The 72,089-nt window shown below is 45.7% G+C and overlaps 2 protein-coding genes across 2 annotated transcripts; both read right to left on the bottom strand.

The window, feature by feature from the left end:
- Positions 1-3,600: 3,600 nt before the first annotated feature.
- LOC120036212 (disrupted in schizophrenia 1 protein-like) lies at positions 3,601-53,422 on the bottom strand (the record flags this gene model as incomplete). The annotated part of the gene is made up of 8 exons (XM_038982693.1): positions 53,203-53,422; positions 51,449-53,010; positions 46,426-46,495; positions 30,347-30,497; positions 24,162-24,258; positions 21,685-21,917; positions 8,155-8,209; positions 3,601-3,703 (listed from the first exon to the last, which is right to left on the bottom strand). Coding segments are annotated over exons 1-8 (2,491 nt in total), but the record flags the coding sequence as incomplete, so codon positions are not given.
- Positions 53,423-66,690: 13,268 nt separating this feature from the next.
- On the bottom strand, positions 66,691-68,400 carry LOC120036213 (early nodulin-75-like; the record flags this gene model as incomplete). The annotated part of the gene is made up of 2 exons (XM_038982694.1): positions 66,691-67,163; positions 67,275-68,400. Coding segments are annotated over 2 exons (1,599 nt in total), but the record flags the coding sequence as incomplete, so codon positions are not given.
- Between the last annotated feature and the right edge of the window lie 3,689 nt (positions 68,401-72,089).

The raw sequence follows: 72,089 nt of genomic DNA on the forward strand, positions 1-72,089 counted from the left end.
GTTCTGCTCTCCTGCGTTTGACTTCCCTGCCCCCAGTTACGCAACGCTGACAGTAGAAAATAGTAAAAATAAAGAAAAACCCTGGAATGAGTAGGTGTGTCCAAATCTTTGACTGGAACTGTATATATAGATATCTGCATAAGTATATGATATGATATGATGATAAGTATGATATATGTAGAGGTAGAGGTGTATGATATATGTAGAGGTAGAGGTGTATGATATATGTAGAGGTAGAGGTGTATGATATATGTAGAGGTAGAGGTGTATGATATATGTAGAGGTAGAGGTGTATGATATATGTAGAGGTAGAGGTGTATGATATATGTAGAGGTAGAGGTGTATGATATATGTAGAGGTAGAGGTGTATGATATATGTAGAGGTAGAGGTGTATGATATCTGTAGAGGTAGAGGTGTATGATATCTGTAGAGGTAGAGGTGCATGATATCTGTAGAGGTAGAGGTGTATGATATCTGTAGAGGTAGAGGTGTATGACATATGTATAGGTAGAGGTGTATGATATCTGTAGAGGTAGAGGTGTATGATATCTGTAGAGGTAGAGGTGTATGATATATGTAGAGGTAGAGGTGTATGATATATGTAGAGGTAGAGGTGTATGATATCTGTAGAGGTAGAGGTGTATGATATCTGTAGAGGTAGAGGTGTATGATATCTGTAGAGGTAGAGGTGTATGATATCTGTAGAGGTAGAGGTGTATGATATATGTAGAGGTAGAGGTGTATGATATCTGTAGAGGTAGAGGTGTATGATATCTGTAGAGGTAGAGGTGTATGATATCTGTAGAGGTAGAGGTGCATGATATCTGTAGAGGTAGAGGTGCATGATATCTGTAGAGGTAGAGGTGTATGATATCTGTAGAGGTAGAGGTGTATGATATATGTAGAGGTAGAGGTGTATGATATAGGTAGAGGTAGAGGTGTATGATATATGTAGAGGTAGAGGTGTATGATATATGTAGAGGTAGAGGTGTATGATATAGGTAGAGGTAGAGGTGTATGATATAGGTAGAGGTAGAGGTGTATGATATCTGTAGAGGTAGAGGTGTATGATATATGTAGAGGTAGAGGTGTATGATATAGGTAGAGGTAGAGGTGTATGATATATGTAGAGGTAGAGGTGTATGATATATGTAGAGGTAGAGGTGTATGATATAGGTAGAGGTAGAGGTGTATGATATAGGTAGAGGTAGAGGTGTATGATATCTGTAGAGGTAGAGGTGTATGATATAGGTAGAGGTAGAGGTGTATGACATCTGTAGAGGTAGAGGTGTATGATATATGTAGAGGTAGAGGTGTATGATATACTGTATGTAGAGGTAGAGGTGTATGATATAGGTAGAGGTAGAGGTGTATGATATATGTAGAGGTAGAGGTGTATGATATATGTAGAGGTAGAGGTGTATGATATCTGTAGAGGTAGAGGTGTATGATATCTGTAGAGGTAGAGGTGTATGATATCTGTAGAGGTAGAGGTGTATGATATCTGTAGAGGTAGAGGTGTATGATATATGTAGAGGTAGAGGTGTATGATATCTGTAGAGGTAGAGGTGTATGATATCTGTAGAGGTAGAGGTGTATGATATATGTAGAGGTAGAGGTGTATGATATCTGTAGAGGTAGAGGTGTATGACATATGTAGAGGTAGAGGTGTATGACATATGTAAATGTGTATGATATAGGTAGAGGTGTATGACATATGTAAATGTGTATGATATACTGTATGTAGAGGTAGAGGTGTATGATATATGTAGAGGTAGAGGTGTATGATATCTGTAGAGGTAGAGGTGTATGATATCTGTAGAGGTAGAGGTGTATGACATATGTAGAGGTAGAGGTGTATGACATATGTAAATGTGTATGATATAGGTAGAGGTGTATGACATATGTAAATGTGTACGATATACTGTATGTAGAGGTAGAGGTGTATGACATATGTAAATGTGTATGATATACTGTCTGTAGAGGTAGAGGTGTATGACATATGTAGAGGTAGAGGTGTATGATATCTGTAGAGGTAGAGGTGTATGACATATGTAGAGGTAGAGGTGTATGACATATGTAGAGGTAGAGGTGTATGATATACTGTCTGTAGAGGTAGAGGTGTATGATATATGTAGAGGTAGAGGTGTATGATATCTGTAGAGGTAGAGGTGTATGATATACTGTCTGTAGAGGTAGAGGTGTATGATATATGTAGAGGTAGAGGTGTATGATATATGTAGAGGTAGAGGTGTATGATATCTGTAGAGGTAGAGGTGTATGACATATGTAGAGGTAGAGGTGTATGATATCTGTAGAGGTAGAGGTGTATGATATACTGTCTGTAGAGGTAGAGGTGTATGATATATGTAGAGGTAGAGGTGTATGATATATGTAGAGGTAGAGGTGTATGACATATGTAGAGGTAGAGGTGTATGACATATGTAGAGGTAGAGGTGTATGACATATGTAAATGTGTATGATATAGGTAGAGGTGTATGACATATGTAAATGTGTATGATATACTGTATGTAGAGGTGTATGACATATGTAAATGTGTATGATATAGGTAGAGGTGTATGACATATGTAAATGTGTATGATATACTGTATGTAGAGGTAGAGGTGTATGATATATGTATAGGTAGAGGTGTATGATATATGTAGAGGTAGAGGTGTATGATATATGTAGAGGTAGAGGTGTATGACATATGTATAGGTAGAGGTGTATGATATCTGTAGAGGTAGAGGTGCATGATATCTGTAGAGGTAGAGGTGTATGATATCTGTAGAGGTAGAGGTGTATGATATCTGTAGAGGTAGAGGTGTATGATATCTGTAGAGGTAGAGGTGTATGATATCTGTAGAGGTAGAGGTGTATGATATCTGTAGAGGTAGAGGTGTATGATATATGTAGAGGTAGAGGTGTATGATATATGTAGAGGTAGAGGTGTATGATATATGTAGAGGTAGAGGTGTATGACATATGTAGAGGTAGAGGTGTATGATATATGTAGAGGTAGAGGTTTATGATATCTGAAGAGGTAGAGGTTTATGATATATGTAGAGGTAGAGGTGTATGATATCTGTAGAGGTAGAGGTGTATGACATATGTAGAGGTAGAGGTGTATGACATATGTAGAGGTAGAGGTGTATGACATATGTAAATGTGTATGATATAGGTAGAGGTGTATGACATATGTAAATGTGTATGATATACTGTATGTAGAGGTAGAGGTGTATGATATATGTAGAGGTAGAGGTGTATGATATCTGTAGAGGTAGAGGTGTATGACATATGTAGAGGTAGAGGTGTATGACATATGTAGAGGTAGAGGTGTATGACATATGTAAATGTGTATGATATAGGTAGAGGTGTATGACATATGTAAATGTGTACGATATACTGTATGTAGAGGTAGAGGTGTATGACATATGTAAATGTGTATGATATACTGTATGTAGAGGTAGAGGTGTATGACATATGTAGAGGTAGAGGTGTATGATATATGTAGAGGTAGAGGTGTATGATATATGTAGAGGTAGAGGTGTATGATATCTGTAGAGGTAGAGGTGCATGATATCTGTATAGCCAGGTACCTGAGATGGCAGCTAACTTGGCTTCATGGAGAGCCAGGAGCTGAGTCTCTGTCTCACTGACTTTCCTTCTCAGACTTCCTCCCAACCTCTGACTCATCACTACCTAGAGAGGGATGAAGGAAAGAAGAGAGGGAGGATTAGATGACACAATAATCATTATATTACAGTATATAACCCCTTCCTAATATTGAGTTGCACCTCTTTTTAACCTCAGAACAGACTCAATTTGCCAGGGCATGGACTCTACAAGGTGTTCGAAAGCATTCTACAGGAATGCTGGTCCATGTTGATTCCAATGCTTCCCACAATTGTGAATGAAACTAGGAGCATGTCACATGTCACTACTTCACAGGAGAGCCATTTGAATGTAAACTTTATTTTGATCAAAATTCATTTTTTAGCAGAAATACCTTCTGGAACATGTGAGCTTTCATGTGCCTTAATTACAAACTTTTATGCCATCTGTAAATACGAATACATTTGTTATATTACAAGCTACAGAAAAAGTCAGCAACCTTCTCGCTAGCCATGATTGGCTGAGATAATGAGTGGGCTGGACATGCCGAGACATGAGTTCGGATTGGTCTGCCATACTGCACGCGTCTGTCTATTTGAGCTGGTCAGTCTGTGTAATCCTGTCTGAAGCAGATTTTAAACATAAAGACATCACGTAGTAGAATTGCATAAGTGTAGCTCTCCACTTTCTGGAGGATCGAGTTTTGAAATCAGTGGAATTAGAGTCTGATAGATAAAGAGATGGAGAAAACACCTGTCTCTGGATTACATCTTCAAACTAAGGGCAACAATGGCATCCGTGAGAGGGAGATGCGTCCAACCATGATGTATATGGGTAAGATAATCTAGCTAGCTACATTTTCAGACATTATCCGTTTCTAATTTTGACAAAGTCGTTTTTATTTCAAGTCAAAGTGTACTGTTAGCTAGCTAACGTTAGCTGGCTGGCTTGCTAGCTAACGTTACGTGTATGATCTTATCTGAGTGTGCCAGAGTGCAGAATAACTGACACATTTACGAATGCTCAACATGGCTGGTGTCAGTAAACATTTGAAAACAAACGTAAATTGTTGCCAGCAGCACAATTTCAGTCACCAACTCTGGTTAACATAAAAACAGCCTAACCAACTCTGCTAGGGCGAGTAAAATGGTCAGTGAGCTGTTCTCTCATTTGTGTCTGGAATTAGCTAGCAAGCTAGCCAACATTAGCCAGTTAGTTTGGGTGCTTGACTGCTGTTGTTAGGACAGAACGCTGGGATCAACCCTTAACGAGATGGGTGGGGCTAAAGCTTAAGAGGGCATGAAAGGTGCTGAACAAAGAGGAGATCTCCAGTAGGTACCAAAACATACAAAGGCCATTTTCTCAAAAGTGGGGTTACAAGTTTATCAACTTTCAAAGCATAATTAATTTCCCATTGTTCCTTAAATGCAGTGTATGATATACCATGTTGTAGCTCTGAGTCTCTGCTTTTATCCAATGTAAAAAACACAATTTCTAATTTTGCAACGCAAGACCGAATCAAGGCGGTCGGTCACAATTGTGCCAAGATGGCTGGATGTCCTTTGGGTAGTGGACCATTCTTGATACACACGGGAAACTGTTTAGTGTGAAAAATCCAGCAGCTTTGCAGTTCTTGACACAAACCGGTGAGCCTGGCACCTACTACCATACCCCAATCAAAGGCACTTAAATATTTTGTCTTGCCCATTCACCCTCTGAATGGCACACATACACAATCCATGTTTAAATAGTCTCAAGGCTTATAAATCCTTCTTTAACCCGTCTCCTCCCCTTCATCTACACGGATTGAAGTGGATTTAACTAGTGACATCAATAAGAGATCATAGCTTTCACCTGGATTCACCTGGTCAGTCTATGTCATGGAAAGAGCAGGTGTTCTTCATGTTTTATACACTCATTATAGAGAGCTCACTATACAGGCTTTACACAAAGGAGGAAGGAGTAGTGATTGAGAACAAAGCAATACAGCCTTTTAAAACCAGCTCTGCTGCTTTGGACACTAGGAACAGATTCTCGTGATCATCTTCATATCCATTCCTGAATACTGTGTTCTGTGATCATTAGAACTGATTCACTTTGAATGAAGGTACATTTCCAACATGCACTTCACTTTACTTCCTGTTTCTGTGTAACTGTTCTAACCTCCTCTGCTGTACTTTACTGTCCTCTGCTGTACCCTACTGTCCTCTGCTGTACCCTACTGTCCTCTGCTGTACTTTACTGTCCTCTGCTGTACTTTACTGTCCTCTGCTGTACTTTACTGTCCTCTGCTGTACTTTACTGTCCTCTGCTGTACTTTACTGTCCTCTGCTGTACCCTACTGTCCTCTGCTGTACTTTACTGTCCTCTGCTGTACTTTACTGTCCTCTGCTGTACTTTACTGTCCTCTGCTGTACTTTACTGTCCTCTGCTGTACTTTACTGTCCTCTGCTGTACTTTACTGTCCTCTGCTGTACTTTACTGTCCTCTGCTGTACTTTACTTTATGAAATAGAGAATAGGATGACAGACCCATTAGTACTATAGTGTTACTGTATCTAGCTGAGAAACAGAGAGTGACAGACCCATTAGTACTATAGTGTTACTGTACTGTATCAAGCTTCTCTAGTACTCTGGAGCCAAGATCAGTCAGTTCACATCTCTGTGTTCTATTCAGAAACAATTTACATTCAGACAGCGGTCACACAGCGTTCAGACAGCGTTCAGACAGCGTTCAGACAGCGCTCAGACAGCTTTCACACAGCGTTCAGACAGCGTTCACACAGTGTTCACACAGCGTTCAGACAGCGGTCACACAGCGTTCAGACAGCGTTCAGACAGCGTTCAGACAGCGTTCAGACAGCGTTCAGACAGCGTTCAGACAGCTTTCACACAGTGTTCACACAGCGCTCAGACAGCGTTCACACAGCGTTCACACAGCGTTCACACAGCGTTCACACAGCGTTCACACAGTGTTCACACAGCGTTCAGACAGCTTTCACACAGCTTTCACACAGCGCTCAGACAGCTTTCACACAGCGCTCAGACAGCGGTCACACAGCGTTCAGACAGCGTTCACACAGTGTTCACACAGCGTTCAGACAGCTTTCACACAGCGCTCAGACAGCTTTCACACAGCGTTCAGACAGCTTTCACACAGCGCTCAGACAGCGGTCACACAGCGCTCAGACAGCGGTCACACAGCGTTCACACAGCGTTCACACAGCGTTCACACAGCGTTCAGACAGCGGTCACACAGCGCTCAGACAGCGTTCAGACAGCGGTCACACAGCGCTCAGACATCGTTTAGACAGCGTTTAGACAGCGTTCACACAGCGTTCACACAGCGTTCAGACAGCGCTCAGACAGCGTTCACACAGCGTTCAGACAGCGTTCAGACAGCGGTCACACAGCGTTCAGACAGCGTTCAGACAGCGTTCACACAGCGTTCAGACAGCGGTCACACAGCGTTCACACAGCGTTCACACAGCGTTCAGACAGCGTTCACACAGCGTTCAGACAGCGTTCACACAGCGCTCAGACAGCGTTCACACAGCGTTCAGACAGCGTTCACACAGCGCTCAGACAGCGTTCACACAGCGTTCAGACAGCGTTCACACAGCGTTCACACAGCGTTCACACAGCGTTCACACAGCGTTCACACAGCGTTCACACAGCGTTCAGACAGCTTTCACACAGTGTTCACACAGCGCTCAGACAGCTTTCACACAGCGCTCAGACAGCTTTCACACAGCGCTCAGACAGCGGTCACACAGCGTTCAGACAGCGTTCACACAGTGTTCACACAGCGTTCAGACAGCTTTCACACAGCGCTCAGACAGCTTTCACACAGCGTTCAGACAGCGGTCACACAGCGTTCACACAGCGGTCACACAGCTTTCACACAGCGTTCAGACAGCGTTCACACAGCGCTCAGACAGCGTTCACACAGCAGTCACACAGCGTTCAGACAGCGGTCACACAGCGCTCAGACAGCGGTCACACAGCGCTCAGACAGCGGTCACACAGCGTTCAGACAGCGTTCACACAGCGGTCACACAGCGTTCACACAGCGTTCACACAGCGTTCAGACAGCGGTCACACAGCGCTCAGACAGCGTTCAGACAGCGGTCACACAGCGCTCAGACAGCGTTTAGACAGCGTTCACACAGCGTTCACACAGCGTTCACACAGCGTTCAGACAGCGCTCAGACAGCGTTCACACAGCGTTCAGACAGCGTTCAGACAGCGTTCACACAGCGTTCACACAGCGTTCACACAGCGTTCAGACAGCGTTCACACAGCGTTCAGACAGCGCTCAGACAGCGGTCACACAGCGTTCAGACAGCGTTCAGACAGCGGTCACACAGCGTTCACACAGCGTTCATAAAGCAATCTGTAAATATGGACTACTCTGGGAGGAATGGTTGAGTTGCCATGCCACAAAGTAGGGGTCGTGGTGACTGCAACTGAAACTGTGTCACTCTGTATAAGAGGGTTTGCTAAATGTCTAAAATGTCAATATAAAAATAACCTTACTTTAGCCGTAGCATCTTTAATGGACAGACTCAGTGTTTGTTCCTGATCCTGGAGTCTACAAGGGAAGAAGAAGACAGGAGGAATGTTATGGACAGACTCAGTGTTCCTGCAAGGGAAGAGGAAGACAGGAGGAATGTTATGGACAGACTCAGTGTTTGTTCCTGATCCTGGAGTCTACAAGGGAAGAAGAAGACAGGAGGAATGTTATGGACAGACTCAGTGTTTGTTCCTGATCCTGGAGTCTACAAGGGAAGAAGAAGACAGGAGGAATGTTATGGACAGACTCAGTGTTCCTACAAGGGAAGAAGAAGACAGGAGGAATGTTATGGACAGACTCAGTGTTCCTACAAGGGAAGAAGAAGACAGGAGGAATGTTATGGACAGACTCAGTGTTCCTGCAAGGGAAGAGGAAGACAGGAGGAATGTTATGGACAGACTCAGTGTTCCTGCAAGGGAAGAGGAAGACAGGAGGAATGTTATGGACAGACTCAGTGTTCCTACAAGGGAAGAAGAAGACAGGAGGAATGTTATGGACAGACTCAGTGTCACGTTCCTGACCTATTTCTGTTAGTTTGTTGTATGTGTTAGTTGGTCAGGACGTGAGTTTGGGTGGGCATTCTATGTTGTGTGTTTCTATGTTGGTTTAGGGTTGCCTGGTATGGCTCTTGATTAGAGGCAGGTGTTTGGCGTTCCTCTAATTAAGAGTCATATTTAGGTAGGTTGTTTCACTGTGTTCGTTGTGGGTGGTTGTCTCCTGTGTCAGTGTTTGTCGCACCATACGGGACTGTTCGGTTTGTTTGTTCATCGTCATTTATGTGTAGGCTATTTTCCCTGTTCGTGCGTTCTTCGTGTTTATGTGAGTTCGTCGTCCAGGTCTGTCTACACCGTTTGTTGTTTTGTTAGTTTATAGTCGAGTTCGTGTTTTCGTGTTTTCTTTGAATAAATTATGTGTTCACAACCCGCTGCGCCTTGGTTCCATCACTACTCCTCCTCTTCGGTTGAAGAGGAGGAGAACTACCGTTACAGAACCACCCACCAATCCAGAATCAAGCAGCGGTGTAAACGGAGTAAGGGACAGCACAAGAAGGAGGAATGGACTTGGGACGATGTATTGGACGGGAAAGGTTGCTACACATGGGAGGAGATCCTGGCTGGAAGGGATCGCCTCCCATGGGAACAGCTGGAGGCACTGAGGAGAGCAGAGGCAACCGGAGAAGGGAACCGGAGTTATGAGGGGACGCGTCTAGCACGGAAGCCCGAAAAGCCCGTGAGTACCACCCAAAAATGTCTTGGGGGGGGGCTAAGAGGTAGTGGGCCAAGGGCAGGTAGGAGACCTGCGCCCACTTCCCAGGCTAACCGTGGAGAGCGGGAGTACGGGCAGACGCCGTGTTACGCAGTAGAGCGCACGGTGTCTCCTGTACGGGTGCATAGCCCAGTGCGGGTTATTCCACCTCCCCGCACTGGTAGGGCTAGATTGAGCATTGAGCCAAGTGCCATGAAGCCGGCTCTACATATCTGGCCACCAGTACGTCTCCTTGGGCCGGCTTACATGGCACCAGCCTTACGCATGGTGTCCCCGGTTCGCCTACATAGCCCGGTGCGGGTTATTCCACCTCCCCGCACTGGTCGGGCGACGGGGAGCATTCAACCAGGTAAGGTTAGGCAGGCTCGGTGCTCAAGGGAGCCAGTACGCCTGCACGGTCCGGTATTTCCGGCACTACCTCCCCGCCCCAGCCCAGTACCACCAGTGCCTACACTACGCACCAGGCTTCCAGTGCGTTTTCAGAGCCCTGTTCCTCCTCCACGCACTCTCCCTATGGTGCGTGTCTCCAGCCCAGTGCCTCCAGTTCCGGCACCACGCACTAAGCCTCCTGTGCGTCTCCAGAGCCATGTACGCACTGTTGCTTCTCCCCGTACTCGTCCTGATGTGCGTGCACTCAGCCCGGTGCCACCAGTGCCGGTACCACGCACCAGGAATATAGCACGCTTTGAGAGTCCAGTGTGCCCTGTCCCTGCTCCCCGCACTAGGCTTGAAGTGCGTGTCCCCAGTCCGGTGCCTCCAGTTCCGGCACCACGCACCAGGCCTACAGTGCGTCTCAGCCGGCCAGAGTCTGCCGTCTGCCCAACGGCGCATGAACTGCCTGTCTGCCATGAGCCTGCAAAGCTGCCCGTCTGCCATGAGCCTACAGAGCCTTCCGCCAGACAGGAGCAGCCAAAGCCTTCCGCCAGACAGGAGCAGTCTGAGCCATCCGTCTCCGCAGCGCCATCTGAGCCATCCGTCTCCGCAGCGCCATCTGAGCCATCCGTCTCCCCAGCGCCGTCTGAGCCATCCGTCTCCCCAGCGACGTCTGAGCCATCCGTCTCCCCAGCGCCGTCTGAGCCATCCGTCTCCCCAGCGCCGTCTGAGCCATCCGTCTGTCCCGAGCCATTAGAGCCGCCCGTCTGTCCCGAGCCGTCAGAGCCGATAGTCAGTCAGGAGCCGCTAGAGCCAGTCGCCAGACAGGATCTGCCAGAGCCGCCAACCAGACAGGATCTGCCAGAGCCGCCAACCAGACAGGATCTGCCAGAGCCGCCAACCAGACAGGATCTGCCAGAGCCGCCAACCAGACAGGATCTGCCAGAGCCGCCAACCAGACAGGATCTGCCAGAGCCGTCAGTGAGCCATGAGCGTCCAGAGCCGTCAGCCAGCCATGAGCGTCCAGAGCCGTCAGCCAGCCATGAGCGTCCAGAGCCGTCAGCCAGCCATGAGCGTCCAGAGCCGTCAGCCAGCCATGAGCGTCCAGAGCCGTCAGCCAGCCATGAGCGTCCAGAGCCGTCAGCCAGCCATGAGCGTCCAGAGCCGTCAGCCAGCCATGAGCGTCCAGAGCCGTCAGCCAGTCATGAGCTGTCCCTCAGCCCAGAGCGGCTATTTCTCCAGAACTGCCCCTCAGTCCAGAGCTGTCTCTCTGTCCGGAGCTGCCTTTCAGTCCGGAGTTGCCCCTCAATCCTGAGCTACCTCTCTATCCTGAGCTACCTCTCTATCCTGAGCTATCCCTCTGTCCTGAGCTATCCCTCTGTCCTGAGCTATCCCTCTATCCCGGGGCTGCCCCTTGTATTGATGTTACCCAAAGGATTAAGTGGGTGTAGTATGAGGGTGGTCATTTGTAGGGGGAGATGGAAGCTGGGATTGACTATGGTGGGGTGGGGACCTCGCCCTGAGCCTGAGCCACCACCGTGGTCAGATGCCCACCCAGACCCTCCCCTAGACTTTGTGCTGGTGCGCCCGGAGTTCGCACCTTATGGGGGGGGTTATGTCACGTTCCTGACCTATTTCTGTTAGTTTGTTGTATGTGTTAGTTGGTCAGGACGTGAGTTTGGGTGGGCATTCTATGTTGTGTGTTTCTATGTTGGTTTAGGGTTGCCTGGTATGGCTCTTGATTAGAGGCAGGTGTTTGGCGTTCCTCTAATTAAGAGTCATATTTAGGTAGGTTGTTTCACTGTGTTCGTTGTGGGTGGTTGTCTCCTGTGTCAGTGTTTGTCGCACCATACGGGACTGTTCGGTTTGTTTGTTCATCGTCATTTATGTGTAGGCTATTTTCCCTGTTCGTGCGTTCTTCGTGTTTATGTGAGTTCGTCGTCCAGGTCTGTCTACACCGTTTGTTGTTTTGTTAGTTTATAGTCGAGTTCGTGTTTTCGTGTTTTCTTTGAATAAATTATGTGTTCACAACCCGCTGCGCCTTGGTTCCATCACTACTCCTCCTCTTCGGTTGAAGAGGAGGAGAACTACCGTTACACTCAGTGTTCCTACAAGGGAAGAAGAAGACAGGAGGAATGTTATGGACAGACTCAGTGTTCCTGCAAGGGAAGAGGAAGACAGGAGGAATGTTATGGACAGACTCAGTGTTCCTGCAAGGGAAGAGGAAGACAGGAGGAATGTTATGGACAGACTCAGTGTTCCTACAAGGGAAGAGGAAGACAGGAGGAATGTTATGGACAGAATCAGTGTTCCTACAAGGGAAGAGGAAGACAGGAGGAATGTTATGGACAGACTCAGTGTTCCTGCAAGGGAAGAAGAAGACAGGAGGAATGTTATGGACAGACTCAGTGTTCCTGCAAGGGAAGAATAAGACAGGAGGAATGTTATGGACAGACTCAGTGTTCCTGCAAGGGAAGAGGAAGACAGGAGGAATGTTATGGACAGACTCAGTGTTCCTACAAGGGAAGAGGGAGACAGGAGGAATGTTATGGACAGACTCAGTGTTCCTGCAAGGGAAGAGGGAGACAGGAGGAATGTTATGGACAGACTCAGTGTTCCTACAAGGGAAGAAGAAGACAGGAGGAATGTTATGGACAGACTCAGTGTTCCTACAAGTGAAGAGGAAGACAGGAGGAATGTTATGGACAGACTCAGTGTCCCTACAAGGGAAGAAGACAGGAGGAATGTTATGGACAGACTCAGTGTTCCTGCAAGGGAAGAGGAAGACAGGAGGAATGTTATGGACAGACTCAGTGTTCCTACAAGGGAAGAGGGAGACAGGAGGAATGTTATGGACAGACTCAGTGTTCCTACAAGGGAAGAGGGAGACAGGAGGAATGTTATGGACAGACTCAGTGTTCCTACAAGGGAAGAAGAAGACAGGAGGAATGTTATGGACAGACTCAGTGTTCCTACAAGGGAAGAGGAAGACAGGAGGAATGTTATGGACAGACTCAGTGTTCCTACAAGGGAAGAAGAAGACAGGAGGAATGTTATGGACAGACTCAGTGTTCCTACAAGGGAAGAGGAAGACAGGAGGAATGTTATGGACAGACTCAGTGTTCCTACAAGGGAAGAGGAAGACAGGAGGAATGTTATGGACAGACTCAGTGTTCCTACAAGGGAAGAGGAAGACAGGAGGAATGTTATGGACAGACTCAGTGTTCCTACAAGGGAAAAAGAAGACAGGAGGAATGTTATGGACAGACTCAGTGTTCCTACAAGGGAAGAAGAAGACAGGAGGAATGTTATGGACAGACTCAGTGTTCCTGCAAGGGAAGAAGAAGACAGGAGGAATGTTATGGACAGACTCAGTGTTCCTACAAGGGAAAAAGAAGACAGGAGGAATGTTATGGACAGACTCAGTGTTCCTGCAAGGGAAGAGGAAGACAGGAGGAATGTTATGGACAGACTCAGTGTTCCTACAAGGGAAGAGGAAGACAGGAGGAATGTTATGGACAGACTCAGTGTTCCTACAAGGGAAGAGGAAGACAGGAGGAATGTTATGGACAGACTCAGTGTTCCTGCAAGGGAAGAGGAAGACAGGAAGAATGTTATGGACAGACTCAGTGTTCCTACAAGGGAAGAGGAAGACAGGAGGAATGTTATGGACAGACTCAGTGTTCCTACAAGGGAAGAAGAAGACAGGAGGAATGTTATGGACAGACTCAGTGTTCCTACAAGGGAAGAAGAAGACAGGAGGAATGTTATGGACAGACTCAGTGTTCCTACAAGGGAAGAGGAAGACAGGAGGAATGTTATGGACAGACTCAGTGTTCCTACAAGGGAAGAGGAAGACAGGAGGAATGTTATGGACAGACTCAGTGTTCCTACAAGGGAAGAGGAAGACAGGAGGAATGTTATGGACAGACTCAGTGTTCCTGCAAGGGAAGAGGAAGACAGGAGGAATGTTATGGACAGACTCAGTGTTCCTACAAGGGAAGAAGAAGACAGGAGGAATGTTATGGACAGACTCAGTGTTCCTACAAGGGAAGAGGAAGACAGGAGGAATGTTATGGACAGACTCAGTGTTCCTACAAGGGAAGAGGAAGACAGGAGGAATGTTATGGACAGACTCAGTGTTCCTACAAGGGAAGAAGAAGACAGGAGGAATGTTATGGACAGACTCAGTGTTCCTGCAAGGGAAGAGGAAGACAGGAGGAATGTTATGGACAGACTCAGTGTTCCTGCAAGGGAAGAGGAAGACAGGAGGAATGTTATGGACAGACTCAGTGTTCCTACAAGGGAAGAAGAAGACAGGAGGAATGTTATGGACAGACTCAGTGTCACGTTCCTGACCTATTTCTGTTAGTTTGTTGTATGTGTTAGTTGGTCAGGACGTGAGTTTGGGTGGGCATTCTATGTTGTGTGTTTCTATGTTGGTTTAGGGTTGCCTGGTATGGCTCTTGATTAGAGGCAGGTGTTTGGCGTTCCTCTAATTAAGAGTCATATTTAGGTAGGTTGTTTCACTGTGTTCGTTGTGGGTGGTTGTCTCCTGTGTCAGTGTTTGTCGCACCATACGGGACTGTTCGGTTTGTTTGTTCATCGTCATTTATGTGTAGGCTATTTTCCCTGTTCGTGCGTTCTTCGTGTTTATGTGAGTTCGTCGTCCAGGTCTGTCTACACCGTTTGTTGTTTTGTTAGTTTATAGTCGAGTTCGTGTTTTCGTGTTTTCTTTGAATAAATTATGTGTTCACAACCCGCTGCGCCTTGGTTCCATCACTACTCCTCCTCTTCGGTTGAAGAGGAGGAGAACTACCGTTACAGAACCACCCACCAATCCAGAATCAAGCAGCGGTGTAAACGGAGTAAGGGACAGCACAAGAAGGAGGAATGGACTTGGGACGATGTATTGGACGGGAAAGGTTGCTACACATGGGAGGAGATCCTGGCTGGAAGGGATCGCCTCCCATGGGAACAGCTGGAGGCACTGAGGAGAGCAGAGGCAACCGGAGAAGGGAACCGGAGTTATGAGGGGACGCGTCTAGCACGGAAGCCCGAAAAGCCCGTGAGTACCACCCAAAAATGTCTTGGGGGGGGGCTAAGAGGTAGTGGGCCAAGGGCAGGTAGGAGACCTGCGCCCACTTCCCAGGCTAACCGTGGAGAGCGGGAGTACGGGCAGACGCCGTGTTACGCAGTAGAGCGCACGGTGTCTCCTGTACGGGTGCATAGCCCAGTGCGGGTTATTCCACCTCCCCGCACTGGTAGGGCTAGATTGAGCATTGAGCCAAGTGCCATGAAGCCGGCTCTACATATCTGGCCACCAGTACGTCTCCTTGGGCCGGCTTACATGGCACCAGCCTTACGCATGGTGTCCCCGGTTCGCCTACATAGCCCGGTGCGGGTTATTCCACCTCCCCGCACTGGTCGGGCGACGGGGAGCATTCAACCAGGTAAGGTTGGGCAGGCTCGGTGCTCAAGGGAGCCAGTACGCCTGCACGGTCCGGTATTTCCGGCACTACCTCCCCGCCCCAGCCCAGTACCACCAGTGCCTACACTACGCACCAGGCTTCCAGTGCGTTTTCAGAGCCCTGTTCCTCCTCCACGCACTCTCCCTATGGTGCGTGTCTCCAGCCCAGTGCCTCCAGTTCCGGCACCACGCACTAAGCCTCCTGTGCGTCTCCAGAGCCATGTACGCACTGTTGCTTCTCCCCGTACTCGTCCTGATGTGCGTGCACTCAGCCCGGTGCCACCAGTGCCGGTACCACGCACCAGGAATATAGCACGCTTTGAGAGTCCAGTGTGCCCTGTCCCTGCTCCCCGCACTAGGCTTGAAGTGCGTGTCCCCAGTCCGGTGCCTCCAGTTCCGGCACCACGCACCAGGCCTACAGTGCGTCTCAGCCGGCCAGAGTCTGCCGTCTGCCCAACGGCGCATGAACTGCCTGTCTGCCATGAGCCTGCAAAGCTGCCCGTCTGCCATGAGCCTACAGAGCCTTCCGCCAGACAGGAGCAGCCAAAGCCTTCCGCCAGACAGGAGCAGTCTGAGCCATCCGTCTCCGCAGCGCCATCTGAGCCATCCGTCTCCGCAGCGCCATCTGAGCCATCCGTCTCCCCAGCGCCGTCTGAGCCATCCGTCTCCCCAGCGACGTCTGAGCCATCCGTCTCCCCAGCGCCGTCTGAGCCATCCGTCTCCCCAGCGCCGTCTGAGCCATCCGTCTGTCCCGAGCCATTAGAGCCGCCCGTCTGTCCCGAGCCGTCAGAGCCGATAGTCAGTCAGGAGCCGCTAGAGCCAGTCGTCAGTCAGGATCTGCCAGAGCCGCCAACCAGACAGGATCTGCCAGAGCCGCCAACCAGACAGGATCTGCCAGAGCCGCCAACCAGACAGGATCTGCCAGAGCCGCCAACCAGACAGGATCTGCCAGAGCCGCCAACCAGACAGGATCTGCCAGAGCCGTCAGTGAGCCATGAGCGTCCAGAGCCGTCAGCCAGCCATGAGCGTCCAGAGCCGTCAGCCAGCCATGAGCGTCCAGAGCCGTCAGCCAGCCATGAGCGTCCAGAGCCGTCAGCCAGCCATGAGCGTCCAGAGCCGTCAGCCAGCCATGAGCGTCCAGAGCCGTCAGCCAGCCATGAGCGTCCAGAGCCGTCAGCCAGCCATGAGCGTCCAGAGCCGTCAGCCAGCCATGAGCGTCCAGAGCCGTCAGCCAGTCATGAGCTGTCCCTCAGCCCAGAGCGGCTATTTCTCCAGAACTGCCCCTCAGTCCAGAGCTGTCTCTCTGTCCGGAGCTGCCTTTCAGTCCGGAGTTGCCCCTCAATCCTGAGCTACCTCTCTATCCTGAGCTACCTCTCTATCCTGAGCTATCCCTCTGTCCTGAGCTATCCCTCTGTCCTGAGCTATCCCTCTATCCCGGGGCTGCCCCTTGTATTGATGTTACCCAAAGGATTAAGTGGGTGTAGTATGAGGGTGGTCATTTGTAGGGGGAGATGGAAGCTGGGATTGACTATGGTGGGGTGGGGACCTCGCCCTGAGCCTGAGCCACCACCGTGGTCAGATGCCCACCCAGACCCTCCCCTAGACTTTGTGCTGGTGCGCCCGGAGTTCGCACCTTATGGGGGGGGTTATGTCACGTTCCTGACCTATTTCTGTTAGTTTGTTGTATGTGTTAGTTGGTCAGGACGTGAGTTTGGGTGGGCATTCTATGTTGTGTGTTTCTATGTTGGTTTAGGGTTGCCTGGTATGGCTCTTGATTAGAGGCAGGTGTTTGGCGTTCCTCTAATTAAGAGTCATATTTAGGTAGGTTGTTTCACTGTGTTCGTTGTGGGTGGTTGTCTCCTGTGTCAGTGTTTGTCGCACCATACGGGACTGTTCGGTTTGTTTGTTCATCGTCATTTATGTGTAGGCTATTTTCCCTGTTCGTGCGTTCTTCGTGTTTATGTGAGTTCGTCGTCCAGGTCTGTCTACACCGTTTGTTGTTTTGTTAGTTTATAGTCGAGTTCGTGTTTTCGTGTTTTCTTTGAATAAATTATGTGTTCACAACCCGCTGCGCCTTGGTTCCATCACTACTCCTCCTCTTCGGTTGAAGAGGAGGAGAACTACCGTTACACTCAGTGTTCCTACAAGGGAAGAAGAAGACAGGAGGAATGTTATGGACAGACTCAGTGTTCCTGCAAGGGAAGAGGAAGACAGGAGGAATGTTATGGACAGACTCAGTGTTCCTGCAAGGGAAGAGGAAGACAGGAGGAATGTTATGGACAGACTCAGTGTTCCTACAAGGGAAGAGGAAGACAGGAGGAATGTTATGGACAGAATCAGTGTTCCTACAAGGGAAGAGGAAGACAGGAGGAATGTTATGGACAGACTCAGTGTTCCTGCAAGGGAAGAAGAAGACAGGAGGAATGTTATGGACAGACTCAGTGTTCCTGCAAGGGAAGAATAAGACAGGAGGAATGTTATGGACAGACTCAGTGTTCCTGCAAGGGAAGAGGAAGACAGGAGGAATGTTATGGACAGACTCAGTGTTCCTACAAGGGAAGAGGGAGACAGGAGGAATGTTATGGACAGACTCAGTGTTCCTGCAAGGGAAGAGGGAGACAGGAGGAATGTTATGGACAGACTCAGTGTTCCTACAAGGGAAGAAGAAGACAGGAGGAATGTTATGGACAGACTCAGTGTTCCTACAAGTGAAGAGGAAGACAGGAGGAATGTTATGGACAGACTCAGTGTCCCTACAAGGGAAGAAGACAGGAGGAATGTTATGGACAGACTCAGTGTTCCTACAAGGGAAGAGGAAGACAGGAGGAATGTTATGGACAGACTCAGTGTTCCTACAAGGGAAGAGGGAGACAGGAGGAATGTTATGGACAGACTCAGTGTTCCTACAAGGGAAGAGGGAGACAGGAGGAATGTTATGGACAGACTCAGTGTTCCTACAAGGGAAGAAGAAGACAGGAGGAATGTTATGGACAGACTCAGTGTTCCTACAAGGGAAGAGGAAGACAGGAGGAATGTTATGGACAGACTCAGTGTTCCTACAAGGGAAGAAGAAGACAGGAGGAATGTTATGGACAGACTCAGTGTTCCTACAAGGGAAGAGGAAGACAGGAGGAATGTTATGGACAGACTCAGTGTTCCTACAAGGGAAGAGGAAGACAGGAGGAATGTTATGGACAGACTCAGTGTTCCTACAAGGGAAGAGGAAGACAGGAGGAATGTTATGGACAGACTCAGTGTTCCTACAAGGGAAAAAGAAGACAGGAGGAATGTTATGGACAGACTCAGTGTTCCTACAAGGGAAGAAGAAGACAGGAGGAATGTTATGGACAGACTCAGTGTTCCTGCAAGGGAAGAAGAAGACAGGAGGAATGTTATGGACAGACTCAGTGTTCCTACAAGGGAAAAAGAAGACAGGAGGAATGTTATGGACAGACTCAGTGTTCCTGCAAGGGAAGAGGAAGACAGGAGGAATGTTATGGACAGACTCAGTGTTCCTACAAGGGAAGAGGAAGACAGGAGGAATGTTATGGACAGACTCAGTGTTCCTACAAGGGAAGAGGAAGACAGGAGGAATGTTATGGACAGACTCAGTGTTCCTGCAAGGGAAGAGGAAGACAGGAAGAATGTTATGGACAGACTCAGTGTTCCTACAAGGGAAGAGGAAGACAGGAGGAATGTTATGGACAGACTCAGTGTTCCTACAAGGGAAGAAGAAGACAGGAGGAATGTTATGGACAGACTCAGTGTTCCTACAAGGGAAGAAGAAGACAGGAGGAATGTTATGGACAGACTCAGTGTTCCTACAAGGGAAGAGGAAGACAGGAGGAATGTTATGGACAGACTCAGTGTTCCTACAAGGGAAGAGGAAGACAGGAGGAATGTTATGGACAGACTCAGTGTTCCTACAAGGGAAGAGGAAGACAGGAGGAATGTTATGGACAGACTCAGTGTTCCTGCAAGGGAAGAGGAAGACAGGAGGAATGTTATGGACAGACTCAGTGTTCCTACAAGGGAAGAAGAAGACAGGAGGAATGTTATGGACAGACTCAGTGTTCCTACAAGGGAAGAGGAAGACAGGAGGAATGTTATGGACAGACTCAGTGTTCCTACAAGGGAAGAGGAAGACAGGAGGAATGTTATGGACAGACTCAGTGTTCCTACAAGGGAAGAGGAAGACAGGAGGAATGTTATGGACAGACTCAGTGTTCCTGCAAGGGAAGAGGAAGACAGGAGGAATGTTATGGACAGACTCAGTGTTCCTACAAGGGAAGAAGAAGACAGGAGGAATGTTATGGACAGACTCAGTGTTCCTACAAGGGAAGAAGAAGACAGGAGGAATGTTATGGACAGACTCAGTGTTCCTACAAGGGAAGAGGAAGACAGGAGGAATGTTATGGACAGACTCAGTGTTCCTACAAGGGAAGAGGAAGACAGGAGGAATGTTATGGACAGACTCAGTGTTCCTACAAGGGAAGAGGAAGACAGGAGGAATGTTATGGACAGACTCAGTGTTCCTGCAAGGGAAGAGGAAGACAGGAGGAATGTTATGGACAGACTCAGTGTTCCTACAAGGGAAGAAGAAGACAGGAGGAATGTTATGGACAGACTCAGTGTTCCTACAAGGGAAGAGGAAGACAGGAGGAATGTTATGGACAGACTCAGTGTTCCTACAAGGGAAGAGGAAGACAGGAGGAATGTTATGGACAGACTCAGTGTTCCTACAAGGGAAGAGGAAGACAGGAGGAATGTTATGGACAGACTCAGTGTTCCTGCAAGGGAAGAGGAAGACAGGAGGAATGTTATGGACAGACTCAGTGTTCCTACAAGGGAAGAAGAAGACAGGAGGAATGTTATGGACAGACTCAGTGTTCCTACAAGGGAAGAAGAAGACAGGAGGAATGTTATGGACAGACTCAGTGTTCCTACAAGGGAAGAGGAAGACAGGAGGAATGTTATGGACAGACTCAGTGTTCCTACAAGGGAAGAGGAAGACTAGTGGTATTTTAATGTCGACCTATAGGGAAGATAGGTCCTGTTGAGATGTTATATTGAAACATACAGTGGTTGTATTTTAATGTCGACCTATAGGGAAGATAGGTCCTGTTGAGATGTTATATTGAAACATACAGTGGTTGTATTTTAATGTCGACCTATAGGGAAGATGGGTCCTGAGGAGATGTTATATTGAAACATACAGTGGTTGTATTTTAATGTCGACCTATAGGGAAGATGGGTCCTGTTGAGATGTTATATTGAAACATACAGTGGTTGTATTTTAATGTCGACCTATAGGGAAGATGGGTCCTGTGGAGATGTTATATTGAAACATACAGTGGTTGTATTTTAATGTCGACCTATAGGGAAGATGGGTCCTGAGGAGATGTTTATATTGAAACATATCTTCTTATTTTTTTAAATTCCTAACTTGGTTTGATAAGATTAGTACAGGTTTTCTCAGGGGACCCCACATGTGGAGAGACAGTGATCCTGGAGAAGTTAGGATTAGGATTAGTACTGACCTGAATATGGCTTCAGGGGGACAGACAGTGATCCTGGCGAAGTTATGATTAGGATTAGTACTGATCTGAATATGGCTTCAGGGGGAGAGACATTGATCCTGGAGAAGTTACGATTAGGATTAGTACTGATCTGAATATGGCTTCAGGGGGAGAGACAGTGATCCTGGAGAAGTTACGATTAGGATTAGTACTGATCTGAATATGGCTTCAGGGGGACAGACAGTGATCCTGGAGAAGTTAGGATTAGGATTAGTACTGATCTGAATATGGCTTCAGGGGGACAGACAGTGATCCTGGAGAAGTTAGGATTAGGATTAGTACTGACCTGAATATGGCTTCAGGGGGACAGACAGTGATCCTGGCGAAGTTATGATTAGGATTAGTACTGATCTGAATATGGCTTCAGGGGGAGAGACATTGATCCTGGAGAAGTTACGATTAGGATTAGTACTGATCTGAATATGGCTTCAGGGGGACAGACAGTGATCCTGGAGAAATTAGGATTAGGATTAGTACTGACCTGAGTATGGCTTCAGGGGGACAGACAGTGATCCTGGAGAAATTAGGATTAGGATTAGTACTGACCTGAGTATGGCTTCAGGGGGACAGACAGTGATCCTGGAGAAATTAGGATTAGGATTAGTACTGACCTGAGTATGGCTTCAGGGGGACAGACAGTGATCCTGGAGAAGTTAGGATTAGGATTAGTACTGACCTGAATATGGCTTCAGGGGGACAGACAGTGATCCTGGAGAAATTAGGATTAGGATTAGTACTGACCTGAGTATGGCTTCAGGGGGACAGACAGTGATCCTGGAGAAGTTAGGATTAGGATTAGTACTGACCTGAATATGGCTTCAGGGGGACAGACAGTGATCCTGGTCCTGCTCTGTGATGTCACCAGGACGTTGAGGGCATTGCCCATGTCTCTGAGCTGGGTGTGGCTACAGCTGCGCAGGGCGGGTCCTTCAACCTCCTCTGTCTGTAGATCCTCCTCTTCCTGCTGGATCTGGTGCTCCAGGCTGCAACTCCGAGACTGCAGCTCTCCTAGTCTCCACTGCAACTCTGCCATCTCCGCCTGGGGGTAGGCCCGAAGGCAGAGAGCGTTCGTAAAGAGTAGTCTCACAGCAGGAGTGCTGATCTAGGATCAGTTCTGACTTCTAGATAATAATAAATATGATTATACAGACAGGAGACCTGATCTTAGATCAGCACTTCTACTGGATCTCAATTCAACATTTTACAGGAAATGGGACATTCTTCATTCAACCAGTGTATAACAGGATCTATTTACAGGGCATGGGACATTCTTCATTCAACCAGTGTATAACAGGATATATTTACAGGAAATGGGACATTCTTCATTCAACCAGTGTATGACTGGATCCATTTACAGGAAATGGGACATTCTTCATTCAACCAGTGTATAACAGGATATATTTACAGGAAATGGGACATTCTTCATTCAACCAGTGTATGACTGGATCCATTTACAGGAAATGGGACATTCTTCATTCAACCAGTGTATAATAGGATCCATTTACAGGGCATGGGACATTCTTCATTCAACCAGTGTATGACAGGATATATTTACAGGAAATGGGACATTCTTCATTCAACCAGTGTATGACTGGATCCATTTACAGGGCATGAGACATTCTTCATTCAACTAGTGTATAATAGGATCTATTTACAGGGCATGGGACATTCTTCATTCAACCAGTGTATAACTGGATCTATTTACAGGGCATGGGACATTCTTCATTCAACCAGTGTATAACTGGATCTATTTACAGGGCATGGGACATTCTTCATTCAACCAGTGTATAACAGGATATATTTACAGGAAATGGGACATTCTTCATTCAACCAGTGTATGACCTGATCCATTTACAGGGCATGGGACATTCTTCATTAAACCAGTGTATAACAGGATCTATTTACAGGGCATGGGACATTCTTCATTCAACCAGTGTATAACAGGATCCATTTACAGGAAATGGGACATTCTTCATTCAACCAGTGTATAACTGGATCTATTTACAGGGCATGGGACATTCTTCATTCAACCAGTGTATAACAGGATCTATTTACAGGGCATGGGACATTCTTCATTCAACCAGTGTATGACCTGATCCATTTACAGGGCATGGGACATTCTTCATTAAACCAGTGTATAACAGGATCTATTTACAGGGCATGGGACATTCTTCATTCAACCAGTCTATGACCTGATCCATTTACAGGGCATGGGACATTCTTCATTAAACCAGTGTATAACAGGATCTATTTACAGGGCATGGGACATTCTTCATTAAACCAGTGTATAACAGGATCTATTTACAGGGCATGGGACATTCTTCATTCAACCAGTGTATAACAGGATATATTTACAGGAAATGGGACATTCTTCATTCAACCAGTGTATAACAGGATATATTTACAGGAAATGGGACATTCTTCATTCAACCAGTGTATAACTGGATCTATTTACAGGGCATGGGACATTCTTCATTCAACCAGTGTATAACAGGATATATTTACAGGGCATGGGACATTCTTCATTCAACCAGTGTATAACAGGATATATTTACAGGAAATGGGACATTCTTCATTCAACCAGTGTATAACAGGATCCATTTACAGGGCATGGGACATTCTTCATTAAACCAGTGTATAACAGGATCTATTTACAGGGCATGGGACATTCTTCATTAAACCAGTGTATAACAGGATCTATTTACAGGGCATGGGACATTCTTCATTAAACCAGTGTATAACAGGATATATTTACAGGGCATGGGACATTCTTCATTCAACCAGTGTATGACAGGATCCATTTACAGGGCATGGGACATTCTTCATTCAACCAGTGTATAACAGGATCTATTTACAGGAAATGGGACATTCTTCATTCAACCAGTGTATAACAGGATATATTTACAGGGCATGGGACATTCTTCATTCAACCAGTGTATGACAGGATATATTTACAGGGCATGGGACATTCTTCATTAAACCAGTGTATAACAGGATATATTTACAGGAAATGGGACATTCTTCATTCAACCAGTGTATAACAGGATCTATTTACAGGGCATGGGACATTCTTCATGGGCACAACTGGGTATTTCCTGTAGTATTTCTGCTGCAGGCCTATCTAACTACTTCATTGTAGAATGCTCTTAACTGTATAATTGTTGAGTGTACACAATGGGAATGTATTGGGGGCACAAATCGATGTGATTGAATTCAAACACTCCAAAGGTGTCCAAAAGGCCTTGTTATTTTCAGTAATCGCTACCTAACTAAATCTACTCACCTCCACTATGCGTTTCTCCTGCAGCAAACACTCTCTCCTTTGCAGTGGACCCTGGACGGTTTCAGCCACTTCCCCTCCATCACTCTCCACCTCTTCCCTTTAACACGTCAAAACCAGAAAGAATAAAAGACAATAACAGTTATGTTAGGATCCTGGCAGCGCTGTTCTGTAACCCAGTTAAACTATCATCCTGAGGGTCTGTAACCCAGGTAAACTATCATCCTGAGGGTCTGTAACCCAGTTAAACTATCATCCTGAGGGTCTGTAACCCAGTTAAACTATCATCCTGAGGGTCTGTAACCCAGTTAAACTATCATCCTGAGGGTCTGTAACCCAGTTAAACTATCATCCTGAGGGTCTGTAACCCAGGTAAACTATCATCCTGAGGGTCTGTAACCCAGTTAAACTATCATCCTGAGGGTCTGTAACCCAGTTAAACTATCATCCTGAGGGTCTGTAACCCAGTTAAACTATCATCCTGAGGGTCTGTAACCCAGTTAAACTATCATCCTGAGGGTCTGTAACCCAGTTAAACTATCATCCTGAGGGTCTGTAACCCAGTTAAACTATCATCCTGAGGGTCTGTAACCCAGTTAAACTATCATCCTGAGGGTCTGTAACCCAGTTAAACTATCATCCTGAGGGTCTGTAACCCAGTTAAACTATCATCCTGAGGGTCTGTAACCCAGTTAAACTATCATCCTGAGGGTCTGTGTTATTCAGGTAAACTATCATCCTGTGGGTCTGTAACCCAGTTAAACTATCATCCTGAGGGTCTGTAACCCAGTTAAACTATCATCCTGAGGGTCTGTGTTATTCAGGTAAACTATCATCCTGAGGGTCTGTAACCCAGTTAAACTATCATCCTGAGGGTCTGTGTTATTCAGGTAAACTATCATCCTGAGGGTCTGTAACCCAGTTAAACTATCATCCTGTGGGTCTGTAACCCAGTTAAACTATCATCCTGTGGGTCTGTAACCCAGTTAAACTATCATCCTGAGGGTCTGTAACCCAGTTAAACTATCATCCTGAGGGTCTGTAACCCAGTTAAACTATCATCCTGAGGGTCTGTAACCCAGTTAAACTATCATCCTGAGGGTCTGTAACCCAGTTAAACTATCATCCTGAGGGTCTGTGTTATTCAGGTAAACTATCATCCTGAGGGTCTGTAACCCAGTTAAACTATCATCCTGAGGGTCTGTAACCCAGTTAAACTATCATCCTGAGGGTCTGTAACCCAGTTAAACTATCATCCTGAGGGTCTGTAACCCAGTTAAACTATCATCCTGAGGGTCTGTGTTATTCAGTTAAACTATCATCCTGAGGGTCTGTGTTATTCAGGTAAACTATCATCCTGAGGGTCTGTAACCCAGTTAAACTATCATCCTGAGGGTCTGTAACCCAGTTAAACTATCATCCTGAGGGTCTGTGTTATTCAGGTAAACTATCATCCTGAGGGTCTGTGTTATTCAGGTAAACTATCATCCTGAGGGTCTGTAACCCAGTTAAACTATCATCCTGAGGGTCTGTAACCCAGTTAAACTATCATCCTGTGGGTCTGTGTTATTCAGTTGAACTATCATCCTGAGGGTCTGTGTTACCCAGTTAAACTATCATCCTGAGGGTCTGTGTTATTCAGTTAAACTATCATCCTGAGGGTCTGTGTTATTCAGGTAAACTATCATCCTGAGGGTCTGTGTTACCCAGTTAAACTATCATCCTGAGGGTCTGTGTTATTCAGTTAAACTATCATCCTGAGGGTCTGTGTTATTCAGGTAAACTATCATCCTGAGGGTCTGTGTTATTCAGGTAAACTATCATCCTGAGGGTCTGTGTTATTCAGGTAAACTATCATCCTGAGGGTCTGTGTTATTCAGGTAAACTATCATCCTGAGGGTCTGTGTTACCCAGTTAAACTATCATCCTGATGGTCTGTGTTATTCAGGTAAACTATCATCCTGAGGGTCTGTGTTATTCAGTTAAACTATCATCCTGAGGGTCTGTGTTATTCAGGTAAACTATCATCCTGAGGGTCTGTTATTCAGGTAAACGATCATCCTGAGGGTTTGTGTTACTCAGTTAAACGATCATCCTGATGGTCTGTGTTACCCAGTTAAACTATCATCCTGAGGGTCTGTGTTATTCAGTTAAACTATCATCCTGTGGGTCTGTGTTATTCAGTTGAACTATCATCCTGAGGGTTTGTGTTACTCAGTTAAACGATCATCCTGAGGGTCTGTGTTACCCAGTTAAACTATCATCCTGTGGGTCTGTGTTATTCAGTTGAACTATCATCCTGAGGGTCTGTGTTATTCAGTTAAACTATCATCCTGAGGGTCTGTGTTATTCAGGTAAACTATCATCCTGAGGGTCTGTGTTATTCAGGTAAACTATCATCCTGAGGGTCTGTGTTACCCAGTTAAACTATCATCCTGATGGTCTGTGTTATTCAGGTAAACTATCATCCTGAGGGTCTGTGTTATTCAGTTAAACTATCATCCTGAGGGTCTGTGTTATTCAGGTAAACTATCATCCTGAGGGTCTGTTATTCAGGTAAACGATCATCCTGAGGGTTTGTGTTACTCAGTTAAACGATCATCCTGATGGTCTGTGTTACCCAGTTAAACTATCATCCTGAGGGTCTGTGTTATTCAGTTAAACTATCATCCTGAGGGTCTGTGTTACCCAGGTAAACTATCATCCTGAGGGTCTGTGTTACCCAGTTAAACGATCATCCTGAGGGTTTGTGTTACTCAGTTAAACTATCATCCTGATGGTCTGTGTTACCCAGTTAAACTATCATCCTGATGGTCTGTGTTATTCAGGTAAACTATCATCCTGAGGGTCTGTGTTACCCAGTTAAACTATCATCCTGAGGGTCTGTGTTACCCAGTTAAACGATCATCCTGAGGGTCTGTAACCCAGTTAAACTATCATCCTGAGGGTCTGTGTTACCCAGTTAAACTATCATCCTGAGGGTCTGTGTTACCCAGGTAAACGATCATCCTGAGGGTCTGTGTTACCCAGTTAAACTATCATCCTGTGGGTCTGTGTTATTCAGGTAAACTATCATCCTGAGGGTCTGTGTTACCCAGTTAAACTATCATCCTGAGGGTCTGTGTTACCCAGTTAAACGATCATCCTGAGGGTCTGTAACCCAGTTAAACTATCATCCTGAGGGTCTGTGTTACCCAGTTAAACTATCATCCTGAGGGTCTGTGTTACCCAGGTAAACGATCATCCTGAGGGTCTGTGTTACCCAGTTAAACTATCATCCTGGGGGTCTGTGTTATTCAGTTAAACTATCATCCTGAGGGTCTGTGTTAGCCAGGTAAACGATCATCCTGTGGGTCTGTGTTATTCAGGTAAACTATCATCCTGGGGGTCTGTGTTATTCAGTTAAACTATCATCCTGAGGGTCTGTAACCCAGTTAAACTATCATCCTGAGTGTTGTAGTGTGTTGTAGTGTGTTGTGTTGTAGTGTGTTGTAGTGTGTTGTGTTGTGGTGTGTTGTAGTGTGTTGTGTTGTAGTGTGTTGTGTTGTAGTGTGTTGTAGTGTGTTGTGTTGTGTTGTAGTGTGTTGTAGTGTGTTGTGTTGTAGTGTGTTGTGTTGTAGTGTGTTGTAGTGTGTTGTGTTGTGGTGTGTTGTAGTGTGTTGTGTTGTAGTGTGTTGTGTTGTAGTGTGTTGTAGTGTGTTGTGTTGTGTTGTAGTGTGTTGTAGTGTGTTGTGTTGTGTTGTAGTGTGTTGTAGTGTGTTGTAGTGTTGTGTTGTAGTGTGTTGTAGTGTGTTGTGTTGTAGTGTGTTGTAGTGTAGTGTGTTGTGTTGTGTTGTAGTGTGTTGTAGTGTGTTGTAGTGTGTTGTAGTGTGTTGTGTTGTGTTGTGTTGTGTTGTAGTGTGTTGTGTTGTGTTGTAGTGTGTTGTAGTGTGTTGTGTTGTAGTGTGTTGTGTTGTAGTGTGTTGTGGTGTGTTGTAGTGTGTTGTAGTGTGTTGTGTTGTAGTGTGTTGTGTTGTAGTGTGTTGTAGTGTGTTGTGTTGTGTTGTGGTGTGTTGTAGTGTGTTGTAGTGTGTTGTAGTGTGTTGTAGTGTGTTGTGTTGTAGTGTGTTGTGTTGTAGTGTGTTGTGTTGTAGTGTGTTGTAGTGTGTTGTAGTGTGTTGTGTTGTGTTGTAGTGTTGTGTTGTAGTGTGTTGTGTTGTAGTGTGTTGTGTTGTAGTGTTGTGTTGTAGTGTGTTGTAGTGTGTTGTAGTGTGTTGTGTTGTGTTGTAGTGTTGTGTTGTAGTGTGTTGTGTTGTAGTGTGTTGTGTTGTAGTGTGTTGTAGTGTGTTGTGTTGTAGTGTGGTGTGTTGTGTTGTGTTGTGTTGTAGTGTGGTGTGTTGTAGTGTGTTGTAGTGTGTTGTAGTGTGTTGTGTTGTGTTGTAGTGTGTTGTGTTGTAGTGTGTTGTAGTGTGTTGTGTTGTGTTGTAGTGTAGTGTGTTGTAGTGTGTTGTGTTGTAGTGTGGTGTGTTGTGTTGTGTTGTGTTGTAGTGTGTTGTGTTGTAGTGTGTTGTAGTGTGTTGTAGTGTGTTGTGTTGTGTTGTAGTGTGTTGTGTTGTGTTGTGTTGTAGTGTGTTGTGTTGTAGTGTGTTGTAGTGTGTTGTGTTGTAGTGTGTTGTGGTGTGTTGTGTTGTAGTGTGTTGTGTTGTGTTGTAGTGTGTTGTAGTGTGTTGTGTTGTAGTGTGTTGTGGTGTGTTGTAGTGTGTTGTGTTGTGTTGTAGTGTGTTGTGTTGTAGTGTGTTGTAGTGTGTTGTTGTAGTGTGTTGTAGTGTGTTGTGTTGTGTTGTAGTGTGTTGTGTTGTGTTGTAGTGTGTTGTGTTGTGTTGTAGTGTGTTGTGTTGTGTTGTAGTGTGTTGTAGTGTGTTGTGTTGTGTTGTAGTGTGTTGTGTTGTAGTGTGTTGTGTTGTAGTGTGGTGTGTTGTAGTGTGTTGTGTTGTGTTGTGTTGTAGTGTGTTGTAGTGTGTTGTGTTGTGTTGTAGTGTGTTGTGTTGTAGTGTGTTGTAGTGTGTTGTAGTGTGTTGTAGTGTGTTGTGTTGTGTTGTGTTGTAGTGTGTTGTGGTGTGTTGTGTTGTGTTGTGTTGTAGTGTGTTGTGGTGTGTTGTAGTGTGTTGTGTTGTAGTGTGTTGTGTTGTAGTGTGTTGTGTTGTAGTGTGTTGTAGTGTGTTGTGTTGTAGTGTGTTGTAGTGTGTTGTGTTGTAGTGTGTTGTGTTGTAGTGTGTTGTAGTGTGTTGTGTTGTAGTGTGTTGTGTTGTAGTGTGTTGTAGTGTGTTGTGTTGTAGTGTGTTGTGTTGTAGTGTGTTGTGTTGTAGTGTGGTGTGTTGTGGTGTGTTGTAGTGTGGTGTGTTGTAGTGTGGTGTGTTGTGGTGTGTTGTAGTGTGTTGTGTTGTGTTGTAGTGTGTTGTGTTGTGTTGTGGTGTGTTGTGTTGTGGTGTGTTGTGTTGTAGTGTGTTGTAGTGTGTTGTGTTGTAGTGTGTTGTGTTGTGTTGTGTTGTAGTGTGTTGTGGTGTGTTGTAGTGTGTTGTAGTGTGGTGTGTTGTGGTGTGTTGTAGTGTGGTGTGTTGTAGTGTGGTGTGTTGTGGTGTGTTGTAGTGTGTTGTGTTGTGTTGTAGTGTGTTGTAGTGTGTTGTGGTGTGTTGTGTTGTAGTGTGTTGTAGTGTGTTGTGTTGTAGTGTGTTGTGTTGTAGTGTGTTGTGGTGTGTTGTGTTGTGGTGTGTTGTGTTGTAGTGTGTTGTAGTGTGTTGTGTTGTAGTGTGTTGTGTTGTGTTGTGGTGTGTTGTGTTGTAGTGTGTTGTAGTGTGTTGTGTTGTGTTGTAGTGTGTTGTAGTGTGTTGTGTTGTAGTGTGTTGTGTTGTAGTGTGTTGTGTTGTGTTGTAGTGTGTTGTGTTGTGTTGTGTTGTAGTGTGTTGTAGTGTGTTGTGTTGTGTTGTGTTGTGTTGTGTTGTAGTGTGTTGTGTTGTGGTGTGTTGTAGTGTGTTGTGTTGTGTTGTGTTGTGTTGTGTTGTGTTGTGTTGTGTTGTGTTGTGTTGTAGTGTGTTGTGTTGTGGTGTGTTGTGTTGTAGTGTGTTGTGTTGTAGTGTGTTGTGTTGTAGTGTGTTGTGTTGTAGTGTGGTGTGGTGTGTTGTGGTGTGTTGTGTTGTAGTAATGGTACTAACCTGTGGTCCTCCATCCTGGCGAGGGCGCTGTGTACTGCCTCTCTGAGTCTCTGGAGGAACAGAGCCACGCTGGGCTGTCTGGAGGGGAGACCCAGCCTCAGTGAACTCCTCTCTCTACACAGCTCCTCCAGCTTCTTACCAAAACGCTCGGCTGAAACAACAGCACACATATCTGGGTCATAGACGAGAAACAATCCACTACTGCTGGCCTCTCCTCTACTACTGCTGGCCTCTCCTCTACTACTGCTGGCCTCTCCTCTACTACTGCTGGCCTCTCCTCTACTACTGCTGGCCTCTCCTCTACTACTGCTGGCCTCTCCTCTACTACTGCTGGCCTCTCCTCTACTACTGCTGGCCTCTCCTCTACTACTGCTGGCCTCTCCTCTACTACTGCTGGCCTCTCCTCTACTACTGCTGGCCTCTCCACTACTACTGCTGCCCTCTCCTCTACTACTGCTGGCCTCTCCTCTACTACTTCTGGCCTCTCCTCTACTACTTCTGGCCTCTCCTCTACTACTGCTGGCCTCTCCTCTACTACTGCTGGCCTCTCCTCTACTACTGCTGGCCTCTCCTCTACTACTGCTGCCCTCTCCTCTACTACTGCTGCCCTCTCCTCTACTACTGCTGCCCTCTCCTCTACTACTGCTGGCCTCTCCACAACTACTGCTGGCCTCTCCACTACTACTGCTGGCCTCTCCTCTACTACTGCTGGCCTCTCCTCTACTACTTCTGGCCTCTCCTCTACTACTGCTGGCCTCTCCTCTACTACTGCTGGCCTCTCCTCTACTACTGCTGGCCTCTCCTCTACTACTGCTGGCCTCTCCTCTACTACTGCTGGCCTCTCCTCTACTACTGCTGGCCTCTCCTCTACTACTGCTGGCCTCTCCTCTACTACTGCTGGCCTCTCCACTACTACTGCTGGCCTCTCCTCTACTACTGCTGCCCTCTCCTCTACTACTGCTGGCCTCTCCTCTACTACTGCTGGCCTCTCCTCTACTACTGCTGGCCTCTCCTCTACTACTGCTGGCCTCTCCTCTACTACTGCTGGCCTCTCCTCTACTACTGCTGGCCTCTCCACTACTACTGCTGGCCTCTCCACTACTACTGCTGGCCTCTCCTCTACTACTGCTGCCCTCTCCTCTACTACTGCTGCCCTCTCCTCTACTACTGCTGGCCTCTCCACAACTACTGCTGGCCTCTCCACTACTACTGCTGGCCTCTCCTCCACTACTGCTGGCCTCTCCTCTACTACTGCTGGCCTCTCCTCTACTACTGCTGGCCTCTCCTCTACTACTGCTGGCCTCTCCTCTACTACTGCTGGCCTCTCCACTACTACTGCTGGCCTCTCCACTACTACTGCTGGCCTCTCCACTACTACTGCTGGCCTCTCCACTACTACTGCTGGCCTCTCCTCCACTACTGCTGGCCTCTCCTCCACTACTGCTGGCCTCTCCTCTACTACTGCTGGCCTCTCCTCTACTACTGCTGGCCTCTCCTCTACTACTGCTGGCCTCTCCTCTACTACTGCTGGCCTCTCCACTACTACTGCTGCCCTCTCCTCTACTACTGCTGCCCTCTACTCTACTACTGCTGGCCTCTCCTCTACTACTGCTGGCCTCTCCTCTACTACTGCTGGCCTCTCCTCTACTACTGCTGGCCTCTCCACTACCACTGCTGGCCCCTCCTCTACTGCTACTGCTGGCCTCTCCTCTACTACTGCTGGCCTCTCCACTACTACTGCTGGCCTCTCCTCTACTACTTCTGGCCTCTCCTCTACTACTGCTGGCCTCTCCTCTACTACTGCTGGCCTCTCCTCTACTACTGCTGGCCTCTCCTCTACTACTGCTGGCCTCTCCACTACTACTGCTGCCCTCTCCTCTACTACTGCTGCCCTCTCCTCTACTACTGCTGCCCTCTCCTCTACTACTGCTGGCCTCTCCACAACTACTGCTGGCCTCTCCACTACTACTGCTGGCCTCTCCTCCACTACTGCTGGCCTCTCCTCTACTACTGCTGGCCTCTCCTCTACTACTGCTGGCCTCTCCTCTACTACTGCTGGCCTCTCCTCTACTACTGCTGGCCTCTCCACTACTACTGCTGGCCTCTCCACTACTACTGCTGGCCTCTCCACTACTACTGCTGGCCTCTCCACTACTACTGCTGGCCTCTCCTCCACTACTGCTGGCCTCTCCTCCACTACTGCTGGCCTCTCCTCCACTACTGCTGGCCTCTCCACTACTACTGCTGGCCTCTCCTCTACTACTGCTGGCCTCTCCACTACTACTGCTGGCCTCTCCTCCACAACTGCTGGCCTCTCCTCCACAACTGCTGGCCTCTCCTCCACTACTGCTGGCATCTCCTCTACTACTGCTGGCCTCTCCTCTACTACTGCTGGCCTCTCCTCCACTACTGCTGGCATCTCCTCTACTACTGCTGGCCTCTCCTCTACTACTGCTGGCCTCTCCACTACCACTGCTGGCCCCTCCTCTACTGCTACTGCTGTCCTCTCCTCTACTACTGCTGGCCTCTCCTCTACTACTGCTGGCCTCTCCACTACTACTGCTGGCCTCTCCACTACTACTGCTGACCTCTCCTCCACTACTGCTGACCTCTCCTCCACTACTGCTGACCTCTCCTCCACTGCTGGTGGCCTCTCCTCCACTACTGCTGGCCTCTCCTCTACTACTGCTGGCCTCTCCTCTACTACTGCTGGTGGCCTCTCCTCTACTACTGCTGGTGGCCTCTCCACTACTACTGCTGGCCTCTCCACTACTACTGCTGGCCTCTCCACTACTACTGCTGGCCTCTCCACTACTACTGCTGGCCTCTCCACTACTACTGCTGGCCTCTCCTCCACTACTGCTGTTCTCTCCTCCACTGCTGGTGGCCTCTCCACTACTACTGCTGGCCTCTCCTCTACTACTGCTGGCCTCTCCTCTACTACTGCTGGCCTCTCCACTACCACTGCTGTCCCCTCCTCTACTGCTACTAGTGGCCTCTCCTCTACTACTGCTGGCCTCTCCACTACTACTGCTGGCCTCTCCACTACTACTGCTGACCTCTCCTCCACTACTGCTGGCCTCTCCTCCACTACTGCTTGCCTCTCCTCTACTACTGCTGGCCTCCTCTCCTCTACTACTGCTGGCCTCCTCTCCTCTACTACTGCTGGCCTCCTCTCCTCTACTACTGCTGGCCTCCTCTCCTCTACTACTGCTGGCCTCCTCTCCTCTACTACTGCTGGCCTCCTCTCCTCTACTACTGCTGGCCTCTCCACTACTACTGCTGGCCTCTCCTCTACTACTGCTGGCTTCTCCACTACTACTGCTGGCCTCTCCTCTACTACTGCTGGCCTCCTCTCCTCTACTACTGCTGGCCTCTCCACTACTACTGCTGGCTTCTCCTCTACTACTGCTGGCCTCTCCTCTACTACTGCTGGCCTCTCCTCTACTACTGCTGGCCTCTCCTCTACTACTGCTGGCCTCTCCTCTACTACTGCTGGCCTCTCCACTACTACTGCTGGCCTCTCCTCTACTACTGCTGGCCTCTCCACTACAACTGCTGGCCTCTCCACTACTACTGCTGGCCTCTCCACTACTACTGCTGGCCTCTCCACTACTACTGGCCTCTCCACTACTACTGGACTCTCCACTACTACTGGCCTCTCCACTACTACTGGACTCTCCAATAATACTGGCCTCTCCAATAATACTGGCCTCTCCAATAATACTGGCCTCTCCAATAATACTGGCCTCTCCACTACTACTGGACACTACTACTGGCCTCTCCACTACTACTGGCCTCTCCACTAATGCTGGCCTCTCCAATAATACTGACCTCTCCACTACTACTGGCCTCTCCACTACTACTGGACTCTCCACTACTACTGGACTCTCCACTACTACTGGCCTCTCCACTACTACTGGCCTCTCCTCCACTACTGCTGGCCTCTCCTCCACTACTGCTGGCCTCTCCTCTACTACTGCTGGCCTCTCCACTACTACTGCTGGCCTCTCCACTACTACTGCTGGCCTCTCCACTACTACTGCTGGCCTCTCCTCCACAACTGCTGGCCTCTCCTCCACAACTGCTGGCCTCTCCTCCACAACTGCTGGCCTCTCCTCCACAACTGCTGGCCTCTCCTCCACAACTGCTGGCCTCTCCTCCACTACTGCTGGCCTCTCCTCTACTACTGCTGGCCTCTCCACTACCACTGCTGGCCCCTCCTCTACTGCTACTGCTTTCCTCTCCTCTACTACTGCTGGCCTCTCCACTACTACTGCTGGCCTCTCCACTACTACTGCTGGCCTCTCCACTACTACTGCTGACCTCTCCACTACTACTGCTGACCTCTCCTCCACTACTGCTGACCTCTCCTCCACTACTGCTGGCCTCTCCTCCACTGCTGGTGGCCTCTCCTCCACTACTGCTGGCCTCTCCTCTACTACTGCTGGTGGCCTCTCCTCTACTACTGCTGGCCTCTCCACTACTACTGCTGGCCTATCCACTACTACTGCTGGCCTCTCCTCCACTACTGCTGGCCTCTCCACTACTACTGCTGGCCTCTCCTCCACTACTGCTGGCCTCTCCTCCACTACTGCTGGCCTCTCCACTACTACTGCTGGCCTCTCCTCTACTACTGCTGGCCTCTCCACTACCACTGCTGGCCTCTCCACTACCACTGCTGGCCCCTCCTCTACTACTACTGCTGGCCTCTCCTCTACTACTGCTGGCCTCTCCACTACTACTGCTGGCCTCTCCACTACTACTGCTGACCTCTCCACTACTACTGCTGACCTCTCCACTACTACTGCTGACCTCTCCTCCACTACTGCTGACCTCTCCTCCACTACTGCTGACCTCTCCTCCACTACTGCTGACCTCTCCTCCACTGCTGGTGGCCTCTCCTCCACTACTGCTGGCCTCTCCTCTACTACTGCTGGTGGCCTCTCCTCTACTACTGCTGGCCTCCTCTCCTCTACTACTGCTGGCCTCTCCACTACTACTGCTGGCCTCTCCTCTACTACTGCTGGCCTCTCCACTACTACTGCTGGCCTCTCCACTACTACTGCGGGCCTCTCCTCTACTACTGCGGGCCTCTCCACTACTACTGCTGGCCTCTCCACTACTACTGCTGGCCTCTCCACTACTACTGCTGGCCTCTCCACTACTACTGCTGGCCTCTCCACTACTACTGGCCTCTCCACTACTACTGGCCTCTCCACTACTACTGGACTCTCCAATAATACTGGCCTCTCCAATAATACTGGCCTCTCCAATAATACTGGCCTCTACACTACTACTGGCCTCTCCACTACTACTGGCCTCTCCACTACTACTGGCCTCTCCAATAATGCTGGCCTCTCCAATAATACTGACCTCTCCACTACTACTGGCCTCTCCACTACTACTGGACTCTCCACTACTACTGGCCTCTCCACTACTACTGGCCTCTCCACTACTACTGGCCTCTCCACTACTACTGGACTCTCCACTACTACTGGACTCTACTACTGGCCTCTCCACTACTACTGGCCTCGCCACTACTACTGGACTCTAATACTGGCCTCTCCACTACTACTGGACTCTACTACTGGCCTCTCCACTACTACTGGACTCTACTACTGGCCTCTCCACTACTACTGGACTCTACTACTGGCCTCTCCACTACTACTGGACTCTCCACTACTACTGGCCTCTCCACTACTACTGGACTCTACTACTGGCCTCTCCACTACTACTGGCCTCTCCACTACTACTGGCCTCTCCACTACTACTGGACTCTACTACTGGACTCTCCACTACTACTGGCCTCTCCACTACTACTGGACTCTACTACTGGACTCTCCACTACTACTGGCCTCTCCACTACTACTGGACTCTACTACTGGCCTCTCCACTACTACTGGCCTCTCCACTACAGAGAGGCCTAATCGCCCAACATCAGTGCTCGACCTCACTAATGGTCTTGTGGCTGAATGGAGCAATGTTCCAACATCTAGTGGAAAGCCTTCCCAGAAGAGTGGAGGCTGTTATAGCAGCAATGTTCCAACATCTAGTGGAAAGCCTTCCCAGAAGAGTGGAGGCTGTTATAGCAGCAATGTTCCATCATCTAGTGGAAAGCCTTCCCAGAAGAGTTGAGGCTGTTATAGCAGCAATGTTCCAACATCTAGTGGAAAGCCTTCCCAGAAGAGTGGAGGCTGTTATAGCAGCAATGTTCCAACATCTAGTGGAAAGCCTTCCCAGAAGAGTGGAGGCTGTTATAACAGCAAAGGGGGGACCAACTCTATATTAATGTCCATGATTTTGGAATGAGATGTTCAACTAGCAGCTGTCCACATACACTACATTACCAAAATGATCTCTATATAGCCTAAAGTCAGACAGGAAGTTGCATTAGATCAGCCAACATGAATAAATACTACAGTATACTATGGTTAAATACTACAGTATACTATGGTTAAATACTACAGTATTCTATGGTTAAACAATACAGTATACTATGGTTAAATACTACAGTATACTATGGTTAAATACTACAGTATACTATGGTTAAATACAACAGTATACTACGGTTAAATACTACAGTATTCTATGGTTAAACACTACAGTATACTATGGTTAAATACTACAGTATACTACGGTTAAATACTACAGTATTCTATGGTTAAACACTACAGTATACTATGATTAAATACAACAGTATACTATGGTTAAATACTACAGTATTCTATGGTTAAACATTACAGTATACTCTGGTTAAATACTACAGTATACTATGGTTAAATACCACAGTATACTATGGTTAAATACTACAGTATTCTATGGTTAAACACTACAGTATTCTATGGTTAAATACTACAGTATACTATGGTTAAATACAACAGTATACTATGGTTAAATACTACAGTATACTATGGTTAAATACTACAGTATACTATGGTTAAATACAACAGTATACTATGGTTAAATACAACAGTATACTATGGTTAAATACTACAGTATACTATGGTTAAATACTACAGTATACTATGGTTAAATACTACAGTATACTATGGTTGATAAATACTACAGTATTCAGAGAGGTGGACTCGAGTACTACTCCAGTCGCACATTTTGACTTGGCAAAATTAAAAACACCCCCGTGTTGGACTTGAGCTGTAGGACTCGAGAGACTCTAGAGACTTGTTAAGATTTCCCCATCCCAAACGGCATCACCCTCCTCTCATCCTGTCACCTCCTGTCACCTCACAGCACTTTCTGTTATTCGCCAACCAACCTCCACAGATCTCATCCAGTGGGCGGGAGTTGGGAAAAACTACATTTCTCGATGTCACTCAAACTGTATCTGTCAACGCTAGCAGAGAGAAAGAGGCGAGAGGGTCCACTCCTGTCAGAATCTGTCCATTCGGGAGTACAGCGATGAGCAGAATGATAAGCAGACCACCTGCCTTCTCACCTTTGGAACAACAACTACTATTGTTAAGAGTGGAGACCATCTCGTCAGTGCATCAAAGCTGGGACCGAGAGACTGAAAAACTGCTTCTATCTCAAGGCCATCAAGACTGCTAAACAGCCACCACTAACTGCTGCCACCTACATTGAGACCCAATCACTTTAATACATGGATCACTAGTCACTTTAAACACTGCCACATTAAATAATGCCACTTTAATAATGCCACTTTAATAATGTTTACACATCCTACATTACTCATATCATACAGTGCCTTGCAAAAGTATTCATCCCCCTTGGAGTTTTTCCTATTTTGTTGCATTACAACCTGTAATTTAAATAGATTTTTATTTGGATTTCATGTAATGGACATACACAAAATAGTCCAAATTGGTGAAGTGAAATTGAAAAAATTACGTGTAAAAAAAAAAAAAAATCAATTACAAATGGAAAAGTTGTGCTAGCATATGTATTCACCCTCTTTGCTATGAAGCCCCTAAATAAGATCTGGTGCAACCAATTACCTTCAGAAGTCACATAATTTGTTAAATAAAGTCCACCTGCAATCTAAGTGTCACATGATCTGTCACATGATCTCAGTATATATACACCTGTTCTGAAAGGTCCCAGAGCCTGCAACACCACTACGCAAGGGGCACCACCAAGCAAGCGGCACCATGAAGACCAAGGAGCTCTCCAAACACGTCAGGGACAACGTTTTTGAAAAGTACAGATCAGGGTTTGGTTATAAAAAAAATATCCGGAACTTTGAACATCCCATGGAGCACCATTAAATCCATTATTAAAAAATGGAAAGAATATGGCACCACAACAAACCTGCCAAGAGAAGGCCAACCACCAAAGCTCACGGACCAGGCAAGGAGGGCAATAATCAGAGAGGCAACAAAGAGACCAAAGATAACCCTGAAGGAGCTGCAAAGCTCTACGGAAGAGTGGCCAAAAAAGCCATTGCTTAAAGAAATAAATAAGCAAACACGTTTGGTGTCGCCAAAAGGAATGTGGGAGACTCCCCAAACATATGGAAGAAGGTACTCTGGTCAGATGAGACTAAAATTGAGCTTTTTGGCCATTAAGGAAAACGCTATGTCTGGCGCAAACCCAATACCTCTCATCACCCCGTGAACACCATCCCCACAGTGAAGCAGGATGGTGGTAGCATCATGCTGTGCGGGTGTTTTTCATCGACAGGGACTGGGAAGCTGGTCAGAATTGAAGGAATGATGGATGGCGCTAAATACAGGGAAATTCTTGAGGGAAACCTTCTTCAGTCTTCTAGAGATTTGAGACTGGGACGGAGATTCACCTTCCAGCAGGACAATGACCCTAAGCATACTGCTAAAGCAACATTTGAGTGGTTTAAGGGGAAACATTTAAATGTCTTGGAATGGCCTAGTCAAAGCCCAGACTTCAATCCAATTGAGAGTCTGTGGTATGACTTAAAGATTGTTGTACACCAGCGGAACCCATCCAACTTGAAGGAGCTGGAGCAGTTTTGCCTTGAAGAATGGGCAAAAATCCCAGTGGCTAGATGTGCCAAGCTTATAGAGACATACCCCAAGAGACTTGCAGCTGTAATTGCTGCAAAAGGTGGCTCTACAATGTATTGACTTTGGGGGGGTGAATAGTTATGCACGCTCAAGTTTTCTGTTTTTTTTTCTTATTTCCTGTTTGTTTCACAAAAAAATATATTTTGCATCTTCAAAGTGCATGTTGTGTAAATCAAATGATACAAACCCCCCAAAAATAAATTTTAATTCCAGGTTGTAAGGCAACAATATAGGAAAAATGTCAAGGGTGGTGAATACTTTCGCAAGCAACTGCATGTATATACTGTGTTTTATACCATCTACTGCATCTTGCCTATGCCGCTCGGCCATCGCTCATCCATATATTTACATGCCCATATTCTCATTCACCCCTTTAGATTTGTGTGTATTAGGTAGTTGTTGTGAAATTGTTAGATGACTTGTTAGATATTACTGCACTGTCGGAACTAGAAGCTCAAGCATTTCGCTACACTCATATTAACATCTGCTAACCATGTGTATGTGACAAATAACATTTGCTAACCATGTGTATGTGACCATTAACATCTGCTAACCATGTGTATGTGATCATTAACATCTGCTAACCATGTGTATGTGACTAATAACATCTGCTAACCATGTGTTTGTGACCAATAACATCTACTAACCATGTGTATGTGATCATTAACATCTGCTAACCATGTGTATGTGACTAATAACATCTGCTAACCATGTGTATGTGATCATTAACATCTGCTAACCATGTGTATGTGACCATTAACATCTGCTAACCATGTGTATGTGACACTTAACATCTGCTAACCATGTGTATGTGACCATTAACATCTGCTAACCATGTGTATGTGATCATTAACATCTGCTAACCATGTGTATGTGATCAATAACATCTGCTAACCATGTGTATGTGATCAATAACATCTGCTAACCATGTGTATGTGACCATTAACATCTGCTAACCATGTGTATGTGACCAATAACATCTGCTAACCGTGTGTATGGACCATGATTTGATTTGACATAGTTTCTCTGACATATTTAGTCAATTCAGTCTGTCATCATCATGACATCATCTGGATCAGTCCCAATATTCATCGATTTCTGTTTCAAAGACTATGTGTTGGTTGGGCCTGCAATTTGTAATACATGTCTAAAATCACTGATGCAATTACAACAGCCTCAACTTTGTTAGAAATATGAAGTCCCATAAAGAGAGATAAGAATGAAATTACTTTCCTAACGTTAGCTAGCTAGCAGTGATGTATTGTTCTGGACCTTCCGAACGTTAGCTAGCTAGCAGTGATGTAATGTTCTGGACCTTCCGAACGTTAGCTAGCTAGCAGTGATGTAATGTTCTGGACCTTCCTAACGTTAGCTAGCCAGCAGTGATGTAATGTTCTGGACCTTCCTAACGTTAGCTAGCTAGCAGTGATGTAATGTTCTGGACCTTCCGAACGTTAGCTAGCTAGCAGTGATGTATTGTTCTGGACCTTCCTAACGTTAGCTAGCTAGCAGTGATGTAATGTTCTGGACCTTCCTAACGTTAGCTAGCTAGCAGTGATGTAATGTTCTGGACCTTCCTAACGTTAGCTAGCTAGCAGTGATGTAATGTTCTGGACCTTCCTAACGTTAGCTAGCTAGCAGTGATGTATTGTTCTGGACCTTCCTAACGTTAGCTAGCTAGCAGTGATGTAATGTTCTGGACCTTCCTAACGTTAGCTAGCTAGCAGTGATGTAATGTTCTGGACCTTCCTAACGTTAGCTAGCTAGCAGTGATGTAATGTTCTGGACCTTCCTAACGTTAGCTAGCTAGTTTGCAATGGCTCCCTCTACCATTTGTGACTCGTTTCAGGAAACTAAGAGCACGTCACTACTTCACAGGAGAGGCATTTCTACGTAAACATACATTTTTTTATCAAAATGTGTTTTTTGTCAGAAATGCCTTATGGAACATGTGAACTTTCATGTGCCTTAATAACAAACTTGTATGTAAATACGAATACAATTGTTAAATTACAAGCCTAGTTGGTTTAGCCATGGAAAAAGCCAGGAACCTTTCCGGTACAGATTGGTCTGCCATGTAGCATGCTCGTCTATAACATGAGCAGCTCAGTATGTGTAGGTAATCTTTTCTAACACTGCTTTTATTAAAGAAGAATTGAAAAAGTGTTGCTAATGCTCTCCACTTTCTGGAGGACCGAGTCTTGAAGTCAGTGGAATGTCCTGTGGAAGGAGAGTATGAAGAAGGAGATGGAGAAGATTCTGGCTTTTGATTGCAAATATGCGGACAGAGTGGAAAAGAGAACACAGAGAAGGCTGTTGTATAAAACACCTGTCTCCGGATTACATCTTCAAACTAAGGGCAATCATAGCATCCGTGATTCTCATCGACGAGGCTGTAGTGGAGCAGGTTGAGAGCATCAAGTTCCTTGGTGTCCACATCAACAACAAACTAGAATGGTCCAAACACACCAAGACAGTCATGAAGAGTGCACGACAAATCATATTCCCCCTCAGGAAACTAAAAAGATTTGGCATGGGTCCTGAGATCCACAAAAGGTTCTACAGCTGCAACATCGAGAGCATCCTGACTGGTTGCATCACTGCCTGGTACGGCAACTGCTCGGCTTCCGACCGCAAGGGACTACAGAGGGTAGTGCGTACGGCCCAGTACATCACTGTGGCTAAGCTGCCTGCCATCCAGGACCTCTACACCAGGCGGTGTCAGAGGAAGGATAAAAAGTTGTCAAAGACCCCAGCCACCCCAGTCATAGACTGTTCTCTCTACTACCGCATGGCAAGCGGTACCGGAGTGCCAAGTCTAGGACAAAAAGGCTTCTCAACAGTTTTTACCCCCAAGCCATAAGACTCCTGAACAGGTAATCAAATGGCTACCCAGACTATTTGCATTGTGAGCCCTCCCCCAACCCCTCTTTTACGCTGCTGCTACTCTTTGTGTATCATAAATGCATAGTCACTTTAACTATACATTCATGTACATACTACCTAAATTGGGCCGACCAACCAGTGCTCCCGCACATTGGCTAACCGGGCTATCTGCATTGAGTCCCGCCACCCGCCACCCACCACCCCCTCTTTTACACTACTGCTACTCTCTGTTCATCATATATGCATAGTCACTTTAACCATATCTACATGTACATACTACCTCAATCAGCCTGACTAACCGGTGTCTGTATATAGCCTATCTACTGTATGTAGCCTCTCTACTGTATGTAGCCTCGCTACTGTATGTAGCCTCTCTACTGTATATAGCCTCTCTACTGTATATAGCCTCTCTACTGTATATAGCCTCACTACTGTATATAGCCTGTCTTTTTACTGTTGTTTTATTTCTTTACTTACCTATTGTTCACCTAATACCTTTTTTGCACTATTGGTTAGAGCCTGTAAGTAAGCATTTCACTGTAAGGTCCACACCTGTTGTATTCGGCGTACGTGACAAATAATCTTAGATTTTATTTGATATAGTTTGTTTTTACCAGAGACGGTAATGTGAAGAACAACATGACCTGCACCAAAGTCAAATTAGGATTTAACGTTAGGCCAATGAGACAGTGTCCAAGTTCAGAATTTCTCAGGTAGAATGCCCTGCTTATATTTAGTCACACTCACAACCGTAAGCTATTTTATGTAATTGTCTAGCCATTAACTTGCAAATAATGATCTTGTTGTGAGTTTATTTTCCTGTGAAAAATGAATACAACTTAGCTAAAGTTAAGACAATGTTAGCTATATGATGTGGTCATTATTTGAACTGGCTAGCCAGCTAACTTAACGTTAGCTAGCTAGTTAACAAGCTATAAACGAACCAAAACATTATTTAGAAAGTTTATTTCAGTTGCCTGGTTTGCTAGATTGACATATACTGAATTAAATTTTAAACGGATGGGTTTATTGGTGTTAAAATACACCAGGTAAGCTATTTTGGACCACCAGGCTGCTGATGTCATGCAGACTGTCGTTTTTGTGTTCATACTTTTTCATAACGACAACGACAAGTTTGATGTTGGACTAAATAGTATGTTCATGATGTCACTGCGACAAGTGTATACAGAAATGTCGATAGACATAGTATAAACCAGCTTTTAGTCTTGAAATCTTTGGTTGTCTACTACACTACTGTACTCACTCTGTTTAGCACATGGCCTCACATGTGAATCCTTAAAGAAACGAGGGGGGCTAAAGCTTAAGAGGGTGTGAACGATGCTGAATGGGTGGAGACAAAGAGGAGCTCTCCAGTAGGTACCAAAACATTCAAGGGTCATTTTCTCAAAAGTGGGGTAACAAGTTTATCAACTTTCAAAGCAGAATTACTTTCCCATTGTTCCTCAACTGTAGTGTTTGATATACCATTTTTCTAGCTCTGAGTCTATACTTTTATCCAATGTAAAAAATAGAATTTCAAATTTAGCTACATAAGACTGAATCAAGCTGGTTTTCACCGGAGAAAACAACAGCACCCTCTGTCTCAGTATGACATGCCATACTCTTTTAGTCCAGACAGCATCAGATACATGGTTTACATATACTGAGACAGAGAGGTGCTGTTTCACTGTCCAGACAGCATCAGATACATGGTCTACACATACTGAGACAGAGAGGAGCTGTTTCCCTGTCCAGACAGCATCAGATACATGGTCTACACATACTGAGACAGAGAGGTGCTGTTTCACTGTCCAGACAGCATCAGATACATGGTCTACATATACTGAGACAGAGAGGTGCTGTTTCACTGTCCAGACAGCATCAGATACATGGTCTACACGTACTGAGACAGAGAGGTGCTGTTTCACTGTCCAGACAGCATCAGATACATGGTCTACACATACTGAGACAGAGAGGTGCTGTTTCACTGTCCAGACAGCATCAGATACATGGTCTACACATACTGAGACAGAGAGGTGCTGTTTCACTGTCCAGACAGCATCAGATACATGGTCTACACATACTGAGACAGAGAGGTGCTGTTTCACTGTCCAGACAGCATCAGATACATGGTCTACACATACTGAGACAGAGAGGTGCTGTTTCACTGTCCAGACAGCATCAGATACATGGTCTACACATACTGAGACAGAGAGGTGCTGTTTCACTGTCCAGACAGCATCAGATACATGGTCTACACATACTGAGACAGAGAGGTGCTGTTTCACTGTCCAGACAGCATCAGATACATGGTCTACACATACTGAGACAGAGAGGTGCTGTTTCACTGTCCAGACAGCATCAGATACATGGTCTACACATACTGAGACAGAGAGGTGCTGTTTCACTGTCCAGACAGCATCAGATACATGGTCTACACATACTGAGACAGAGAGGTGCTGTTTCACTGTCCAGACAGCATCAGATACATGGTCTACACATACTGAGACAGAGAGGTGCTGTTTCACTGTCCAGACAGCATCAGATACATGGTCTACACATACTGAGACAGAGAGGTGCTGTTTCACTGTCCAGACAGCATCAGATACATGGTCTACACATACTGAGACAGAGAGGTGCTGTTTCACTGTCCAGACAGCATCAGATACATGGTCTACACATACTGAGACAGAGAGGAGCTGTTTCCCTGTCCAGACAGCATCAGATACATGGTCTACACATACTGAGACAGAGAGGTGCTGTTTCACTGTCCAGACAGCATCAGATACATGGACTACACATACTGAGACAGAGGGGATGCTGTTTCACTGACCAGACAGCATCAGATACATGGTCTACACATACTGAGACAGAGAGGTGCTGTTTCCCTGTCCAGACAGCATCAGATACATGGTCTACACATACTGAGACAGAGAGGTGCTGTTTCACTGTCCAGACAGCATCAGATACATGGTCTACATATACTGAGAGAGAGAGGTGCTGTTTTACTGTCCAGACAGCATCAGATACATGGTCTACACATACTGAGACAGAGAGGTGCTGTTTCACTGTCCAGACAGCATCAGATACATGGTCTACACATACTGAGACAGAGAGGTGCTGTTTCACTGTCCAGACAGCATCAGATACATGGTCTATACATACTGAGACAGAGAGGTGCTGTTTCACTGTCCAGACAGCATCAGATACATGGTCTACACATACTGAGACAGAGAGGTGCTGTTTCACTGTCCAGACAGCATCAGATACATGGTCTACACATACTGAGACAGAGAGGTGCTGTTTCACTGTCCAGACAGCATCAGATACATGGTCTACACATACTGAGACAGAGAGGTGCTGTTTCACTGTCCAGACAGCATCAGATACATGGTCTACACATACTGAGACAGAGAGGTGCTGTTTCACTGTCCAGACAGCATCAGATACATGGTCTACACATACTGAGACAGAGAGGTGCTGTTTCACTGTCCAGACAGCATCAGATACATGGTCTACACATACTGAGACAGAGAGGTGCTGTTTCACTGTCCAGACAGCATCAGATACATGGTCTACACATACTGAGACAGAGAGGTGCTGTTTCACTGTCCAGACAGCATCAGATACATGGTCTACACATACTGAGACAGAGAGGTGCTGTTTCACTGTCCAGACAGCATCAGATACATGGTCTACACATACTGAGACAGAGAGGTGCTGTTTCACTGTCCAGACAGCATCAGATACATGGTCTACACATACTGAGACAGAGAGGTGCTGTTTCCCTGTCCAGACAGCATCAGATACATGGTCTACACATACTGAGACAGAGAGGTGCTGTTTCACTGTCCAGACAGCATCAGATACATGGTCTACACATACTGAGACAGAGAGGTGCTGTTTCCCTGTCCAGACAGCATCAGATACATGGTCTACACATACTGAGACAGAGAGGTGCTGTTTCACTGTCCAGACAGCATCAGATACATGGTCTACACATACTGAGACAGAGAGGTGCTGTTTCCCTGTCCAGACAGCATCAGATGGGTAAGGAGCTACGGTAGGACGGGCCAGGCCCTCTAAGGCCACCTATAACGCCGGCCCTGAGACAACATAAAATGAGCAGATGTCTTAGTGTCACACAAAGTCTTTATTTGAACGTTCCCTCACCTGAGTCATACTCATCCTCCAGGATGGCCTTCTGCTTTAGTCTCTGCAGCTTCACCATCATGGACTCAATCTGAGACAGGAACAGAGAGACAACATGGCAAAATACAGTAGTTCAGTGGTTAAAGCACGGTGAAACATCTGCCACAGACAGAAATACGACTAATACCAGGTCAATGTGTTGCTTTACATTACTGACAGTAATACGACTAATACCAGGTCAATGTGTTGCTTTACATTACTGACAGTAATACGACTAATACCAGGTCAATGTGTTGCTTTACATTACTGACAGTAATACGACTAATACCAGGTCAATGTGTTGCTTTACATTACTGACAGTAATACGACTAATACCAGGTCAATGTGTTGCTTTACATTACTGACAGTAATACGACTAATACCAGGTCAATGTGTTGCTTTACATTACTGACAGAAATACGACTAATACCAGGTCAATGTGTTGCTTTACATTACTGACAGTAATACGACTAATACCAGGTCAATGTGTTGCTTTCCATTACTGACAGTAATACGACTAATACCAGGTCAATGTGTTGCTTTACATTACTGACAGTAATACGACTAATACCAGGTCAATGTGTTGCTTTACATTACTGACAGTAATACGACTAATACCAGGTCAACGTGTTGCTTTACATTACTGACAGTAATACGACTAATACCAGGTCAATGTGTTGCTTTACATTACTGACAGTAATAAGACTAATACCAGGTCAATGTGTTGCTTTACATTACTGACAGTAATAAGACTAATACCAGGTCAATGTGTTGCTTTACATTACTGACAGTAATACGACTAATACCAGGTCAATGTGTTGCTTTACATTACTGACAGTAATAAGACTAATACCAGGTCAACGTGTTGTTTACATTACTGACAGTAATACGACTAATACCAGGTCAATGTGTTGCTTTACATTACTGACAGTAATAAGACTAATACCAGGTCAATGTGTTGTTTACATTACTGACAGTAATACGACTAATACCAGGTCAATGTGTTGCTTTACATTACTGACAGTAATACGACTAATACCAGGTCAATGTGTTGCTTTCCATTACTGACAGTAATACGACTAATACCAGGTCAATGTGTTGCTTTACATTACTGACAGTAATACGACTAATACCAGGTCAATGTGTTGCTTTACATTACTGACAGTAATACGACTAATACCAGGTCAACGTGTTGCTTTACATTACTGACAGTAATACGACTAATACCAGGTCAATGTGTTGCTTTACATTACTGACAGTAATACGACTAATACCAGGTCAACGTGTTGCTTTACATTACTGACAGTAATACGACTAATACCAGGTCAATGTGTTGCTTTACATTACTGACAGTAATACGACTAATACCAGGTCAACGTGTTGCTTTACATTACTGACAGTAATACGACTAATACCAGGTCAACGTGTTGCTTTACATTACTGACAGTAATACGACTAATACCAGGTCAATGTGTTGCTTTACATTACTGACAGTAATACGACTAATACCAGGTCAACGTGTTGCTTTACATTACTGACAGTAATACGACTAATACCAGGTCAACGTGTTGCTTTACATTACTGACAGTAATACGACTAATACCAGGTCAATGTGTTGCTTTACATTACTGACAGTAATACGACTAATACCAGGTCAATGTGTTGCTTTACATTACTGACAGTAATACGACTAATACCAGGTCAATGTGTTGCTTTACATTACTGACAGTAATACGACTAATACCAGGTCAATGTGTTGTTTACATTACTGACAGTAATACGACTAATACCAGGTCAATGTGTTGCTTTACATTACTGACAGTAATACGACTAATACCAGGTCAATGTGTTGCTTTCCATTACTGACAGTAATACGACTAATACCAGGTCAATGTGTTGCTTTACATTACTGACAGTAATACGACTAATACCAGGTCAATGTGTTGCTTTACATTACTGACAGTAATACGACTAATACCAGGTCAATGTGTTGCTTTACATTACTGACAGTAATACGACTAATACCAGGTCAATGTGTTGCTTTACATTACTGACAGTAATACGACTAATACCAGGTCAATGTGTTGCTTTACATTACTGACAGTAATAAGACTAATACCAGGTCAATGTGTTGCTTTCCATTACTGACAGTAATACGACTAATACCAGGTCAATGTGTTGCTTTACATTACTGACAGTAATACGACTAATACCAGGTCAATGTGTTGCTTTACATTACTGACAGTAATACGACTAATACCAGGTCAATGTGTTGCTTTACATTACTGACAGTAATACGACTAATACCAGGTCAATGTGTTGCTTTACATTACTGACAGTAATAAGACTAATACCAGGTCAATGTGTTGCTTTACATTACTGACAGTAATACGACTAATACCAGGTCAATGTGTTGCTTTACATTACTGACAGTAATAAGACTAATACCAGGTCAATGTGTTGCTTTACATTACTGACAGTAATACGACTAATACCAGGTCAATGTGTTGCTTTACATTACTGACAGTAATACGACTAATACCAGGTCAATGTGTTGCTTTCCATTACTGACAGTAATACGACTAATACCAGGTCAATGTGTTGCTTTACATTACTGACAGTAATACGACTAATACCAGGTCAATGTGTTGCTTTACATTACTGACAGTAATACGACTAATACCAGGTCAATGTGTTGCTTTACATTACTGACAGTAATAAGACTAATACCAGGTCAATGTGTTGCTTTACATTACTGACAGTAATAAGACTAATACCAGGTCAATGTGTTGCTTTCCATTACTGACAGTAATACGACTAATACCAGGTCAATGTGTTGCTTTCCATTACTGACAGTAATACGACTAATACCAGGTCAATGTGTTGCTTTACATTACTGACAGTAATACGACTAATACCAGGTCAATGTGTTGCTTTACATTACTGACAGTAATACGACTAATACCAGGTCAATGTGTTGCTTTACATTACTGACAGTAATACGACTAATACCAGGTCAATGTGTTGCTTTACATTACTGACAGTAATACGACTAATACCAGGTCAATGTGTTGCTTTACATTACTGACAGTAATAAGACTAATACCAGGTCAACGTGTTGCTTTACATTACTGACAGTAATACGACTAATACCAGGTCAACGTGTTGCTTTACATTACTGACAGTAATACGACTAATACCAGGTCAATGTGTTGCTTTACATTACTGACAGTAATACGACTAATACCAGGTCAATGTGTTGCTTTATATTACTGACAGTAATACGACTAATACCAGGTCAATGTGTTGCTTTACATTACTGACAGTAATACGACTAATACCAGGTCAATGTGTTGCTTTACATTACTGACAGTAATACGACTAATACCAGGTCAATGTGTTGCTTTACATTACTGACAGTAATACGACTAATACCAGGTCAATGTGTTGCTTTACATTACTGACAGTAATACGACTAATACCAGGTCAACGTGTTGCTTTACATTACTGACAGTAATACGACTAATACCAGGTCAATGTGTTGCTTTACATTACTGACAGTAATAAGACTAATACCAGGTCAATGTGTTGCTTTACATTACTGACAGTAATACGACTAATACCAGGTCAATGTGTTGCTTTACATTACTGACAGTAATACGACTAATACCAGGTCAATGTGTTGCTTTACATTACTGACAGTAATACGACTAATACCAGGTCAATGTGTTGCTTTACATTACTGACAGTAATACGACTAATACCAGGTCAATGTGTTGCTTTACATTACTGACAGTAATACGACTAATACCAGGTCAATGTGTTGCTTTACATTACTGACAGTAATACGACTAATACCAGGTCAATGTGTTGCTTTACATTACTGACAGTAATACGACTAATACCAGGTCAATGTGTTGCTTTACATTACTGACAGTAATAAGACTAATACCAGGTCAACGTGTTGCTTTACATTACTGACAGTAATACGACTAATACCAGGTCAATGTGTTGCTTTACATTACTGACAGTAATACGACTAATACCAGGTCAATGTGTTGCTTTACATTACTGACAGTAATACGACTAATACCAGGTCAATGTGTTGCTTTATATTACTGACAGTAATAAGACTAATACCAGGTCAATGTGTTGCTTTACATTACTGACAGTAATACGACTAATACCAGGTCAATGTGTTGCTTTACATTACTGACAGTAATACGACTAATACCAGGTCAATGTGTTGCTTTACATTACTGACAGTAATACGACTAATACCAGGTCAATGTGTTGCTTTACATTACTGACAGTAATACGACTAATACCAGGTCAATGTGTTGCTTTACATTACTGACAGTAATACGACTAATACCAGGTCAATGTGTTGCTTTACATTACTGACAGTAATACGACTAATACCAGGTCAATGTGTTGCTTTACATTACTGACAGTAATACGACTAATACCAGGTCAATGTGTTGCTTTACATTACTGACAGTAATAAGACTAATACCAGGTCAACGTGTTGCTTTACATTACTGACAGTAATACGACTAATACCAGGTCAATGTGTTGCTTTCCATTACTGACAGTAATACGACTAATACCAGGTCAATGTGTTGCTTTACATTACTGACAGTAATACGACTAATACCAGGTCAATGTGTTGCTTTACATTACTGACAGTAATACGACTAATACCAGGTCAATGTGTTGCTTTACATTACTGACAGTAATACGACTAATACCAGGTCAATGTGTTGCTTTACATTACTGACAGTAATACGACTAATACCAGGTCAACGTGTTGCTTTACATTACTGACAGTAATACGACTAATACCAGGTCAATGTGTTGCTTTACATTACTGACAGTAATACGACTAATACCAGGTCAATGTGTTGCTTTACATTACTGAGTACAGAATTAAACTATTATAGCAGAACGTAGCTCTTCTAAATGACCCCATTTGTATAAAATACATCTATGGTTCAAGACATACCGTAGTATTAGTACGGTTGTTGTGCAGGCAATCTTGAAGGACACCCTCGTACTTCTTGAGCAGTTGGTCCCAGCCCTGGTTCTGGTCCTGGTCCTGGTCTGGAACGCAGTCATTCCAGGCAGAGGCAGTAGTGGGCGTGGCACTCTCATACCCTGAGGTGAGGGAGGAGACAGTGGCAGTAGTGGGCGTGGCACTCTCATACCCTGAGGTGAGGGAGGAGACAGTGGCAGTAGTGGGCGTGGCACTCTCATACCCTGAGGTGAGGGAGGAGACAGTGGCAGTAGTGGGCGTGGCACTCTCATACCCTGAGGTGAGGGAGGAGACAGTGGCAGTAGTGGGCGTGGCACTCTCATACCCTGAGGTGAGGGAGGAGACAGTGGCAGCGTCAGAGTCCTCCGCTACTGACAGAGAGGAGGAGGCTTCTGTGTCCAGAGAGGAGGAGTCACAGTCAGGCTCCACCTCCGTTAGGTCAGAGGTCACAGAGGAGGGTAACTCCGCCCGCAGACGTGGTCCCGCACTCTCCCGGCCCTCCCAGTGGCGGTCCTGCCACACCCAAGATGAGAGCCGGTCCCGTACTCCGTCTGATTGGCTGAGAGGAACGGAGCCTGGCTCTGATTGGACACGACTCGGAGTTGACAGTTTTGAAACAGAAAGCCCCAAAGAGAGACCCAAAACTCCTAGTCGTGATTGGTTGGAGCTCGAGCCACATGTCCTGGATGGTAATTGGTCAAGGGGGGCTGATACAGGTTGGCAGGGTGGGACAGACCCAGACAACTCCAGTGGTTCTGAGTGGGATGGGACTGATCCAGTTCTTAACGACCTAGCTGAGGACTGATCCAGCGGGTCTGGGTCTAGACTAGTGGAGCTGTTCAGTGGTTGTGGGTCTGGGTTTAGGCCAGGGGAGCTGTTCAGTGGTTGTGGGTCTGGGTCTAGACTAGTGGAGCTGTTCAGTGGTTGTGGGTCTGGGTTTAGGCCAGGAGAGCTGTTCAGTGGTTGTGGGTCTGGGTTTAGGCCAGGAGAGCTGTTCAGTGGTTGTGGGTCTGGGTTTAGGCCAGGAGAGCTGTTCAGTGGTTGTCGGTCTGGGTTTAGGCCAGGAGAGCTGTTCAGTGGTTGTGGGTCTGGGTTTAGGCCAGGGGGCCTCTCACCAGCTGCAGTGTCTGTATCTGTCCTGTGACTGGAGCTCAGTGAATCAAGGCTCAGTGACTGTTGGATGAAGCTGAAAGAGGAGCTGAAGGGGGTGTCCCCTGAAGGAGGTGGCCTGGAGTGGCAGGTAGGCTGGAGGGACTGGGGGAACCTGGAGCCAGTGGAACCAGAGGGACAGGTCCTGGAGTTAGGGGACCTGGGTCTGGACTTAGGAGGGCAGAACTGAGTGGCAGAGGCAGCAGAACTAGACCCGGGGTTAGGGCTCAAGAGGCAGGGCTGTAGGGGGATTGACCCTGGGGTCAACCTGAAGTCACTCTGAGGGCTGGGGAAACTGGCCTGAGGGTTGGATGATGAAAACTTAGTGACACAACACCCCTCTTCCTGTGAGAGAGGAGGAGGAGAGGGTGAGAGGAGAGGAAGGGTGGGAGAGGAGAGGAGAAGAGGAAGAGTAGGAGAGGAGGAAATGAAGTGGTTGTTTTGGTAACTTAGGAATGGTTTGTATGCTTCTGAGCTGTATGTCTCCAGAGGAGAGAGCTGCTGGCTGACTGAGACACATGAGCCAGCTGGTGGTACATGTAGTCTCAGGGTGTTGCTCGTCTTTATGACATCACTGTGCCCGTTCTGCCTGTTCATCCCATGACATCCAGATGCTCCGTTGGTCAGGCAGGCTGTCCTCCCCTCCTCCCCAGCCAGGGTGCTCTGTAGCCTGTGTAACTCTGTCCTCAGGTACTCTGGGCGCTGGTGCTGCTGGAGCCTCTTGCAGGTGGAGCTGCCAGCTGATGACGTGGGTGTGCCCAAGCCACCTGTCAAGAGGGAGATTAGATTCGCCATTAAACTAGGCTGCAGGTTGGCAACAACACCACACAGAGTAACACAACACAGAGTAACATAATGCAGAGTAACATAATACATAGCAACACAACACAGAGTAATACATTACAACACAGAGTAACACCACACAGAGTAACACAACACAGAGTAACATAATGCAGAGTAACATAACACAGAGTAACATAACACAGAGTAACACAATACAGAGTAACACAATACAGAGTAACACAACACAGAGTAACATAACACAGAGTAACACAACACAGAGTAACACAACACAGAGTAACACAACACAGAGTAACATAACACAGAGTAACATAACACAGAGTAACATAACACAGAGTAACACAATACAGAGTAACACAATACAACACAGAGTAACACAACACAGAGTAACACAACACAGAGTAACACAACACAGAGTAACACAATACAACACAGAGTAACATAACACAGAGTAACACAATACAGAGTAACACAATACAACACAGAGTAACACAATACAGAGTAACATAATACAGAGTAATACAATACAATACAGAGTAACACAATACAACACAGAGTAACACAATACAACACAGAGTAACATAATACAGAGTAACACAACACAGAGTAACATAACACAGAGTAACACAATACAGAGTAACACAATACAGAGTAACACAATACAACACAGAGTAACACAACACAGAGTAACATAACACAGAGTAACATAATACAGAGTAACACAATACAGAGTAACACAATACAGAGTAACACAACACAACACAGAGTAACACAACACAGAGTAACACAACACAGAGTAACACAACACAGAGTAACATAACACAGAGTAACACAATACAGAGTAACACAACACAGAGTAACACAACACAGAGTAACATAACACAGAGTAACACAATACAACACAGAGTAACACAACACAGAGTAACATAACACAGAGTAACACAATACAACACAGAGTAACACAACACAGAGTAACACAACACAGAGTAACACAACACAGAGTAACACAACACAGAGTAATACAATACAACACAGAGTAACATAATACAGAGTAATACAATACAACACAGAGTAACACAATACAACACAGAGTAACACAATACAGAGTAATACAATACAACACAGAGTAACACAACACAGAGTAACACAATACAACACAGAGTAACACAACACAGAGTAACACAACACAGAGTAACACAACACAACACAGAGTAACACAACACAGAGTAACACAACACAGAGTAACACAACACAGAGTAATACAATACAACACAGAGTAACATAATACAGAGTAATACAATACAACACAGAGTAACACAACACAGAGTAACACAATACAACACAGAGTAACACAACACAGAGTAACACAACACAGAGTAACACAACACAGAGTAACACAACACAGAGTAACACAATACAACACAGAGTAACACAACACAGAGTAACACAACACAGAGTAACACAACACAACACAGAGTAACATAACACAGAGTAACACAACACAGAGTAACACAACACAGAGTAACACAACACAACACAGAGTAACACAACACAACACAGAGTAACATAACACAACACAGAGTAACACAACACAGAGTAACACAACACAACACAGAGTAACACAACACAACACAGAGTAACACAACACAGAGTAACACAACACAGAGTAACACAACACAACACAGAGTAACACAACACAACACAGAGTAACACAATACAGAGTAACACAACACAGAGTAACACAACACAGAGTAACATAACACAGAGTAACACAATACAGAGTAACACAACACAGAGTAACACAACACAGAGTAATACAACACAACACAGAGTAACACAACACAGAGTAACATAACACAGAGTAACACAATACAGAGTAACACAACACAGAGTAACACAACACAGAGTAACACAACACAGAGTAATACAACACAACACAGAGTAACACAACACAGAGTAACACAACACAACACAGAGTAACACAACACAGAGTAACACAATACAGAGTAACACAACACAGAGTAACACAACACAGAGTAACACAACACAGAGTAACACAACACAACACAGAGTAACACAACACAGAGTAACACAATACAGAGTAACACAACACAGAGTAACACAACACAACACAGAGTAACACAACACAGAGTAACACAACACAACACAGAGTAACACAACACAGAGTAACACAACACAGAGTAACACAACACAGAGTAACACAACACAACACAGAGTAACACAACACAACACAGAGTAACACAACACAGAGTAACACAACACAGAGTAACACAATACAGAGTAACACAACACAGAGTAATACAACACAGAGTAACACAATACAGAGTAACACAATACAACACAGAGTAACACAACACAGAGTAACACAATACAGAGTAACACAACACAGAGTAACACAACACAGAGTAACACAACACAGAGTAACACAACACAGAGTAATACAACACAGAGTAACACAACACAACACAGAGTAACACAACACAGAGTAACACAACACAGAGTAACACAACACAGAGTAACACAATACAACACAGAGTAACACAACACAGAGTAACACAACACAACACAGAGTAACACAACACAGAGTAACACAACACAACACAGAGTAACACAACACAACACAGAGTAACACAACACAGAGTAACACAACACAGAGTAACACAATACAGAGTAACACAACACAGAGTAATACAACACAGAGTAACACAACACAGAGTAACACAATACAACACAGAGTAACACAACACAGAGTAACACAATACAACACAGAGTAACACAACACAGAGTAACACAACACAGAGTAACACAACACAGAGTAACACAACACAGAGTAACACAACACAGAGTAATACAACACAACACAGAGTAATACAACACAGAGTAACACAACACAGAGTAACACAACACAGAGTAACACAACACAGAGTAATACAACACAACACAGAGTAACACAACACAGAGTAACACAACACAGAGTAACACAACACAGAGTAACACAACACAGAGTAACACAATACAGAGTAACACAACACAGAGTAACACAATACAGAGTAACACAACACAGAGTAACACAATACAGAGTAACACAACACAGAGTAACACAACACAGAGTAACACAACACAGAGTAATACAACACAACACAGAGTAACACAACACAGAGTAACACAACACAGAGTAATACAACACAGAGTAACACAACACAGAGTAATACAACACAGAGTAACACAACACAGAGTAACACAACACAGAGTAACACAACACAGAGTAACACAACACAACACAGAGTAACACAACACAACACAGAGTAACACAACACAACACAGAGTAACACAACACAGAGTAACACAACACAGAGTAACACAACACAGAGTAACACAATACAGAGTAACACAACACAACACAGAGTAACACAATACAGAGTAACACAACACAACACAGAGTAACACAATACAACACAGAGTAACACAACACAGAGTAACACAATACAGAGTAACACAACACAGAGTAACACAACACAACACAGAGTAACACAACACAGAGTAACACAACACAACACAGAGTAACACAACACAGAGTAACACAACACAGAGTAACACAACACAGAGTAACATAACACAGAGTAACACAATACAACACAGAGTAACACAACACAACACAGAGTAACACAACACAACACAGAGTAACACAACACAGAGTAACACAATACAACACAGAGTAACACAACACAGAGTAACACAACACAGAGTAACACAACACAGAGTAACACAATACAGAGTAACACAACACAACACAGAGTAACATAATGCAGAGTAACACAACACAGAGTAACACAACACAGAGTAACACAACACAGAGTAACACAACACAGAGTAACACAATACAGAGTAACACAATACAACACAGAGTAACACAACACAACACAGAGTAACACAACACAACACAGAGTAACACAACACAGAGTAACATAACACAGAGTAACACAATACAGAGTAACACAATACAACACAGAGTAACATAACACAGAGTAACACAACACAGAGTAACACAATACAACACAGAGTAACACAATACAACACAGAGTAACATAATACAGAGTAACACAATACAACACAGAGTAACACAATACAGAGTAACACAACACAGAGTAACATAACACAACACAGAGTAACATAATACAGAGTAACATAATACAGAGTAATACAATACAACACAGAGTAACATAATACAGAGTAACATAATACAGAGTAACATAACACAACACAGAGTAACATAACACAACACAGAGTAACATAATACAGAGTAACATAACACAGAGTAACATAATACAGAGTAACATAATACAGAGTAACATAATACAGAGTAACACAATACAGAGTAACACAATACAACACAGAGTAACACAATACAGAGTAACATAACACAGAGTAACATAACACAGAGTAACTAGGACATCACTATTGTTACACTGCATTGACTTCTGTCAATGTGTCTGATATAACGACCATGTGGAGGTCTGCTTTCCCAGTAGCCTCAACAGCACTCTGTAGGGCAGCACCATGGTGTAGCTGGAGGACAGCTAGCTTCCCTCCTGTTATGTAATGTAGGTCTACAGTAGCCTCAACAGCACTCTGTAGGGCAGCACCATGGTGTAGTCAGAGGACAGCTAGCTTCCCTCCTGTTATGTAATGAAGGTCTACAGTAGCCTCAACAGCACTCTGTAGGGCAGCACCATGGTGTAGTCAGAGGACAGCTAGCTTCCCTCCTGTTATGTAATGAAGGTCTACAGTAGCCTCAACAGCACTCTGTAGGGCAGCACCATGGTGTAGTCAGAGGACAGCTAGCTTCCCTCCTGTTATGTAATGTAGGTCTACAGTAGCCTCAACAGCACTCTGTAGGGCAGCACCATGGTGTAGTCAGAGGACAGCTAGCTTCCCTCCTGTTATGTAATGAAGGTCTACAGTAGCCTCAACAGCACTCTGTAGGGTAGCACCATGGTGTAGCCAGAGGACAGCTGGCTTCCCTCCTGTTATGTAATGAAGGTCTACAGTAGCCTCAACAGCACTCTGTAGGGCAGCACCATGGTGTAGTCAGAGGACAGCTAGCTTCCCTCCTGTTATGTAATGAAGGTCTACAGTAGCCTCAACAGCACTCTGTAGGGCAGCACCATGGTGTAGTCAGAGGACAGCTAGCTTCCCTCCTGTTATGTAATGAAGGTCTACAGTAGCCTCAACAGCACTCTGTAGGGTAGCACCATGGTGTAGCCGGAGAACAGCTAGCTTCCCTCCTGTTATGTAATGTAGGTCTACAGTAGCCTCAACAGCACTCTGTAGGGTAGCACCATGGTGTAGCCGGAGAACAGCTAGCTTCCCTCCTGTTATGTAATGTAGGTCTACAGTAGCCTCAACAGCACTCTGTAGGGTAGCACCATGGTGTAGCCAGAGGACAGCTAGCTTCCCTCCTGTTATGTAATGAAGGTCTACAGTAGCCTCAACAGCACTCTGTAGGGCAGCACCATGGTGTAGTCAGAGGACAGCTAGCTTCCCTCCTGTTATGTAATGTAGGTCTACAGTAGCCTCAACAGCACTCTGTAGGGCAGCACCATGGTGTAGTCAGAGGACAGCTAGCTTCCCTCCTGTTATGTAATGTAGGTCTACAGTAGCCTCAACAGCACTCTGTAGGGCAGCACCATGGTGTAGCTGGAGGACAGCTAGCTTCCCTCCTGTTATGTAATGTAGGTCTACAGTAGCCTCAACAGCACTCTGTAGGGCAGCACCATGGTGTAGTCAGAGGACAGCTAGCTTCCCTCCTGTTATGTAATGAAGGTCTACAGTAGCCTCAACAGCACTCTGTAGGGCAGCACCATGGTGTAGTCAGAGGACAGCTAGCTTCCCTCCTGTTATGTAATGAAGGTCTACAGTAGCCTCAACAGCACTCTGTAGGGCAGCACCATGGTGTAGTCAGAGGACAGCTAGCTTCCCTCCTGTTATGTAATGAAGGTCTACAGTAGCCTCAACAGCACTCTGTAGGGTAGCACCATGGTGTAGTCAGAGGACAGCTAGCTTCCCTCCTGTTATGTAATGTAGGTCTACAGTAGCCTCAACAGCACTCTGTAGGGCAGCACCATGGTGTAGTCAGAGGACAGCTAGCTTCCCTCCTGTTATGTAATGAAGGTCTACAGTAGCCTCAACAGCACTCTGTAGGGCAGCACCATGGTGTAGTCAGAGGACAGCTAGCTTCCCTCCTGTTATGTAATGAAGGTCTACAGTAGCCTCAACAGCACTCTGTAGGGCAGCACCATGGTGTAGTCAGAGGACAGCTAGCTTCCCTCCTGTTATGTAATGAAGGTCTACAGTAGCCTCAACAGCACTCTGTAGGGCAGCACCATGGTGTAGTCAGAGGACAGCTAGCTTCCCTCCTGTTATGTAATGTAGGTCTACAGTAGCCTCAACAGCACTCTGTAGGGCAGCACCATGGTGTAGTCAGAGGACAGCTAGCTTCCCTCCTGTTATGTAATGTAGGTCTACAGTAGCCTCAACAGCACTCTGTAGGGCAGCACCATGGTGTAGTCAGAGGACAGCTAGCTTCCCTCCTGTTATGTAATGTAGGTCTACAGTAGCCTCAACAGCACTCTGTAGGGCAGCACCATGGTGTAGTCAGAGGACAGCTAGCTTCCCTCCTGTTATGTAATGTAGGTCTACAGTAGCCTCAACAGCACTCTGTAGGGCAGCACCATGGTGTAGTCAGAGGACAGCTAGCTTCCCTCCTGTTATGTAATGAAGGTCTACAGTAGCCTCAACAGCACTCTGTAGGGCAGCACCATGGTGTAGTCAGAGGACAGCTAGCTTCCCTCCTGTTATGTAATGAAGGTCTACAGTAGCCTCAACAGCACTCTGTAGGGCAGCACCATGGTGTAGCCAGAGGACAGCTAGCTTCCCTCCTGTTATGTAATGTAGGTCTACAGTAGCCTCAACAGCACTCTGTAGGGCAGCACCATGGTGTAGTCAGAGGACAGCTAGCTTCCCTCCTGTTATGTAATGAAGGTCTACAGTAGCCTCAACAGCACTCTGTAGGGCAGCACCATGGTGTAGTCAGAGGACAGCTAGCTTCCCTCCTGTTATGTAATGAAGGTCTACAGTAGCCTCAACAGCACTCTGTAGGGTAGCACCATGGTGTAGTCAGAGGACAGCTAGCTTCCCTCCTGTTATGTAATGTAGGTCTACAGTAGCCTCAACAGCACTCTGTAGGGCAGCACCATGGTGTAGTCAGAGGACAGCTAGCTTCCCTCCTGTTATGTAATGAAGGTCTACAGTAGCCTCAACAGCACTCTGTAGGGCAGCACCATGGTGTAGTCAGAGGACAGCTAGCTTCCCTCCTGTTATGTAATGTAGGTCTACAGTAGCCTCAACAGCACTCTGTAGGGCAGCACCATGGTGTAGTCAGAGGACAGCTAGCTTCCCTCCTGTTATGTAATGAAGGTCTACAGTAGCCTCAACAGCACTCTGTAGGGCAGCACCATGGTGTAGCCGGAGGACAGCTAGCTTCCCTCCTGTTATGTAATGAAGGTCTACAGTAGCCTCAACAGCACTCTGTAGGGTAGCACCATGGTGTAGTCAGAGGACAGCTAGCTTCCCTCCTGTTATGTAATGTAGGTCTACAGTAGCCTCAACAGCACTCTGTAGGGCAGCACCATGGTGTAGTCAGAGGACAGCTAGCTTCCCTCCTGTTATGTAATGAAGGTCTACAGTAGCCTCAACAGCACTCTGTAGGGCAGCACCATGGTGTAGTCAGAGGACAGCTAGCTTCCCTCCTGTTATGTAATGAAGGTCTACAGTAGCCTCAACAGCACTCTGTAGGGCAGCACCATGGTGTAGTCAGAGGACAGCTAGCTTCCCTCCTGTTATGTAATGAAGGTCTACAGTAGCCTCAACAGCACTCTGTAGGGCAGCACCATGGTGTAGTCAGAGGACAGCTAGCTTCCCTCCTGTTATGTAATGAAGGTCTACAGTAGCCTCAACAGCACTCTGTAGGGCAGCACCATGGTGTAGCTGGAGGACAGCTAGCTTCCCTCCTGTTATGTAATGAAGGTCTACAGTAGCCTCAACAGCACTCTGTAGGGCAGCACCATGGTGTAGTCAGAGGACAGCTAGCTTCCCTCCTGTTATGTAATGAAGGTCTACAGTAGCCTCAACAGCACTCTGTAGGGCAGCACCATGGTGTAGTCAGAGGACAGCTAGCTTCCCTCCTGTTATGTAATGTAGGTCTACAGTAGCCTCAACAGCACTCTGTAGGGCAGCACCATGGTGTAGTCAGAGGACAGCTAGCTTCCCTCCTGTTATGTAATGTAGGTCTACAGTAGCCTCAACAGCACTCTGTAGGGCAGCACCATGGTGTAGCTGGAGGACAGCTAGCTTCCCTCCTGTTATGTAATGAAGGTCTACAGTAGCCTCAACAGCACTCTGTAGGGCAGCACCATGGTGTAGTCAGAGGACAGCTAGCTTCCCTCCTGTTATGTAATGAAGGTCTACAGTAGCCTCAACAGCACTCTGTAGGGCAGCACCATGGTGTAGTCAGAGGACAGCTAGCTTCCCTCCTGTTATGTAATGTAGGTCTACAGTAGCCTCAACAGCACTCTGTAGGGCAGCACCATGGTGTAGTCAGAGGACAGCTAGCTTCCCTCCTGTTATGTAATGTAGGTCTACAGTAGCCTCAACAGCACTCTGTAGGGCAGCACCATGGTGTAGTCAGAGGACAGCTAGCTTCCCTCCTGTTATGTAATGAAGGTCTACAGTAGCCTCAACAGCACTCTGTAGGGCAGCACCATGGTGTAGTCAGAGGACAGATAGCTTCCCTCCTCCTCTGGGTACATTGACTTTATTTACAAAACCTATCAGGCTGATAGTTCTCACCCCCTTCCATAGTATTTGGAAGGTCTATGAACACTGAGGGGAGAAATATTGGCAACCTATTCCTTATATAGTGCACTACTTTTGACCAGGGCCCCCAATAAGGCTTTGGTAGAATGTAGTAGACTGTATAGGGAATAGGTTGCCATTTCAGAAACGTACTTTGTGTGTGGTAGCAGGGCTCAGGGCTGTAGAAGGGGGATAAAGGGAGGGAGGTGGCTCGGCTGAGAGCGAGAGATACAGTGAGTGAGTGAGTGAATTAGACCAAATCATGAGAAACCGAAAAGATAATTCCTTGACACATTGGAAAGAATTAACAAAAACACTGAGCAAACTAGAATGCTATTTGGCCCTAAACAGAGAGTACACAGTGGCAGAATACCTGACCACTGTGACTGACCCAAACTTAAGGAAAGCTTTGACTATGTACAGACTCAGTGAGCATAGCCTTGCTATTGAGAAATGCTGCCGAATGCAGACCTGGCTCTCAAGAGAAGACAGGCTATGTGCAACACTGCCCACAAAATGAGGTGGAAACTGAGCTGAACTTTTAACCTCCTGCCAAATGTATGACCATATTAGAGACACATATTTCCCTCACATTACACAGACCCACAAAGAATTTGAAAACAAACCCAGTTTTGATAAACTCCCATATCTACTGGGTGAAATACCACAGTGTGGCATCACAGCAGCAAGATGTGTGACCTGTTGTCTCAAGAAAAGGGCAACCAGTGAAGAACAAACACCATTGTAAATACAACCCATATTTATGCTTATTTTCCCTTTTGTACTTTAATTATTTTAACATCGTTACAACACTGGAACTTTTGAGAGTGTAATGTTTACTGTTCATTTTGTATTGTTTATTTCACATATGTTTCCATGCCAATAAAGCCCTTTGAATTGAAATGATACTATGAGAGAGAGAGAGCTAACTATATTTAGTTGTATATTTTTTCACTTTCACTTACCTAGCGAATGCAGATAGCTAGTTTAGCCTACTCAAACACCCAGCTCAAACAGTGAGAATGCTATGTTACCTAGCTGGCTATTCAACACTAGAACTCACATCAAGGTAAGTTTTTGGTTTTTATTAATTTATTGCCCACCAGCCAAACTGCTTGCTGACTCTACACTGCACTGCATGATGGTAGCGTGTTTACTAAGGCGTTAGTTCTAGTAGCTATGTTGACTATGATGTAGGCTGTGTGTAGCGGTTAGCAGTTATGATATGAAGGTTTGGCTAGAAAATGATTTTTGCCTGGTCACAGACAGCTGATGTGTTGTGCATTGAAGTCCACAAGCCAAGGGAAAAGAGGAGGAGAGCGCGTAGATGAGAGATGGAACTGTACTACGAGCAAAGAGATCATGCTGTTTGTATGTGGATGCTATGAAAGTGAACTGTGTTTGCGTGTGATCAGGGCAGTGCTTAATTTGTAAATCGGGAGGTTCTGGAACAAACAGTAGTAGAGTGGGTGACCTGGTGAGCTCCGAGGTACCGGATCACATACCCCATCTTCATGCCACGAGAGGTACCGGATCACATACCCCATTTTCATGCCATGAGAGGTACTGGATCCGGCCAAATAGGTTCTGGACACAAAACGGTCCAAAACAGAGAGCTGTCAGATCCTGTTCCGGCAGGTTCCGGCTCAAATTAAGCACTGGATCAGGGGTGTATTCATTACGTTGAATTTTATTTATTTTTTTCTCCCTAATTTCGTGGCATCCAATTGTTAGTTACACTATTGTCTCATCGCTGCAACTCCAGTACGGACTCGGGAGAGGCGAAGGTCGAGAGCCGTGCGTCCTCTGAAACACAACCCAGCCAAGCCGCACTGCTTCTTGACACAACGCCCACTTAACCCAGAAGCCAGCCGCACCAATGTGTCGGAGGAAACACCGTACACCTGGCGACCTGGTCAGCGTGCACTGCGCACGGCCCGCCACAGGAGTCGCTAGTGCACGATGGGACAAGGATATCCCTACCGGCCAAACCCTCCCTAACCCAGACGATGCTGGGCCAATTGTGCACCGCCCCATGGTTTTCATCAAGGATCTCTCTGTACTTTGCGCCGTTGGTCTTTGCCTCGATCCTGACTAGTCTCCCAGTCCCTGCCGCTGAAAAACAACCCCACAGCATGATGCTGCCACCACCATGCTTCACCGTAGGGATGGTGCCAGGTTTCCTCCAGATGTGACACTTGGCATTCAGGCCAAAAAGTTAAATCTTGGTTTCATCATACCAGAGAATCTTGTTTCTCATGGTCTGAGAGTCTTTAGGTGCCTTTTGGCAAACTCCAAGTGGGCTGTTGTGTGCCTTTTACTGAGGAGTGGCTTCTGTCTGGCCACTCTACCATAAAGGCCTGATTGGTGGAGTGCTGCAGAGATGGTTGTCCTTCTGGAAGTTTCTCCCATCTCCACACAGAAACTCTAGAGCTCTGTTAGAGTGACCATCGACTTCTTTGTCCCTGACCTCCCTGACCAAGGCCCTTCTCCACGATTTTTTTACAGTTTCGCCGGGCGGCCAGCTCTACGAAAAGTCTTGGTGGTTCCAAACTTCTTCCATTTAAGAATGGAAGAACAAACACTAAATCTACAACTAAAAGGAAGCGATTCCCAAACCTTCCATAACAAATAAACAAAGCCATCACCTACAGCGAAATTAACCTGGAGAAAAGCCCCATAAGCAAGCTGGTCCTGGTGCTCTGTTCACAAACACAAACAGACCCCACAGAGCCCCAGGAGAGCAACACAATTACACCCAACCAAGGGCGAGAGGAGTGCACGGAAATCTGAAGCCTTCAACGGATCTTTTGTGCACAGCTGTGCTGCTCTTGCTCCCTCTCTCTTCGCTGTCAGTTGTACTGGAAGACAAGAGGCCTACCACACAGAGGGGTCATTCAGAAGAGCTGGCACTAGAAAGGATAGCCCACAGAGATGGTTGTATCTGGTTAGAAAGTCCTTCACACAACCAATCTTTTTACATATCATCATTTGACAACTTGTTTCCTTGTATTCATATTGAAAAAGCTTTTGGTATCGGAAAATACTTCAGCCCTTTCATTGGATTTATGTCGCTCTCTTCCGTCTCTCTCTACCGTCTCTCTCTCCCAAACTCCTCCATTTCTCCAAGGCATGCAAAACATCAGCTAAATATGGCCTGGTCCGTCTCACAAAGCTTCCACATTACCAAACTAACCTTCATGACCCTCAGCTCAGATGCTGTCATGGCACAAACACGTTGCAGAGACAGAGAGAAGGAAGGACATTAGAGAAAGAGGAAAGATGGAGAGAATACTTAAAGGACAGAAAGAGATAGATTAGGGGAGAGACAGGGAGCGGCAAAGGGTGAGGCCCTGTGTGGAGGGGGTGACTAAAGGCCCTGTGTAGAGGGGGTGACTAAAGGCCCTGTGTGGAGGGGGTGACTAAAGGCCCTGTGTGGAGGGGGTTACTAAAGGCCCTGTGTAGAGGGGTGACTAAAGGCCCTGTGTGGAGGGGGTTACTAAAGGCCCTGTGTAGAGGGGGTTACTAAAGGCCCTGTGTGGAGGGGGTTACTAAAGGCCCTGTGTGGAGGGGGTTACTAAAGGCCCTGTGTAGAGGAGGTTACTAAAGGCCCTGTGTAGAGGGGGTTACTAAAGGCCCTGTGTAGAGGGGGTTACTAAAGGCCCTGTGTAGAGGAGGTTACTAAAGGCCCTGTGTGGAGGGGGTTACTAAAGGCCCTGTGTGGAGGGGGTTACTAAAGGCCCTGTGTAGAGGGGGTTACTAAAGGCCCTGTATGGAGGAGGTTACTAAAGGCCCTGTGTAGAGGAGGTTACTAAAGGCCCTGTGTAGAGGAGGTTACTAAAGGCCCTGTGTAGAGGGGGTTACTAAAGGCCCTGTGTGGAGGGGGTTACTAAAGGCCCTGTGTAGAGGAGGTTACTAAAGGCCCTGTGTAGAGGGGGTTACTAAAGGCCCTGTGTAGAGGGGGTTACTAAAGGCCCTGTGTGGAGGGGGTTACTAAAGGCCCTGTGTGGAGGAGGTTACTAAAGGCCCTGTGTAGAGGAGGTTACTAAAGGCCCTGTGTAGAGGGGGTTACTAAAGGCCCTGTGTGGAGGGGGTTACTAAAGGCCCTGTGTAGAGGGGTGACTAAAGGCCCTGTGTGGAGGGGGTTACTAAAGGCCCTGTGTAGAGGGGGTTACTAAAGGCCCTGTGTGGAGGGGGTTACTAAAGGCCCTGTGTAGAGGGGGTTACTAAAGGCCCTGTGTAGAGGGGGTTACTAAAGGCCCTGTGTAGAGGAGGTTACTAAAGGTTACTCCCAGGTTGTACAGTCAGTCCATATGATACTTAGCTAATCAAATTTTGGATGACAGGTGTCTGATAGGAGACGGATAGGAGGATGATAGGAGGCTGATAGGAGGCTGATAGGAGGCTGATAGGAGGTTGATAGGAGGCTGATAGGAGGCTGATAGGAGGTTGATAGGAGGCTGATAGGAGGCTGATAGGAGGATGATAGGAAACTGATAGGAGGCTGATAGGAGGCTGATAGGAGGCTGATAGGAGGCTGATAGGAGGTTGATAGGAGGCTGATAGGAGGTTGATAGGAGGTTGATAGGAGGTTGATAGGAGGCTGATAGGAGGCTGATAGGAGGTTGATAGGAGGTTGATAGGAGGCTGATAGGAGGCTGATAGGAGGCTGATAGGAGGCTGATAGGAGGCTGATAGGAGGATGATAGGAGGCTAATAGGAGGCTGATAGGAGGCTGATAGGAGGCTGATAGGAGGCTGATAGGAGGTTGATAGGAGGTTGATAGGAGACTGATAGGAGGCTGATAGGAGGTTGATAGGAAACTGATAGGAGGCTGATAGGAAACTGATAGGAGGCTAATAGGAGGCTAATAGGAGGCTAATAGGAGGCTGATAGGAGGATGATAGGAGGCTGATAGGAGGCTGATAGGAGGCTGATTGGAGGCTGATAGGAGGTTGATAGGAGGCTGATAGGAGGCTGATAGGAGGTTGATAGGAGGTTGATAGGAGGCTGATAGGAGGCTGATAGGAGGTTGATAGGAGGTTGATAGGAGGTTGATAGGAGGCTGATAGGAGGTTGATAGGAGGTTGATAGGAGGCTGATATGAGGCTGATAGGAGGTTGATAGGAGGTTGATAGGAGGCTGATAGGAAACTGATAGGAGGTTGATAGGAGGTTGATAGGAGGCTGATAGGAGGCTGATAGGAGGTTGATAGGAGGTTGATAGGAGGTTGATAGGAGGCTGATAGGAGGTTGATAGGAGGTTGATAGGAGGTTGATAGGAGGCTGATAGGAGGTTGATAGGAGGTTGATAGGAGGCTGATAGGAGGCTGATAGGAGGTTGATAGGAGGCTGATAGGAGGTTGATAGGAGGTTGATAGGAGGTTGATAGGAGGCTGATAGGAGACTGATAGGAGGCTGATAGGAGGTTGATAGGAGGTTGATAGGAGGATGATAGGAGGTTGATAGGAGGCTGATAGGAGGCTGATAGGAGGTTGATAGGAGGCTAATAGGAGACTGATAGGAGGTTGATAGGAGGCTAATAGGAGGCTGATAGGAGGTTGATAGGAGGCTGATAGGAGGCTGATAGGAGGATGATAGGAGGCTGATAGGAGGCTGATAGGAGGCTAATAGGAGGCTGATAGGAGGCTGATAGGAGGCTGATAGGAGGTTGATAGGAGGCTGATAGGAGGTTGATAGGAGGCTGATAGGAGGTTGATAGGAGGCTGATAGGAGGTTGATAGGAGGCTGATAGGAGGCTGATAGGAGGCTGATAGGAGGCTGATAGGAGGCTGATAGGAGGCTGATAGGACACTGATAGGAGGCTGATAGGAGGTTGATAGGAGGTTGATAGGAGGCTGATAGGAGGTTGATATGAGGCTGATAGGAGGTTGATAGGAGGCTAATAGGAGGCTGATAGGAGGCTGATAGGAGGCTGATAGGAGGTTGATAGGAGGTTGATAGGAGGTTGATAGGAGGCTGATAGGATGCTGATAGGAGGTTGATAGGAGGCTGATAGGAGGCTGATAGGAGATATTCCTATGTTTGGACACAGAAAGGAAAGACTCTTCCTGAAGGAGAAGGAAACCCCCCCAGTAGTTCCATTGTGAGGCAGAATAACATACACACTGTGGCTGCTTGCAGCACTTCAACTATGTTTATACAACTTCCTGTTAGCAGCAGGCTAAAATAGTTCAGCAGGAAATCAGGAAGCAGAGTCTCGACACAAGACGAACAAGGGGCGTCAATTGGGTATGGCAGAATTGAACCTTTGTTTCACTAGGTAAGTCAGTTAAGAACAAATTCTTATTTAAAATGACGGGGGCTGTGATTAAAAATGTTAAATAAATTACATTATAATATAGGACAAAACACAAGAGAGACAACACAACACCACATAAAGAGAGACCTAAGACAACAACATAGCATGGCAGAAACACATGACAACACAGCATGGTAACATGACAACAACATGGCAGCAACACAACATGACAACAACATGGTAGCAGCACAACTTGGTAGCAACACACATGACAACACAGCATGGTAGCAACACAACATGACAACACAGCATGGTAGCAACACAACATGACAACACAACATGGTAGCAACACAACATGACAACACAGCATGGTAGCAACACATGACAACACAGCATGGTAGCAACACATGACAACACAGCATGGTAGCAACACAACATGACAACACAGCATGGTAGCAACACAACATGACAACACAGCATGGTAGCAACACAACATGACAACACAGCATGGTAGCAACACAACATGACAACACAGCATGGTAGAAACACATGACAACACAGCATGGTAGAAACACAACATGACAACACAGCATGGTAGCAACACAACATGACAACACAGCATGGTAGCAACACATGACAACACAGCATGGTAGCAACACAACATGACAACACAACATGGTAGCAACACAACATGACAACACAGCATGGTAGCAACACAACATGACAACACAGCATGGTAGCAACACAACATGACAACACAGCATGGTAGTAACACAACATGACAACAACTTGGTAGCTAAACAACTTGGTAGCAACACAACTTGGTAGCAACACAACATGACAACAACATGGTAGCAACACAACATGACAACAACATGGCAGCAGCACAACATGGCAGCAGCACAACATGGTAGCAACACAACATGACAACAACATGGTAGCAACACAACATGACAACAACATGGTAGCAACACAACATGGCAGCAGCACAACATGGCAGCAGCACAACATGGCAGCAGCACAACATGGTAGCAACACAACATGGCAGCAGCACAACTTGGTAGCAACACAACATGACAACAACATGGCAGCAGCACAACTTGGTAGCAACACAACATGGTAGCAACACAACTTGGTAGCAACACAACATGACAACAACATGGTAGCAACACAACATGACAACAACATGGTAGCAACACAACATGGTAGCAACACAACTTGGTAGCAACACAACATGGTAGCAACACAACATGACAACAACATGGTAGCAACACAACTTGGTAGCAACACAACTTGGTAGCAACACAACTTGGTAGCAACACAACTTGGTAGCAACACAACATGGTAGCAACACAACATGACAACAACATGGTAGCAACACAACATGACAACAACATGGCAGCAACACAACATGGTAGCAACACAACTTGGTAGCAACACAACATGGTAGCAACACAACATGACAACAACATGGTAGCAACACAACTTGGTAGCAACACAACTTGGTAGCAACACAACATGACAACAACATGGTAGCAACACAACATGGTAGCAACACAACTTGGTAGCAACACAACTTGGTAGCAACACAACTTGGTAGCAACACAACATGGTAGCAACACAACATGACAACAACATGGTAGCAACACAACTTGGTAGAAACACAACATGGCAACAACATGGTAGAAACACAACATGGCAGCAACACAACATGGCAGCAGCACAGGGTACAACCATTACTGGGCTCAGACAACAACACAAAGGGCAAGAAGGTAGAGACAACAATACATCACACAAAGCAAACTGCCCAGTTTGAGAATATGGCTCTTTAATTGTAAATAAGAATTTGTTCTGAACTGACTTGCCTAGTTAAATAAAGATAAAATAAAAATAAATAAATGGCAGTCACCATACCCTACTTCCACACCAACAATTTAAAATAGGCTTCTAAAATCATTCCAATCCCCATTACCAGCCAGATGCAGTTTAGCCTTTTACAGGGGTGGCTTTAGGACCCTGTGGCTAGAGACGCCTGGCAGGCTGTTAGCAGAGACCGTCAAAATATACTTGTATTTGTCACATGCGCTGAAAACAACAGGTGTAGACTTTACAGTGAAATGCTGAATACAACAGGTGTAGACTTTACAGTTAAAGGCTGAATACAACAGGTGTAGACTTTACAGTTAAAGGCTGAATACAACAGGTGTAGACTTCACAGTTAAAGGCTGAATACAACAGGTGTAGACTTTACAGTTAAAGGCTGAATACAACAGGTGTAGACTTTACAGTTAAAGGCTGAATACAACAGGTGTAGACTTTACAGTTAAAGGCTGAATACAACAGGTGTAGACTTTACAGTTAAAGGCTGAATACAACAGGTGTAGAATTTACAGTGAAATGCTGAATACAACAGGTGTAGAATTTACAGTGAAATGCTGACTTACAAGCGCTTAACCAACAATGCAGTTTAAAAAGAAAACGTACAAAAATAAGAATAAGATATTAAAGTAACAAATAATTAAAGAGCAGTAGTAAAATAACAATAGCTGTAAACAGGAGGTACCAAAACAGAGTCAATGTGGAGGCTATATACATGGTGGTACCGGTACAGAGTCAGTGTGGAGGCTATATACAGGGTGTTACGGTACAGAGTCAATGTGGAGGCTATATACAGGGGGTACCGGTACAGAGTCAATGTGGAGGCTATATACAGGGGGTACCGGTACAGAGTCAATGTGGAGGCTATATACAGGGGGTACCGGTACAGAGTCAATGTGGAGGCTATATACATGGGGTACCGGTACAGAGTCAATGTGGAGGCTATATACAGGGTGTTACGGTACAGAGTCAATGTGGAGGCTATATACAGGGGGTACTGGTACAGAGTCAATGTGGAGGCTATATACAGGGGGTACCGGTACAGAGTCAATGTGGAGGCTATATACATGGGGTACCGGTACAGAGTCAATGTGGAGGCTATATACAGGGGGTACCGGTACAGAGTCAATGTGGAGGCTATATACAGGGGGTACCGGTACAGAGTCAATGTGGAGACTATATACAGGGGGTACCGGTACAGAGTCAATGTGGAGGCTATATACAGGGGGTACCGGTACAGAGTCAATGTGGAGGCTATATACAGGGGGTACCGGTACAGAGTCAATGTGGAGACTATATACAGGGGGTACCGGTACAGAGTCAATGTGGAGGCTATATACAGGGTGTTACGGTACCGTGTCAATGTGGAGGCTATATACAGAGGGTACCGGTACAGAGTCAATGTGGAGGCTATATACAGGGTGTACCGGTACAGAGTCAATGTGGAGGCTATATACAGGGTGTTACGGTACAGAGTCAATGTGGAGGCTATATACAGGGTGTTACGGTACAGAGTCAATGTGGAGGCTATATACAGGGGGTACCGGTACAGAGTCAATGTGGAGGCTATATACAGGGGGTACCGGTA

This window comes from Salvelinus namaycush, unplaced genomic scaffold, assembly GCF_016432855.1.
Source record: "Salvelinus namaycush isolate Seneca unplaced genomic scaffold, SaNama_1.0 Scaffold1247, whole genome shotgun sequence".
In the NCBI taxonomy this organism is placed as follows: Eukaryota; Metazoa; Chordata; class Actinopteri; order Salmoniformes; family Salmonidae; genus Salvelinus; species Salvelinus namaycush.